Source organism: Mizuhopecten yessoensis, unplaced genomic scaffold (genome assembly GCF_002113885.1).
Source record: "Mizuhopecten yessoensis strain PY_sf001 unplaced genomic scaffold, ASM211388v2 scaffold10921, whole genome shotgun sequence".
NCBI lineage: Eukaryota > Metazoa > Mollusca > Bivalvia > Pectinida > Pectinidae > Mizuhopecten > Mizuhopecten yessoensis.
In genome coordinates, this window is record NW_018408788.1 from 2,664,098 (window position 1) to 2,736,186 (window position 72,089).

The window sequence follows — 72,089 nt, forward strand, 5'->3', positions numbered from 1 at the left end:
ACAGTGTAACAACATCATCATATACTCAGACTGTTATACAGTGTAATACCATCATATACTCAGACAGCCATACAGTGTAACAACATCATATACTCAGGCTGTTATACAATGTAACACCATCATATACTCAGACATCTATACAGTGTTATAACAACATCATATACTCAGACAGCTATACAGTGTAATAACACCATCATATACTCAGGCTGCTATACAATGTAACACCATCATATACTCAGACAGCTATAAAGTGTAATGACACCATCATATACTAAGGCTGCTATACAGTGTAACAACATCATCATATACACAGGCTGTTATACAATGTAATACCATCATAATCTCAGACAGCTATACAGTGTAATAACAACATCATATACTCAGGCTGCTATACAGGGTAACAACAGTATATACATCAATTAATCAGACAGCTATACAGTGTAATAACCCCATCATATACTCAGACAGCTATAGGGTTTAACAACACCATCATATAATACAGTGTAACAACAGCATATACTCAGATTGATGTACAACAACATCATCATATACGCAGGCTGTTATACAATGTAATACAATCATAATCTCAGACAGCTATACAGCGTAATATCACCATCATATAATCAGACTGCTATACAATGTAACCACATCATATACTCAGAATGTTATACAAAGTAACAATAGTAAAAACTCAGACTGCTATAGAATGTAACAACAGTATATTCTCGGACTGCTATATAATGTAACAACATCATATATTCAGACTGCTATACAGTGCAACAACAGTATATACTCCGACTGCTATACAGTGTAACATCAGTATTTACTCAGACCGCTATACAGTGTAACAAGCGTATATACTCAGATTCCTATACAATGTAACAACATCACTGATATACAGTGTAATAACAACATCATATACTCAGGCTGAGTATATGATGTTGTTCTCCTGTATAGCAGTCTGAGTTTTTACTATTGTTACTTTGTATAACATTCTGAGTATATGATGTTGTTATAACACTGTATAGATGTCTGAGTATATGATGCTGATATTACACTGTATAGTACACTGTATAGTTGTCCGAGTATATACTGTTGTTTCACTGTATAGCAGTCTGTGTATCTGATGTTGTTACACTGTATTGCAGTCTGAGTATATGAAGTTGTTACACTGTATAGCGGTCTGAGTAAATACTGATGTTACACTGTATAGCAACTGTTGTTACTTTGTATAGAAGTCTGAGTATATACTGTGTGTCTGATTATATGACGTTGTTACACTGTATAGATGTCTGAGTATATGATGTTGTTCTCCTGTATAGCAGTCTGAGTAGATGGTGTTGTTACACTGTATAGTCGTCTGAGTATATGATGTTGTTCTCCTGTATAGCAGTCTGAGTAAATGATGTTGTTACACTGTACATCAGCCTGAGTATATACTGGTGTTACTTTGTATAGTAGTCTGAGTATATGATGTTGTTCTCCTGTATAGCAGTCTGAGTCTATGATGTTGTTACATTGTATAGAAATCTGAGTATATACTGTTGGTACACTGTATAGCAGTCGGAGTATATACTGTTGTTGCACTGTATAGCAGTCTGAGTTTTTACTGTTGTTACACTGTATAATTGTCTGAGTCTATACTGTTGTTACACTCAGTCTGAGTATATACTGTTGATGGTGTTATTACACTGTATAGCAGTCTGAATATATGATGTTGTTACACTGTAGAGGTGTCTGAGTATATGATGATGTTGATACACTGTATAGCTGTCTGAGTATATGATGATGTTGATACACTGTATAGCTGTCTGAGTATATGATGCTGTTACACTGTACATCAGCCTGAGTATATACTGTTGGTACACTGTATAGCAGTCTGTGTATCTGATGTTGTTACACTGTATTGCAGTCTGAGTATATGAAGTTGTTACACTGTATAGATGTCTGAGCATATGATGGTGTTACATTGTATAGTTGTCTGAGGATATACTGTTGTTACTTTGTATAGCAGACTGAGTATATACTGTTGGTACACTGTATAGCAGTCTTAGTATATTTGTATAGCAGTCTGAGTAAATGATGTTGTTACACTGTAGAGCAGCCTGAGTATATGATGGGGTTGTTACACTTTATAGCTGTCTGAGTATACTCAGACTGCTATAGAATGTAACAACAGTATATACTCACAACTATACAGTGTAACCACAGTATATACTCAGACTACTATACAAAGTAACACCAGAATATACTCAGACTGATGTACAGTGTAACAGCATCATATACTCAGACTACTATACAAAGTAACACCAGAATATACTCAGACAACTTACAGTGTAACAACAGTATGTACTCAGACAACTATACAGTGTAATAACAACATCATATCCTCAGGCTGCTATACAGGGTAACAACATCATATACCCAGACTGCTATACAATGTAACAAAATCATATACTCAGACTGCAATACAGTGTAACAACATAATCATATACTAAGACAGCTATAAAGTGTAACAACACCATCATATACTCAGGCTGAGTATATGATGTTGTTCTCCTGTATAGCAGTCTGAGTCTATACTGTTGTTACACTGTAAGTTGCCTGAGTTTATACTGTTGTTACATTCTATAGCAGTCTGAGTATACTCAGACAGCTATAAAGTATAACAACACCATCATATAATACAGTGTAACAACAGCATATACTCAGATTGCTATACAATGTAATAACACCATCTTATACTCAGGCTGCTATTCAATGCAACACCATCATATACTCAGACTGCTATACAAAGTAACAACAGTATATACTCAGACAACTATACAAAGTAACACCAGTATATACTCAGACTGATGTACAGTGTAACAACATCATATACTCAGACTGCTATACAGTGTAATAACACCATCATATACTCAGGCTGCTATACAGTGTAACAACATCATCATATACTCAGACAGCTATAAAGTGTAACAACACCATCATATACTCAGACACCTATACAGTGTAACAACATCATATACTCAGACTGCTATACAGTGTAACAACGTCATATAATCAGACACCTATACAGTGTAACAACATCATATACTCAGACTGCTATACAATGTAACAACATCATATACTCAGACTGCTATAGAAAGTAACAACATCATATACTCAGACTGCTATACAAAGTAACAACAGTATATACTCAGACTGATGTACAGTGTAACAACAGTATATACTCAGACTGCTATACAAAGTAAAAACAGTTTATACTCAGACTGCTATACAATGTAACCACATCATATACTCAGAATGTTATACAAAGTAACAATAGTAAAAACTCAGACTGATGTACAGTGTAAAAACAGTATATACTCAGACTGCTTTACAATGTAACACCAGTATATGCGCAGACTGCTATACAATGTAACAACAGTATATACTCAGACTGCTATACAAAGTAACAACAGTATATACTCAGACTGCTATACATTGTAACACCATCATATACTCAAGCTGCTATACAATGTAACAACATCATATACTCAGACAACTATACAATGTAACAACATCATATACTCAGACAACTATACAATGTAACAACAGTATAAACTCAGACAACTTACAGTGTAACAACAGTATATACTCAGACTGATTTGTCGTGTTATTAACACCATCATATGCTCAAAATTGCTTTTTTACAAGTTGTCTTTTCATTTTTTCAATACTCTCCCAGATGGACGTACATTTTGAAACTGAAAATGTGGTTTGATAAGGCGAAGAAATCGTAGAAGGATAGACTCGGTGACGTTTAATGTTGTTCCTGTTCTTGGGAGTAATTAGAGTCCTGTCAGTCCTGATAAGTTCTTTATACAAACTCATACGCAGTATAAATTGACTTCAGTAGTATAGCCGAAAGGATACAAATTATAACAGGAAACAGTTTTCATCTACGACGTTAGACATGGATTTGTTTGTATTAGATGTATCGTCTTCGCAACAGATGAAGGCACATAAAGACAGGTCCAAACGCCATGGATAAAATATTGCTCAATATTTTCCCGCGAGGATTTCGAATGAACTGACCCATACCTCACACCAGAGATAGATTCTTACAGGCAGCATTCGGGCTGTTCCGAAAGTAGTTATTATTACAACAGCGTGCACTGTAATTTCCCAACATCCCAAAAATAAAATTCGTATAATTTTGGTTTATTTCGTACAACGCATGAAAAGGATGACGCGTTAGGCTTGTCGTGCTTCGTAGTAAATAGTTGAGGTTTTGCCAACTCGACCCGCGTCGTTTACTTGCAAAGAAGAGGTCATGCACTGTGAAAAGTTATGTCCTTGTTGTTTACATATTTATTAATGCTGGAATGTCGTCTTACAAACCAAGCCTGTCAACTGCACGGACACTTAATGAGTGGTCAGTGACAAAAAGTGTTGACCAATCTTGCTTTTTGACACTCCTAACTAAATATTTGTCATTTATTGTCTAAATGCGTAGTTTCGCTGTAATATATGCTTATCAAATAGCAACAAGTAGTAAAAAAAACCAACTGGATGAAACTGTAAATCAAAATCTGACTTATCTCGATGGAGGACTATAGTATTAGTTTTTAACATTTTTTTTTTTTATCAAAATCTCCGGTAATACATGAACGCAAATAATCAACAATACACATCCATTCAAGAAACATTTTCCCGAAACGCCAAAAACAAATACGAGGAACAATGTCCTGAATGAAACAAATATGACTATACTGTATAATTGTTCTTATATTTCGAGTGTTTGCTCTCTGTTTATTTACATGAAATATAAATGATACCCTTAGTTTGATACTTACCATACTGATTGATATAGAAGATATTATGGTATAGTCTGACGTCACAATGTGTACGTCATAAAGTATATGACAGGAGACAAATTTTTCACATTTTCATAAATATAATATGAGAATGGATTGGTTTGTTAATTGTTTTAACAATCAAATGTCAGGGTGGTCAGTTGGCGCAGTGAATAGCGCACATGCCAATGCGACCAAGGCGGCCGAGGTTCGAATCCCGATCGGACGTGAAATGATATGGAGTCATCTGCTCGATCACATGGGTTTTCTCCTCTGACTCCGGTATCCTCCTATAAAAAGACCCCCCTGTGCGCGCACATCCGGGCCAGCAAGAGTGATTAATTTAAGTTGAATTATCTTGTTACATAATTGTTGTAAAATGAATAAAGTTGATTTTAAAGGTATTCGGATGAGAAACGATTAATGTAAATACTACATGTACATGGACCACGGAAGGGGGTTATTTATTATATAACTCGTTCCTGATGACGTTTACCGTGATGTTGTAGCAGGCACTTTAATGAGATATTTATGGTGTCCAGGACAATGTCATAAAGCTTACCACGACTCACACCACGATACCTAGAGATTGAACGATTGTATACATGTACACTGTAACTACAAAACGATGATATGTTTGAGATCAGACCTGTGCTGCAAAATTTGTGTTTCTAATGTTATGGTGACAATTTATTCGTTTACGTACCCATATAAAACAACTGGTTTTCATTGAACATATTTCTAGTATTGAGAATATCTAGAATAAACTATTCAATTTTTTTGTGTGTATATTGCATCATTATGTTAATTGTATTCATGCCACAACGTCAACATGCAAAATTAAACTGTACTGACATCGACAAGAAACAAAAAAAGGATTATAATCAAATCAATTAACAGGCCAATCCTTATTATAAAAATAAAATAAAATACACCATTTGATACAGCGCCTTATCTAGCTTACACAAGCCTCTCTAAAGCGCAATTTTGAGGAATTCGCAGGTGCTGCCTTATCAGGCGCTAACCACTAGTCCTATGCCATCTTGCTAATATCTCAGATTCAGATTCAGATTGTTTTATTCCTTGTGTAAGACACATCGGAGAGTAGACATACAAATAGTACAGTATATTACAAATTTACAATGATACATGTATACAAAACAGATTATGACGAAAATAAACATTTTGCGGCATGGTTTTGTTCTATACTATATATAATAACAGATATATTTAGTGAATGTTACATCTAGATTGATGGCCATACTTAGACACGGACGAAGTGCTATTTATCTTAATCATAATGCAATTACAAGCTCTGATGACATTGGTTTTGGCGACACCTACGAAAAAGATTTTTTGTTTGTTTTTACATGTATGTATATATTGTTACACAGGTAAGGTTTAAAATATCCAACAAGTCTTTGGGAAAACCAGATCATGTCTTTTCTGAACAAGTAAAAGTAGTAACAAATATTTGAAGTAGTGTAAACAATGAAGAATTGAAACACAATGTGATCGATGTTTCACCATAGGCATGCAAGAAGTAGGAGCACGTACATTTATATGTAAGTGACGTCACTAAGATGTTTGTTTCATTAAAACAAATGTCACGAATATTTTTTTCCTATTCAATCGCTTTACGAAATCTGGTTTCATTACAAACAATGCAGCTAGCACTCATTTTCCCGTTTAATTCTCGTATTATTTAAGGATGGTCTTAAGTTCTATTTATTTTGCGTAAGCCTGCTATGCTTTAATAATTTGACCGGATACTGCAACGAGTGTGTCTCATTCACGCGCTGCATGCGTTTCTTGCAGTTTTCTATCTGAAAGCTATCCTCTGGTCTCCATGCTTCAAAAATAACCCAGTTCAATTCTTATCCAGAACTCTGATGAATGGTTAAAAGACATAATTTTATCGACATCTTCATAATGGCTAATTCCTGCTGGATTATTTGTTTTAGAAATTAATCAATTCCTACAATTTTTCGCGTCAACAGACGACGGGGTCACTCAATGTCCAATATTAAAGACGGGAGGACGGACGGACACCCCGCTTGACGGGCTATATCTTACCGATTTTTTTTCCGGAGATGTAAAAAACGACTAAAATACATCCCCCCGAGTTCTGTTAAAGTAGCTGACGTAAGCATATCCTTACATTCAAGTACATATCATGTTCTTCCAAAAGTGGTTTAAATCCGTGTCTTTTTATCCTGGGCATATTCATTAAGCTGTAGTAACATATGGTAAGATTTAATATGTATTTGAACAGTTTTTCCGTTAAACCAATAACATTAAAACGTCAGGATGGCGGATTGTCATGGTGTAATGTCTAATTCCATATACATCAATCCTGGCAGTCTATGAAGTGACATTAAATGTCAGTCAACATATCATTAAAATATATACATCTGAAGCAACACTAATTTCGTTATCAGTTGATGTCGCAGTTTGCTCATTATACTGAAGATAAAGTAGCATACAAATGTCCTCAAAAACAATAAATCTGTTAAGTATTGCTTATTAAGTCAAGTCTATGTCCAGTGTTGCTGTCAGATGTCTTCAGATATTCTTTAATAAAAGCCTATTTTTGTAAGTTTATATTGTATGTTTTAAATTAGTTGTACTATCAAATATAGAGTTCTTATGATTGACCCTGCCTTGGCGGGTGCAATTAATACAAAAATGAACAACTATCTTTATATCAGTCGCGACCATTTTGAATTCTGAGAATTAAAAAGTTTGTTAGCGCTATTTCTGAGAAAATGCAAGAAGGGTTTTTCTCAAGTATCAATCTTAGGTTCCCGTTGTTACACGTTAGATGATGTGCTAGTAAACAGGTCAAGCGTTAACCTCACGCTGAAAGAACCACGATCATACACAGCAGTATGAAGCTTTGATGAAAAGGTAACACAAGGTGCATTTTCCGTGAACATGGATCAAACCCATATTTAATACACAAGAAGAAAAAAGATCATTCTTACATAGAATCTATGAAAGACGGTACGAAGGTGTGCATCGATATCCCTCTGGGTTTTCTTGTTTTCCTCATATACGAAAAATTCAAACAATTATTATTCTATTAGATGTATCGCAAGATGTAACGCATATTGAAAACCTTTGTTGAAAATGAATAATTCTCATAAATACCCGATGGTGTTACTATAAACTAGGACTTTTTCGCCCTGTCAAACATTATCCCTTCGCCCATAAAATATTTTTTCTACCTGTGATAATTTCGCCCTTTACATTTAATTACTAGTATATTGTGCTGTTTACATATATTCGCTGTAAGGATAAAATCGTCCTTATCACGGCGGGTCAAAAAGGCGAAAATTCCCGGTATATAGCTTTTTTTTATCTAAAAATAATTCGGTCCGGTTGCCGTGGCATGCATTTATATCACACTTCAATTTCATCTGAACATCCCATCCAAATCGCTTTAATATATCATTTGTAAAGAATGTCATCCCTCCGAGTCGGTTCTAAATGTACATGGTACGGGGTGTTACGCTAAACTATAATTAATAGTACACGTGTTTACTCGACAAGAAAAAAACGCAAGTTTGTCAAGATGTCAGTGTTGTTTTAACCTTTAGACTGCAACAAACGATCAAAACGTGTCTCCTTCACTGGTTATATCTGATACAAAGGCTATTGTAATCACAAGGTATTTCATTTGCCAATTAATTACCCACCTGTTCCCAAACCATAAATAACCCAAATAACATTGCAGAATATCTTTCATCTTAATTGTCATATAATTTATTATAGAAACAGATGTTTGATATTAAGTAACTGACAAGGACGATCATGTGTTATAAAAACATGCAATGGTTATCAAATTAATCAAAACAGTGAACATTTTGTGCCTTTTTCCGTGTAAATTGTGTTACTTTTGATAAATGGTAATGCTACACAACCAAGAGTAAAAAATGTAGCTTTGGTTTTGGTTTTATTTTACTTTGCTTAACGTCTTATTAACAGCTAATGTCATTTAAGGACGTGTCTCCATGTGTGTATAGTGTATGCGTGCTTGCGTGTGTGTATGCAGGAGACATGGTATGTTGGTCTTCTTGCCTCCTTGTGATAGCCCGGATCTGATGCCGACTTTATAGTGCTATCTCATTGAAATATGATGCCAAAGGCCTCCAGCACAGCATTCCGCCCGGTCACATAAAAAGACACATTATACAGGTGAACCAGTTTTTGTCATTACCCTTAATGCTGATAAGCAGAGAATAAAAAAAAACTTTTTTTAAGGACGTTGGTATGTTCTGGCAAGGGGACAGAACCCATTGCTTTCCTCACCTGGGCGATTGTTTAACATTAAAGCCAAAAGTGAGGTCCTTTTTCGAAGACGAGTTGAAGCAAAATTAATACAATCTTCGGTTTCACAACCACATACAGAACTACAAGTAACAAAAATAAGGTAATAACTAAGATCAAAAAGATAAAATCGGTCTTCGATGATTTTAAAAGAATAAATTCTATATCTTGTGTGTTCCAAAATACCAATAGAATTACAGCAAAAATGAAAGTGTGCTTCTTAATCTGTATAACGTACCAGAACTTAGGGTTTAAGCAGCTACTTGTTAATAACTAGTGAATTGAATAGGGCGTACTAATTGTACCTGCTGCCCCCATTGCATGATCGTAAGAGGCGACTAAAATTGGGATATTAATTTTTCTCTTCTTTCTAAACAACTTTCTTCTTCCTAATTTCTCCCTTGACAATGCCCCACTTTTGGCCTTTAGCTGAGCGTTCGCCCCTGTGAGGAAGGCTTTGGGTTCTGTCCCCAGGTCGAGACATACCTGAGTCTGTAAAATGGTAGTTTCTACTCCTGCTTAACGCTCAGCAACTTAGGAGTGGGACGACTAGCTTGCCCGTTGTCAGTATAATGTGACCGGTTGGGTTGTCCTGCAGGGTGTCTTCGGCATTATGTTTCAGTGAGGTAGCACTATATAGTCGGCATCAGTTCTGCGCTATCACAAGGAAACAAACACGAACATATCGCAGCCTCCCAAAACACACACGCATACACTACACGCATGCATCTTGTACACAGGGGAGGCGGTCCTTATTTTACTGCACGTCATCGTCAGCTTGCCTGATTATTTATATTGTGTCATAGTTATAGGAAAGCTATATATCAATGCACTGTTTGATTTTTTTTAAATACAAACCAAGTAGTGACCCCCCCCCCCCCCCCCCCCCCCCCCCCCCCCCCCNTCTCTCTCTTATGGTTTAAGTTTTGTCCTTTATTACATATATTATTCTTACGATGTTGTTTAGCTTTGTAGTGTTGTCATCCGCTTGTCAGTAATTAAGGAGACAGATTCATATAAGTATTTAAATACTCTTTTTCTGAATCCTGTACTTATGTATTGTATGTATGACATGAAAACAAATGAAATAAAATATGATTTAAACTAAGTAGTGAATTGTTATAAAGCTTGCCAGAGTTACCAACAATGGCTTCATTGATCTTCCATTATTTCTATCACGGTCAAAACACTGTATGTTTTTTCCAAGAAGGGGAGTTTAGGTAAAAATACGTAAGCTAACATATGGGTCAACGTCCTGTTTATTGTTAAAATCTACAGGAGGTTTTGATACACATAGTAGTATTATGTGTGGTTATTCCTATGACACCGTTGTAAAAGACGTGCTCCTGTCAGCTATTATGTTGTGTACATCAGAATAATTGACCAAATTCGTGATATCAAAAGGCCTAGTTCCATTTATCTTAACACAACCATATTGTAATATCAGCGACCAATCAAGTCCAAAAAAATGACCTTTAACCATGAACTATTAACAAATCAGCGTGTATTAGTCAAAGTTATCACGTCAGATTAATATAATATTCCCCTACATTGAGGGTGTGACAGAAAAATCTATAGCCGAGGGATCATGTAAAAAAAATCACCCCGAGGGTTGGATATTTCTCTGTAACACCCTCAAAGTAGGGGATGATTATTTTTCTCCAATCCTAATTATAAAAATTATAACTCCACCGACAGTAGTCTGCCATGTTTGTAAACAAAAACACATGTGGGGATGAATATCGTCATTCAGTTTTGATGACGTCACAATTACCGGTGACACATTTTAATGACGTCACAATTGAACACGTGCTAATCGGTGCGAGACTATCTGCCCCAAGGGGGTGACAAGTTGATCTTTCCCGGCTAAAACAGGAGACACACCTGTGAAGGGTGGGTGAAAGGTCAATCTTTCAGGTTTCGTGTGGTCGTTCATGATGTAATACTTTTTGTTCTGGCGATTCCGCGGTCACTGTTATTGACTTTGTGTGTAGTTTCTTGTCTAGATTTTGTCCTTGTGTAGTGATGAAGAAATACCTTGGTGTTTTTTTGCATAGTGTTATTCCTAGAATACATGCAAAATGTCCCTTAAATTTCGTCTTCCATTCTATAAATATATCGCTAAACTACATCTTCATTGACCAAACAAAATTAATATAATATGAACCCAAGGGCCCCCGTGATAGCTTTCTCTCTCACATAGTTGGTTATCTTAAGCATTTTGTGATTACATAGATCACAACATCAATTGCCTTACAAGACCTTCATTGCATAATCTATAAACGACCAAGAAAATAAATAAAAACAACCAAAAACATTAAGAAAAATTGTTTCATGTGTTTCGGAAAGGTGAAACATATCTTGACCACACATACAGTTGTTATTGTCACGATTTAATGTCAATTATAGTAATCATTTAACTTTAGGCTGACTTGATGACAGCAACAACCCCTTCACCTTTGACAAATCATTTACAGACTCTGAACAGTGGACACTGTCACCCTGAACAGTGGACACTGTCACCCTGAACAGTGGACACTGTCACCCTGAACATTCGATAGGGTAGTCTAGTCATTATACACTAACAAGATGTTAGTGCCAAGATATTTAATGAATAATGTATAGGAGCTAATATTCACCAGGGTTTTAATTTCGTGTAATTCGCGAAGGCGTTTAAAGTCGCGAAATTAAAACCCTCGCAAATATTTTGAAATATTATTGATAACATTCGTACCTCACACGTGATTACAGTTGAGCTGAGACAACTGGGTCAAAACATCATTTTGAAAGAAGTAAACTATACACAAAAAATTACAGTTAAAACTAAAATACATAAATAAAAAGTCCGAAATAGTCTAAGAGAAATAATTGTGATTCGCGAAATTAAACCCCTGGGAATAAGTTCTGGACTTTATGCAATGAAGGCCGCTGATGGAGATTAGAAAAGGTATTCCTATACTCTAAGGTAAAGGCACAGTTAAGTGTATGCAACTGTAGTTATGTTGTTGGTTTTGTAGGCGTGTTCATGATAACCCATTTGTTTGTTTGCTTGGGGGAACTTCCTTGCAACAGTTTAGGTCATGTAAAGGCAAGAGTCTAGGGAACCACTGCTGAAAAGAAGGAAAGTGAAGTGAACAAAAAACCCCGAAAGGAATGCGATGATGCAGCAGTTCAATTTTGTTTCGATTTGAATGTTTATTTGTTTTTCAGTGTCCCAAAGCAGAAACTACCGAAGAACCCATCGACGTTGCAGGGGTTCCACGTTATTCGCCGCTTACGACATGCAGTTGGATACAGAGAGTCCCCTCTTTCAGGACTCGCACAAATAAGTCATTTACTATTTGTTATTACTAAGCTTTTAAGCAGATAGCGTAAATAATTGAAGTTCAACACTAGTGACAACTGTCGGGATTCACACCTGACAAAGACTTCAAAAGGCATTTTTGTTGAGTTTAGTGGCATATAAGAGCGCTACAGGAGTCTGCTTTTGACAACCAGACGTTTACACGCCAAATCAGTGAAGTGGGACGGGTACACCCCCTGACATTTAACCCCATATCAATCCGCCATCACATTTTAAATTCTACCAGAACTATATTTCTTTCGAAAGTGTAATATCTGCAAATTTCATTCAATGTAAAATATGTCAGTAATTAACTATTTAAATTACTCAGAGGCACTGTATTAAACCGGAACAAATTTAGGTAGGGATTGCAACTTGCTGATTGGCTGGTTTAGTTGTGTGAGTCTTTTGACCGGATCCACATGAGGTTATATCTTCTGTTCTGACATTTCTGAAATAACGTTTATTGTATTTGTGTATCGTATTTAGTTTGAATTTCGTTCTTCTGTATTGATAAAGAGGTACCTCATTTTCTGTTATCCTAGGATGCTACCCATGACTCACCCTTGAATTCTTACAAAATTGACTTGAAAAGCATACAGCCTTCATTGTATAAATATACCACTATTATTCATCTTTATATAAATATACCACTATTATTCATCTTTAAATAAATATACCACTATTATTGATCTTTAAATAAATATACCACTATTATTCATCTTTCTATAAATATACCACTATTATTCATCTTTCTATAAATATACCACTATTATTCATCTTTCTATAAATATACCACTATTATACATCTTTATATAAATATACCACTATTATTCATCTTTATATAAATATATCGAGCAGCCAAAAGAAGAAAAAGGAAAACATTCACTTTCATATCAATCTAAAGGCCCCCGTGTGCCAAACATAAGTGCAAGGATATGTTGCAAGGTTGCTCAAGTTGCTCTGTGAGTAGTTCTTCTGAAAATAAATACAAAATGGTACAACACCAACCGAAATATCACCAAACAAGACATCATGCACACGGTGCCATATATTCTGACAGCTTTAGCCTAATTTTAATATATTTCATAGCAACTGTTACGTGTCCTGATGATTTTTGTTAAGGTGGAATCGGGTTTTGATGACGACCGGAAAAAATCATCCAAGTTAGCCCTATGAAAGAAATACTGGCTTATTTATCACAGTACTCTTATACAAAACACTTATACCGAGAACAGGCTCTTGAAAAGGAAATAGTCAGCAACCTTTCTGGCTGCAGGAGAGGCTGGAATGTTACTATCGATCAAAGAAATAGTAACGATCATGGAATTATAATTGTCCTGCGATAGAATTTTATATTTAGGTTACCGTTATTTTCCTGACCACACATGAAGTTGTTCTCGTGTCATGTTTGAAGGTCGTTTTGACTGCGGGCTGACATGATCACGTCAACTTAAATAAATCATTTACAGACCCTGAACAGTGGACATGGTCAGCCACGCTGGAGTTTGTGACTCGTCCCATCTGGTGTAAAATAGTTTAGTAATAATAATATATACTATTTGTTTACATCAGGAGATGTCATAAATTACAGCAAAGATATAACAGTATTTTTGTTTCAAACGTAAGATAATGACGCACATAGCACAATGAATATGTATTCTCTTTCTTAAGGTGAGACAGGTATCGGTATATGAAACTTGAGATCGACTATGAAACGCTCGGTCAGTCTATAGCGGTGACAAATGAATTATCATTTTTATTTCCCCTATAAAAATACATGCAAAAAGCAACGAATTAATAATTCAAAATAAGGTCGACATAACGATATAACCTTATTTCAAGATTGATATCTGAATCAGTTGTTTGTATATACAATATATCTCAGTATAAACAGCAATAACCCAGTTTAACTTGACTTCATTAAGGAGGAGTGTATCAGCAATCTTCAATGTTTTTCATATTATAACACTATATCGAATACAAAATAGAGTTATTTTTATAATCCAGCCCTCATTATAGGTGGCGACTTCAATCTCCCGGGCTGGGACTGGACAAATAAAGTCCTCAAACCCAAAACAAATCATGTAAAAATACACTATGATTTTGCCAACTTACTGGATGACACGGCACTCACCCCGCTAATCGACCAACCCACCAGAAATGAAAATATCCTTGATCTCCTCATTACAAATTTCCCAAACCAAATAATTCGAACAGAAATTATCCCTGGTCTCTCTAACCACGACATAGTCTATGCTGAGTTGAACCTTACCCCACAAAAAATTATTCAAAAACCAAGATCTATCCCAGTATATAAAACCTCAAACTGGAATTCAATTAAAGCTGACCTTATCAACGTGTACAACTGTATGACAGAAAATAGCGAGTTGGACGTAAACAAAATATGGGAGTATTTCAAAATTGAATTGTCTAAACTCATAAAAGAACATATCCCCCACAAGATAGTTAAGACAAAACCCAGCCTACCTTGAGTTACCCCTGACATAAAGAAACTTATCAGGAGAAGAAATAGATTGTACAAACGATCAAAAAAATCAGGAGACACTGAAATAAAAAATAAGTATAAAAACCTGAAACATCATATACAGAGAAAACTCCGAACATCTTACTGGAGCCATATTGATAATATCATCACCCCAGAAAACACAACCAAGGAAAACAAATTTACCTGCAAAAAACGGTTTTGGTCATATATAAAACCCAAAAGATCAGACCATAGTGGCATAGCTCCTCTGAAAAAGGACGGAAAACTTGTTTATGACCCTACCACCAAGGCCCAGGTGCTAAACGAACAATTTCAATCTGTTTTTACTCCTCCTGAAATCTTTATCGACCAGCTGTTTCGCACTAGATGCAACATGCCTACTCACGATAAATACCCTGCCATGCCTGAAATTTCTATACATGAAAAGGGCGTCTTAAAACTGCTCCAAGGCCTAAATCCATACAAGGCCTCGGGCCCTGATGACATCAAACCCAGAGTACTAAACGAGCTTGCAACAGAAATAGCCGCGATATTAACCGTAATATTTAATCAGTCTCTGGAAACAGGCATAGTGCCTTCAGACAGGAAATCTGCCAAGGTATCACCTGCTTATAAAAAGGGTCCAAAATTTCACCCAGAAAACTACAGGCCCATATCTCTGACCTGTATCTGTAGCAAAATTATGGAACACATTGTGGTCTCAACTATCATGACCCATGCCGATACCCATAACATATTGTATCCGTTCCAACATGGTTTTCGCAAATCGCGATCATGCGAAACCCAACTTCTTGAATTTGTGGATGACATCTCAAAGAATCTTGATGAGGGACGCCAAACAGATATCCTCATAATGGACTTTGCTAAGGCTTTCGACAAGGTCAGTCATTCTCTCCTAAACCATAAACTAAAACATTATGGTATACGTGGAAATGTCGCAAACTGGATCGAGAGTTTCCTGACCGGTAGAACTCAGACAGTAGTAGTTGAAGGGGAGAAGTCTGATTTTGTCGATGTCCATTCCGGGGTACCCCAGGGGTCAGTTTTGGGACCCAGTTTATTTCTTTACTTTATAAACGATATCCCTGTGGGTCTAAATGCTACAATCCGTTTATTTGCAGACGACACTATTGCATATCTAGTTATCAAGTCAAACAGTGATGCTGAAACACTTCAAAAAGATCTTGACAAACTAGCGCTCTGGGAAAATACATGGAAAATGATCTTCCACCCAAACAAATGCAATGTGTTGTCGGTGACTAAAAACAAAACTCCAATAGTCCATAATTATACTTTACATGGACACATACTGGAACATCTTAGTCAGGCCAAGTATCTGGGTGTAACACTATCATCTGACCTTAAATGGGATTCACATATAAATACTATCTGCCCAAAAGCAAATTCTACGCTAGGCTTTTTAAGACGAAATCTTAAAATTGGCTCAACATCAGCCAAAGTACAGGCATACAAATCATTAGTTCGACCATCACTTGAGTATGCCTGTACAGTATGGGACCCTCACACCCAAACAAATATTGACAAGTTGGAAATGGTCCAGCGAAGGGCAGCGCGCTATGTGCTCAATAAGCACAGGTACAACCATCGTACCTCCAGTGTGTCAGAAATGTTGGACCACCTAAAGCTGCGCCCTCTAGCAGATAGACGTAGAGATGCTCGTCTGACCATGCTTCATAACATTGTAAACCAGAAAGTCGCTATCGTAAAATCAGACAGATTAATCCCTACAGTTAGAAAATCCCGAACAAACCACCAGTTTTCGTATCAAATTCTCCACTCAAAAACCCAGACCAGAAAGGCATCATTCTTCCCTCGAACTATACCCGAGTGGAATAAACTCCCATCTGACATTATAGCGAGCCCCACAACGGTTTATTCAAATCAGCCCTCTACCGTCACCTTTCAAACGCAAATTAGACCATCTCGTATCTTTTAAAAACAATCTCTTTCCATGTTTCCCTCCTCGTCTGACATTTTATCTTCAAATTGTTGAAGTTGGTCAGTACCATTTAGAAGTAGAAGTAGAAGAGTTATGTTTTGCAATGGTGCAAACTGTGTATTACTGTCACCTATTACTTTTAAGAACTTTTCTTACACAATTACACTAACGTTAACGTCTATAGATTCAACTATGTTTCACTAATAGGAATGACCGGGAACTGAATATCAATAATTGAACATTTTGTTTACCATCTGATGCATTTGACACCGAATCAAACTCTGAAGAATGCCCTAATAGCAAAAATAATCTTACCTGAATCTTATGGGAAAATTAGGAAACCTTGATCGCCACTTTTCAACATAACAATACATTCCTGACAAAATGAAGTTAAAAAGAAATTATCACCACTTGGACGAAACTGATGCTTGCAGACATTACAAGATCACAACAATAAGAACCAAGGAGAGTCGGAAACAAAAACAGAACGAAACCACGTCCTCTGAGAGAGTAAGCTTTTCTTGCACCAAATATGGCCCCGTCATGAGGTCTGCCGTCAAGTTAAAGAAAAAGTGTATCTAGACATAATATCGAATAGAGAACGTCTCTAGCACAGGGTAATTTTAATTTCAATCCAACTTGATAAACGAAAAGTGTTTTTGTTTCTTGGTGTTAAAAAACAATTAGGCAAGGAATCGAATCAACCAACCAATACACAAATACAACAACACAGTAACAAAACAAGATTTAGGTGTTTTGAAAGGTCTGTGTTCCCGACCACACCTAACGATATCCAGGGGTCATGACTTACAGTCAATTAGCCTTAACATTTGACCTGTATGCCAACACGAAGACAATAACAATCCTTTCACCTTAAATAATCATTTACAGTCCCTGAACAGTGGACATAATCGGTCACTAATAAGTGACATGTGTCATCTGGTGTTTGATTTTGTAGCTGTACATCTTTCCCTAGATGGTTGGTTAGGATATAATCAGCTTGGAACTAGCTGCCAGTCCTTGCTTCACAACACTCCTTACTCCATAAGGTAATTCATTCACTCAAGATTTTCAGCTGGAAAAGAAATTTTCTTCATATCCAGAATATCTCCAGAAATCCTTCGTCATATATCATTGATCTCACCCTGTATAGTTGGGAAACGATACATATTTGGGATTGTTAACTCGTAATAACATCTAGTAAATGTTTGTTTTAGCATTTAATATCAGTAACTATTAGCTTGATTTGTAAGATTTACTCTCTCTCTGTTCCGATGCTGTTTGTTTTTGCTCCTGAAATACATGATCGTTATAAAAACGGTGGTAGGGCTGTTTATTGCTTGCCGTACCATAAAGTAATGTACTAGTACACGTAACTCCAAAAAAACAAACTCACAATGAAGGTTATTTTTTAGGTGGTTCCGGTTCACATGCATCCTTAATGTCTCATGTATTCCTTATTTTGTTGTTGGGGCATCAATAAACATATACGTTTTTTTATCAATCTTATTTTCTGTTAGGAAAGGATGACACTAAAATACGTATCATACATTAAGTTGACTGCAGATACTCTGATTGGTACCACAGATGCAGCAGATTGATTTTTTTCCATTTCTAAGTAATTTTGATTTGATTTCCTCTATGTTCGTGATGTTGTCGTTTCCATTAAATTGCTGTTAAGTAAATTTGACACCTAAGGATTCCTGTCCCTTTGCAGGCAACAAAAAGATAATTTCATTTAAGTTTTGTGTAAATAGAGTGAGTTAGAGCAACAGTATAACAATGTAAGGTTTATGGTCCTTATCCCGGTCTGGCCCCGTTTGAATTTTTCTTTCACAACACTTATTCTGATTCTTTTTTGGGGGGGTTTTCATAAAAGTTTTATTAGAGATGGTTTTCTATTCAGGAATGACTTATCAAATCTATAGTCATTCTAGGATATAGTAAGTTATATTAAGTGGAATACGGATCCTTGATAGTTCAATTATTTGCATGTAATTCAATGTTTTCTATTTATAAAGTTGATATGGAAGTTGATTATCTTAACTTCAACAGTGCGTATATGATGCTTCTCACAAATGTTTACTTTCACAACAAATATTAATTAGCTGAGCAAACAGTCAAAATATTTATGTTTTTAATTTTTGTCAAATTAACAACAAAAATGCAACAACAAAAAAAGGTGGCCGGATGGTGCAGTGAATAGCGCACTTGCCTTTCACCAAGGCGGCCGAGGTACGATTCCCCGATCAGACGTGAAGAGGTATTGGGTCATCTGCCGACTACGGGGTTTTCTCCGGGTACTCTGGTTTCCTCCCTCCGGACCAACAAGAGTGGTTAATATAAGTTGAAATAACTTATTACATAATTTTTGTAAAATAAATAAAGTTGATATATATATAAAAACAATACTAAACAGTATATAATATAACAAAACTTAAAATAGTATTGAAGCGTGGGTAGGTTGCCAACTTGTAAACATGTTTTTTACATTGTATCACTCTTTGCAGTTAAATAACTTTCATCTACTTTGTATTGTAACATTGCCTTTTATTAATGTCGATGTCTAGATTGCACTTTATTCACCTTTGGTTTAATCCATAACTTTTTACGCGTAGGCGTGGTTTTGGCGATATTCACGGCAACGTTTGTTTCGCAAAAACACAAATCATTCGACAATACACATAAATGCATTCCGACCAATCGCACCACAAAAACAAAAAAACCAGTAGAAGATACAAGTACAAACTGGTTTTGCTGGCCACAAATCACATCTGCATACCTACCTGTTCGATCAGTCCATACATGTCTGCTATGTAATGTCAAGGTAATAACAAAGACAGATCGCCTTTTAGAAACAGAACTGTTACTTTCTTTAAATCTGCTGAAACTGATACTGCGAGTCATGCTAAAAATGTTTGAACCTACAAAAATATGACTTAACTGTATTGTGACTATTAAAAGGTCACTTTTTCTGTTACTTGTTTGGATGTGTATATGTTTGGAATGAAAAATGGAATCCTTTATGGAGCATGGAAATAATTATGTTTGATAATGCAGCTTCTCGTTTTCGTTTATGTTTAAAAAGTACAGACTAAACTTTTCGATTGTGTGAAACGTTTAACACTTTTAAATCATTATCGACATTCCCGTGTCACATTACCCGTAACGAAAATTTATTTGATCTAAACAGAAACTATTTACTGCTCCAAAAATTTAGGATGAAACAAAAGTATCCGTTTGACATGCAAATCCTGTTTTAAATTAATTCAATCCCCATATGCACAAATAGAGTGCGTTCATGTTTAATTGGTGTTGTCTTGTATTTGTACTTGATAGAAAAAATACAAAATTATACAAAAGGGAGAAATATAGAACACATAAATTGTTCAACAATGGAACCCCCTTACCACGGGACGAACGCTTATTATGTCTAGGTCATTCCCCCTCCCCCCCCTCATATGTGTAGTAACAACAAAACCAGCAGGAACACTGATAAGAAAATTGAAAGTATTTAATATTTATATCCCACAAGGAAAAAAGATGTTTCTCAAAGTGTCATGATTAATTCTTTTTTTCATATTTTCATACCTTTGTTGCATCGTTTGTATTAGACCATTACGTGAAACAAGCATGTGGCCATATGATCAGTTTGTTGAGAACACACGATGAAACATATTCCGTCTTTGCGTATTGCAGAGTTATCTTCTCTTATGAGCAGGTATTGATTGTTACGTCATTGGTTTGTGTGAGAAAATTACGTCGTTTTCTCAAAAACTGATGACGTCACTCTCACAAACAAATGACGTAACAATCAATACCTGCTCACAAGAGTAGATTACTCTGCAATACGGAAAGACGGAATATAAGCCATTGGAAACGTCCAAAGAAGAGCCATTAAATTGATACCGGGTATGACAGACCTGTCTTACCCAGCGATACTTAAGATAATGCAGCTCCCAACTTTAGCTAACAGACGCGTCCGGGGAGACATGATAGAACTTTTTAAAAACATGACAGGAAAATATGATCCCGAAATGTCCAACTTCATGTCACAAAAACCCCAAACAATACTGAGGTGCGTTCGGTAGCGAGAACGTTCGCGAGCGTTTTGACAGTTTGCTCAAAAAGTACACTGTTTGCAGCAAACGGTCGCGAACGCTCCAGACCACCCGCGAACGCAATTAGGCGGTCACTCACCAGAAAACCAAGATGGCGGAGTGGTAAGTGAAACCCAGTTTATGCAGGACGCATTTTCCAGTTTTCGGGCAATATCCCTACATTTCATGAATGATTTGACTACCGTAACAATTTAAAATAGTATTTATTCTAGGATAAATACTCAAGAAATTGTTTATTCCCCAAAATGCTTGTATTTTCTTAGATAAATGACCGGTTACATGAAATGCTACTATTTATTGCTTTCAAATGTCAACATGGTTATTATTAACAAGCCTCCTATATCGGTCTACAGTTATTCTGGTTTATAAGTATTCACTGAAAAGGGTTAAACAATTATGTAACTGTTAACCTGTAAAAATAAATTGTTTTGATGAGATCTATCCTATGAGGCTATGTAGATCTACATGTTCAATTTGATATAAATTCTGTATTTCTATACATCTAGCACCAACTCGTACTGGAAACAGCTACAGATAAACTTGCCAGATGGAAGCAACGTTGTGTGTAGGGTTGATCCACAAACATACCATGCATGCATTGTGGAAAAGGGTCATGGAAACTCCAATTATATTTCGTAATATAAAATCACCATTTAAAATATTTATTCAGTCAAGTACATAAATATATACAATTTATAGAATAGACATTAGATACAGTCTTACTGAAACCTATGAAAATACCAAAAAGTTATGCCATTGTGTACTCAACATTTGCAGATACTTTTTGAGGTATATATGTGACCGGTAGTGTCATTTCTGATAATCAAATAATTACAGAGATTAAAATAGATACACATATATAAATATGTATTGTGCATGTTAAAAATGGAAGTTTATTCAGGTACCCTTGACCTACCTCAGAACAGATATTTTAAGAAAATATTGTCAAATATTATGGTACATGTACCTATAGCTAGGTGACATCTTTTTGAACTGTCTGTTATATATGTTATCCTTGAAACATCACTTTTAACTGTCTGCTCTGGCCTATAATAGACCTATTCTCCTATAACCATTCCTCAAACATTTAACCACATGTTGATGACTTCAGTTACTCAAATCAACCATGGTAGAGGATGCACAAGACAAATTATATTCATATAAATTTCCATGCAATACAGCATTTCAGTTATTTTTGGGATGTACATTTATACATTTATGCTTTGTTATAACTGCATTATATTTGTATCTAAAAAAAATCATGGATACAAATATCTTGTACAAATACATAAATATTTGATAATATCATATTATGAACCAATCATTACTCCAGCTTATGGATGAGCTGCTGGTGGGTGATCCTGCTGTTCGGCCAGGAACAATAGTATCATCAATGGAAGGTAATTTGATTTACAGCGTATTTCTATTATTGCTGTACATATTATCCTCAAAATTTACAAATATCTTCACTTACCTATAAATCAAATTTCATTTGACCACTGTCATGGAACACTGGTTTAAAAAGTTGAACATGTATACTTAAAAGCCTTAAGTTTAATGTTACCAAAACTTCAGTCAATAGGATAGGAATATACACTCGGCAGTTTAAGCAAATAGTAACTAATTGAACAGCTTAACTTAATTTGCTTTTTTATAATCATATTGCATTATTCAAGGCAAAAACAGAACCATCAAAATGACATTGATCCATTTGCAATCATAGCCCTATGAATGCAATTGTTTTGGTAATGTTTAATCGGTACTTTTAAGTGAAAATTTAAATTGAAATGATGGCTTTTATAACATAATAGGAAATAGCAGTTCTACAGCATGCAGTACGTATACAGCTCCTGCAAGCAGTACAGTTCCAGCGAGCAGTACAGCTCCAGCTTTAAAAAAACCACAAACTTCCCCAGCCAGAAAGGAAAAAAGGAAACGGAAGAGAGAAGAGATGCCAGACTGGTTCAGGGAATTTTCTGACCAACAAAATAAAATTCTATCTGAAATGAAAGAAACACAACAAAAGGCTGTCAGAGTGGCAGAGGATAGAAACTCTATTCTTAAATCACTGGCAGCTGCATTAGTTAAAAAATAACTAAAAAAAGCATAACTTCTTGATCAAAATGTTAATAAAAATAATGAATATTTAAGCAAATACTGATATGGTCCTATAACACGTTTCTATTGTTGATGAACTCACTTAAAGCCCTACTGGGCTTTGTTAAGTTTGTCATCTACGGCAATGTTTGTTATAGAACCATAACAATATTTGCTTAAATATTCATTGCTTTAATAATTGAAAAATATTCAGTAATGTTATACATTTGTATTTCATTCTAAAGATGATAACAATTAACGTTATGTAACAAATAAAATTATATTTGAATCATACACATATTTCTTTCAGTTCTTTATGATAAGCTTAAGATCATCAAAATAAAGGAGAAGCTTTGTATATCTGAAGAATTTTCCAGATTACACTAACATCTTCGTCATCAGTAGATTCANAGTAGAGTTGTCTTCTGCTGGTGGACAGCAGGTATCATCTGGCATATCAAACTCTTCGTCATCAGAAGATTCATTCTGTAGAATGAAATTGTGCAGTACACAGCATGCTACAATGACATTAGGGATTTCATTCTGCAGGTGCATGTCAAGAAATTGCAGCCTCCTGAATTTACATTTAAGGAGGCCAAATGCACGCTCAATATCAACTCTTGTTGAGGAGTGGCTCTTGTTGTATTTCTTTTCAATATGACTTAGATGCCCATTGTCACGAAATGGCACCAGCAAGTTTACTGACAGGGGATAGACCGAGTCTCCCAAGATATGCTGGTTCGGTGGCAATGATGGAAGAATCTGGCTTAACGGACAGTTTCGCCAGACTCGTGCATCATGAACTGACCCTGGCCAACCAGCATAAACATCCCGGAAGACAAGGTTGCTGTCACAAACAGCCTGTAGCTGGATGCTTGGAAAGCCTTTCCTGTTAGTATAGGAATCCCTGTGTGTAGAAGGCCCAGGTATAGGTATGTGTGTCCCATCCACAGCACCAACCACACCAGGAAAACCACATCTGTTAAAAAACCCATCAGCAACATACTTCAGTTCTGCAGCAGTAGAGGGCCAGACTATGAATTTCTTCTGTTGAGCAACAATTGCTTCAACAACACTGAGAACATTTTCATGCAACGAACTCTTGCTGAAGCCGAAGCGGTCAGCCACACTTCTGTAACACTCCTTGTTGCCAAGCAACCATAATGTTGCAAGAATTTTCTTTTCCAAGCAAATACTCCTCTCTGGGATATAAGTTGCCAAATGACCACACAGTGCCTGCAAAAATATGGAATCAGTATTTTTTGCTTTTGTTCAGTCTATGAGCAATCAAGTTTAATGTAGGACTTGATCTTGAACATTAAATGATATTTATAAATCCGATTACTATGCCCAGCTATTTGTGTTTTTACCCAACAATTAAGAAAATTTGGAGATATCTTTATTTGATAGATAAAGATATCTCTATTTGAATACAAACTTTTCAAATCATACCTTCATTTGTAATCTGTCATCACCTGTCCTTAAAATATTCTTTTTTTTTATATCACTATTTCATAGGAAAATCTGTCAAATTTCATTAGAAGGTTCCCTACGGTCCATGATATAGTTGTGCACATCTTATTTTGAGACTGATAAGATGGTTACTAGGCAATTAATCTTATGGGGGGGTGGGAGGCACCTGTTTCAACATATATTTTTATTTTGGTGGTCGGCTCAAAATCAGATCTGCCTTCCATTTCTGATATTAAATCACTTTCAGCATTCAATCAGTGGTGTGTAAAAAGCTTAGTCATCTTTGAAATGGACATTCAAAGTTACTCACTCATTCTCAAGATGTACTTGGCAGACCTTTCATATATTGGTTCCTTATTGTTCTTGGGTTCGCGTCTTAAATGTAGCTATGTTTTATTATAAATATCCATAACAAAATTCAGTTTCTATAGATAGATCAGTAGTTCTTGCATATTTATGGATATATCTAAATTATTTTATGTGTGTAGGTATATATATCTAATTCACTATTTCTATGATGTAAATCTGTATTTCAAACAGAGATGTTTTAAGTGTAGATATCTATTTCAGATAACTGACAGTCTGCATATTAACAAGAGATGTATGTAGACAGATATTTAAAATTTCAAAATACAGATATATGTAAATTGGATACAGATATCCGTAATTTCTCTATATAGTGTATTGAAAAATGTGTATTCATAACAAATTTAAATGATGTATTTAATGGGTAAAATCCACACAGCTGGACACAGTTTACTTCTGAAAAGAGTTCACTTTGTATTAAAAGAACCAGTTTAAAATGCTGTATGACATTATTTTATTATACAAATGGATTACAAACAGGAAAACAGGTAAAGCCTATTTTATTACAGCACATTTATAAGAAAAGATACAAAAAACATCGGAGAACGTTTATACTAACACACATTTATATTATTGCATGACACACTATCATATATAAATATTGACCACTCTAAAGCATTTCTGCTTTATGTAATAATTTCTATAACCAAGTTTGAATGGCTTTCATATCTTGTCATATGTCATAATTGTACCAATGACGCTCGCTTGAAGATGGGTTATTTATTCCTTTGAATTCCAAATTTTGATTAAAATAACACATAGTTAATTCAATTTCTATTAGATTCTATCATTTTTGAAATACTAAACATAAGTATTGAACAGCTTCAGTCTGAATTCAAATACACAGTGAATGTCAACTAAAGGCGTTCTAAACCAACTAACAAAGTTATAGGTATAAATGCCAAGCTTTATTCATTGTAAATATCGTACACGTTTCATTGCTACATATTTTCAATGTTTATTAAAAATGTTTTTTCCAGTTCCATCTTCGCGACTGCATTTAGATTGGCATTATAATTCACAGGAGTGAAAAACACCAACGAACGCACCTATTTGGTTAGACCGAGTTCCGTTATTTTCTTCTTGTTTGGTTAAGAAGTTAAATCAATTGTTTTAATAATACGATTAGATGATATGCAGACCAGCCCTAGTTTCTTTCAGACTGAAACTGTTAATCATACATGACAGATATTGTAATCCGTGCTCCGTGAATTTCCTATCAACTAGGGCCCCCTTTCCTGTATCCGGTTGAACCGGTTTGTCTGTTTATAAATGTAACATTTTGGGGTATAAATCCTGGCGGACCTGCAAATGTTTATTCGGGCCTTGCAAGGCTTTGACAAGATTCGCCTGAAAGCAGCATTAGATTACTAGGTCCGACCTTATTTCATAAAAGAACAACTTTGGTACAACCGTCAAGCGAAAAACGAATGCGGCCCATGATGTAAACTACGAGATTTATAAATTGAAAGTAAGTTAGAATATCTTGCAACAGCAAAATGTACTGACACAGGACTAGTATATCTATGTCAGTACATTTCGCCATAATGCCGTTTTTATCCAAAGGGAATGTTCAATATTGATAGGTTTCACATTTACTGTACATTACTGTACTGTAATAAGTAGCGAGAGTGTCTCCTTAAATGCAACATCGAACATACCGTGAATGTTATAAGCCTACCTCAAACGACGATTTTGTCATCCTAAAATGACCCTTAAATTCGACAATCGAGTAAAAGGGAACTATTTCTTCAAAATAATTGTCGATTCTTGTCGGATCCTTGCGATGACCGAGCATCAACTGCAAAGCAGTGTTACTCGATTGGATAACTGCTGCTGATGCATATGTAAACGATGCAAGGTCCACAGAGTCGTCTGCTAGTTCGTCTAGTATCAACACATTCATTATTTCCTCCATCTTGAAATTGTTTTCTGCGAACGCAGCGTACGGTAAGCACAGAACGTTCGCCAACAAAACGCTCGCGAACGTTCTCGCTACCGAACGCACCTCTGTTATAAGGGGTTATGGGTATAAAGTATTCAAGGATAGAACGCGCCTAAACATGAGAAAGATGTCATTATTGTTGACATTTGGAACCGCCTGTCACCTAAGATGATATCATCAAGAATTATCAAATCTTTTGAGTCTTGCCTAGACCATCACTGGAGAAAGCAACCGATATTCTTAAATTATTGTGAACCATTTTTCTCAACACCCGTAGTTAAATATATGAAATGATATACTTTCTGATAATTAATTACCAAATTAATATTGTGAACACACGTAATTACTTTAATTGGGAATATGTGCATTTAATTTTCACCTCAACTATTAATGATTGATGCTAATCAAATAACCACTTAGATGATACTTTGTATGTCCATGTTGTCAGAATTTGTTAAACCCGTACTAAGATACACATTTTGTAAATCCTACAGTCAGAATAAAATCCGTGAATCTGTGTATCTGGGTTTTATTAACGTATCGTTATAAGAGTTATACAAATGAATGTGCTTCTATGGTGGTATATTTAAAGTATAAATATAAAAGAAAATCTAATTAACTATGGGTTTTTTGCAGTAAACACGTATGTAAGAGCTACTTGGTCGTAGTCCTAAAGCTCCAGACATCATACATTTGGTTGAATCACTTTTCGGTGTGGATAGCAGGTGGTGTTTCCTAGATGACTTCCCGGTTAAACCACATAAATCAGGAAAACTCTGTAAACCCGGATATAGACTCAAGAAACTCTGCGTGTTGTATAAAACGATACATGTATTATATGACTACTTTTATGTCTTTTTTTATATGATTGTTCATCGATAACAGACAATTTTGCTAGAAGACTATACAATAGACACCATTTACCAATGCATCAACATACAAAGACAACATCGAAACTCAAAATCGACATTTAGAGCATTGAAAGGAACAAATAGTTTGTTTTGTGTTTAAAGTCCTTGCAACAGTCAAAGTCATACACAGCAGGGTGACCAGGTGAAACTGCTGGAAAGATAGAGTAGGAAATTAAGTAGAAAAGATAAAACAAATCCTTCGTGCTTCATAAGGGGCAGCAGATCCATAATGATTTCTTCAATTTCGCTAAAACAGAAGGCAAGCAATTCTGCTGGGGTTCACACATTAGTCGCCTCCTATGACATGCAAGGGGATATAGCAAACCTTTTCCTTCCTTGAACGTTCAGGAGTACGATATCCTTAAGATATCACAAACCACCGATGAAAAACTAGAGATGAGACTTTTAAAATAGCGGTGTTTTCAATCATAATGGGACTTATTTAATACCAAGGTAGACTCAGACTGCTGACTATTTGACTTTAAAGAATCTTTTTGTTTTAAACAAATTACCATGGAGAATTCGTAGTAATATGTTTTGTGGTTTGATGTTTACAATACATATTATATATTAAGACAAACGTATGCAATCTATTCGAACGTCAAAACATTCTACACGGTTAGCAGTTATGAAGTTTATGTATGTTTATTAACATGTATACATTTTTATCTCAATAAATTACTTTAAAGTGAACACATAGGAATTCGCCGAAGAGATATGAAGAAAATATTTGTTTTATATTTTCGGTATCCCAGTCGTAATGATTGAATTGAGACGTTTTGTAACGAAATATACAACCACAATTTTTTTTCCAGATTTTCCAATGCTATATAAACTGTACTATTACAATAAGGACAAATTAATATGCATAAATATAAAATCTTGACATTCATCTGCAATTGATTGAACAGCGGATTCCTACATGGCATTTACAGTCATAATATGTCAGTTCTGTAGACGGATACGCATATGAAGGGGAGGATATTGCTACATAAACTGTGTTTCTCGCCATGTTCACTACTCAATGAACTGACAACTGTACGTGTTTATGAGAGCAGCTGCCGTCCACACGATGACCCAGAAAAGAGAGCTGTTTTGGTTTCCAGAAACATTTATCGCACACGTCTAATGATAATCTGTCGTTTGTATCCATAGTAATTGGGGCACGGTCATTTTTCTCGGTAGTCTAGTGGTAGGACGCCGCGCTCGTGACCGAAGGGTTGCGGGTTCGAGTCGTCACGTCACAGCACTGTGTTGTATCATTGAACAAGATACTTTACTCCGCTTGTTCCAGTCTACTCAGCTGTAAATGCGCACATGGTTGGGCAGTACTAGAATTGTTGAATGCTAGCTGTGAGCGCCGCAATGGCAGCACCGGCTGTATGCTCCTCAGGGAGGTGAGAAAAAATATTGGCTGTTTGGAAAGGCCCTAAAACCACAGATACTAATTTGTGAATCGCTTTGAGACGACACGCGGACAAAGTTGTGGTAAATTGGTATAAAAGATACTCAAATAAATTATAATTAAAGGTAAAACTTTGTTACAGTTGCATGCATCTAATTTGCAAACGATACATGTCATATATGATGAACTAGGTAAGTTAACATATGACACATTTGAAAGATTTCAGGCAACGATTATTTCAGGAAATCAAGATTGTACTAAAACTATAGTATTTGGAATTACTCTTTTGTATCGTCGGGCGAAATGTGTGTGCCATTTATAGGTAGTGTTGGACCTTATAGTACGTTTGATATAGTCTGGTTTTATTTTGTTTAACGTCCTACATGTATCAATAGCTGAGGTCATGTAAAGAGATTCATGTATGTTGTGGATGCGTGCACGTGTGAATGTGCACTGGAGCCATGGTATGTTGGTGTATTTGCCTTCTTGTGATAGCGCGGATGTGATTGGTATGTAACTGTGGTTTGCTAGTGTTTCACAAAAGAGTGATATAACATCTTAAGGTGAAATATATAAATACAAAAATATATAGCTGCGATGTTGAACAGTGAGAATTCCGAGTTCACGAGGAAAATATCTGAGCATACCTATGATTATGCGATTTCGAAATAAGCTTATGTCTTTCGCGAATCTGAATACAAAACATCTTATTTCAAATATTGAATAATGAATTATTATTGCTTTATATTTGTCAATCACTCTGTCCAAGAGGACATATTTTACATAAAATACCGAAATATCCTAAATTGATCTTCTGCTATCATTGCAGATCTTTGCTTTCTCTTCCACTCCCATACTCTTTCTTTCGACGATGGTCCCGTCCTCATCTGACCTTAGCTGCAGCTTAGACCTACAACGCCATATAATAACATTAAGCATGTTATGCAAGCTGATTAATGTTTAGATATTTTAAAAAAAAAATCGCAAGTTTACATATAATATTTTCTCATCGTCTGCTACACTATATTCCGTATGATAGACTGTGGTTAGATTGTGGCTCCATCTGACTAATTAAAAGTGTATTTGTTCCTATAATGATAAACATATCTAGGATTTCACAGAGATAGTATTGCAATGTAGATTCTCGGGTACAAATTCACATCCAATGTTACGGTTACCTGGGTATCAAGTGATTATATAATTAAAAGTCACAGTAAAAAGGGAAATATACTTGAAAGTTAAAGACGAAGTATTTCATTTAAAAATACAATTGACTGCATTTCGATGTCCATTTAAACTAGTTATGAAGTCATATTGTTATATTTTTTATTCTAAATGTACCTTTTTCATATCATAAGGTAATGGTACCTTTTTACCAGCTTTAGCCGAGCAGAAGCGCTCCACTTCAGAGTGTTTGTTTTAATTCAGAGTATTCCATCTTCTACATAGAATATAAAGTAACAAGAAAGGAATGAGTTGTCCCTACTGAAGAGTTCCTGTGCTTCCTTTGTTTAGGTATTTGATACTTATGCTGTGTATTCTGGTAACGCGTAGGATTATACTGAGTGCGACTTTTGAAAGTTTTTGGTTTTTGCTGTTAATTACTAAATACCATTCTGTAAAATACATCGCAAGATCGTAATTAGTTCGGTATACTAACGTACATTGAGAAATATTTTACTTTCTTCTCAAGTTGAACTCAATACATCTACCAAATGTTACTTGTTCCATTTGATTAAATTAACAAGATAAACATTACCTAAGCGAATGAAACATCTTTTCAGATTCTTGCGAAGAGAGATAGCAATTGACATTTTGAGTGGTTTTTTTTTTTATTGCGGAACGTAAACAAGTACGAGAAATGACAGATAGGTAACACTATTGTTCTTGGCAGCCATTTAACATCCCCTCGTGGATCGCTCAATCACTGTCAGAGTCTATGGAAAATGGATGTGTTTGAGCTGGGGTGGATAAGGATAATGTACCCTAATAATAAATGTCCCCATCACGTTATGTGCGTTCAATAATCGAATTTTACGAAATGTTACACACTGCACTGTGTATTAATTGCTGTAAGCACACCTTAATGTTAACATTGCTGAAATCACACCATAGTATGTTAACATTGCTGTAATTACACCGAAATGTGTTAACATTGCTGTTATCAAACGGAAGTATGTTAACATTGCTGTAATTACACCGAAGTATGTTAACATTGCTGTAATCACACCGAAGAATATAAGCATTGCCTAAATCATACACAAATGTGTTGGCATTGCTGTTATAACGCTGAAGTTTGTTAACATTGCTGTTATCACACCGAAGAGTGTTAACATTGCTGTAACCAAACGGAAGTATGTTAACATTGCTGTAATCACACGGAAGTATGTTAACATTGAGGTAATCACACCGAAGTGTGTTAATATTGCTGTAATCACACCGAAGTGTGTTAACATTGCTGTAATCAAACGGAAGTGATGTCTATGTTAACATTGCTGTAATCACACCGAAGTGTGTTAACATTGCTGTAATCACACCGAATTGTTTTAACATTGCTTTAATCGCACCGAAGTATGTAAACATTGCTGTAATGTAACGGAAGTATGTTAACATTGCTGTTATCACACCGAACTATGTTAACATTGCTGTAATCACACCGATATGTTATCATTGCTGTAATCACACCGAAGAATGTAAGCATTGCCAAAATGATACACACTGCACTGTGTATTAATTGCTGTAAGCACACCTTAATGTTAACATTGCTGAAATCACACCATAGTATGCTAGCATTGCTGTAATTACAACGAAGTGTGTTAACATTGCTGTAATCAAACGGAAGTATGTTAACATTGCTGTAATAACACCGAAGTGTGTTTACATTGCTGTAATCAAACCGAAGTATGTTAACATTGCTGTTATCACACCGAAGAATGTAAGCATTGCCAAAATCATACACAAATGTGTTGGCATTGCTGTTATAACGCTGAAGATTGTTAACATTGCTGTTATCACACCGAAGAGTGTTAACATTGATGTTATCACACCGAAGTGTGTAAACATTGCTGTAATCACACCGAAGTGTGTTAACATTGCTGTAATCAAACGGAAATAATGTCTATGTTAACATTGCTGTAATCACACCGAAGTATGTTAACATTGCTGTTATCGCACCGAAGTATGTAAACATTGCTGTAATCACATCGAAGTGTGTTAACATTGCTGTAATCAAACGGAAGTAATGCATATGCTAACATTGCTGTTATTACACCGAAGTATGTTAACATTGCTGTAATAACACCGAAGTGTGTTAACATTGCTGTAATCAAACGGAAGTAATGCCTATGTTAACATTGCTGTTATCGCACCGAAGTATGTAAACATTGCTGTAATCACACCGAAGTGTGTTAACATTGCTGTAATCAAACGGAAGTAATGCATATGCTAACATTGCTGTTATTACACCGAAGTATGTTAACATTGCTGTAATTTCACCGAAGTGTGTTAACATTGCTGTAATCAAACGGAAGTAATGCCTATGTTAACATTGCTGTAATCACACCGAAGTATGTTAACATTGCTGTAATCACACCGAAGTGTGTTAACATTGCTGTAATCAAACGGGGGTATGTTAACATTGCTGTTATCACACCGAATTGTTTTAACATTGCTGTAATCGCACCGAAGTATGTAAACATTGCTGTAATGTAACGGAAGTATGTTAACATTGCTGTAATCACACCGAACTATGTTAACATTGCTGTAATCACACCGAAGTATGATAACATTGCTGTAATCACACCGAAGTATGTAAACATTTCTGTTATCACACCGAAGTGGATTAACATTGCTGTAATCACACCGAAGTGTACATTGTTATACTCACACCGAAGTGTATTCACATTACTGTCATCAAACGGAAGTAATTCCTATGTTAACATTGCTGTAAGCACACCGAAGTATGTTAACATTATTGTAATCACACCGAAATGTGTTAACATTGCTGTAATCACGACGAAGTATGTAAACATTGCTGTAATTACACCGAAGTATGTAAACATTGCTGTAATCACACCGAAGTGTGGTAACATTGCTGTTATCAAACAGAAGTATGTTAACATTGCTGTTATCACACCGAATTGTGTTAACATTGCTGTAACCTCACCGAAGTATGTTAACGTTGCTGTAATCAAACGGAAGTGTGTTAACATTTTTGTAATCACACCGAAGTATGTTAATATTGCTGTAATCACACCGAAGTATGTTAACATTGCTGTTATCACACCGAAGTATGTTAACATTGCTATAATCACACCTAAGTGTGTTAACATTGCTGTAGTTACACCTAAGTGTATTAACATTAACTTAATCAGTACAAAAAGAATTAATATGCTGTAATCACAACGAAGATTATGAAAGATAGAGATTCAAAAGCAAATTACTCGAGTTTGTTCATTTTCAAATATCATTTTTATGAATTAACAAAATAATTGGCAATTAATATGACTAACCGGTCGTGCAAAATATATTGTTGAGGTGATCAGATTGCTAAATGGTCATATTACACAAGCACCTCTATAGTTTGATGACTAGCTGTATAGTTTTTTAACAGAGTTAGTGAATTAGTTAGTGAAATCTTAACGGCCAATCAATACAGAAAAGGTCTTAAAGGCAATTAAAACGTAGATAAAACATGTCAAGGAGACGATGGTTGTTGACAATAGTATCGTATCGCCGTATACAATAAATGTAGTGGTAGTCGAAGAATTAGTTTGCTTTATATTTGGAATATAATAATCTAATTTACCGCCTTGAACACAATATCTGACTTGCTAATTTCTATAACAATTTTATCGAATTGCATGTTCTTAAGTGTATTCTCACGGGGAAACCAAATGGACGCATATCTAAATTGCGTAATAAGGAGCCCATGGCCCAGTTGTTCAAAAGGAGATTAGCTTAATCAGTGATTAGCGCAAATGTTAATTTTTGCATAATTTTAAAACAAAACCATTGATTAAATTCTAGATATCTACTATTTAATGGAGCGCATTTACATGCAAAATTGTGAGATTTTACCTTGTATACTGACGGAATTATTAAAGGTTGAACAATTTTGTTAAACAGTGATTAAGCTAACCGCCCAGACGTATTAAGTGTACTGATGTATTTATGCTAACAATATGATTAATATTATTTGCAGGTTTGTATATGACTGTGTGCTTTAAAATATAGACGATCTTGTTTCGTCTTTGCAATCATTGTATTCTTTAAATGTACAATACGGAAGAAATGTAAATATGCTAAATTGTAAATAATACCAAAAATCTTATGATTAATATGTACAAATATAATGTAAAGATAATTCACAAATTTCACTATTAATAAGAAGACGACAGGAAACCTGAAAAAAGTATAGTAACTAATATATATAACATTTGTCAGCGACCGAACATTCTCTTTAGGGTATTTGACACTGTAAAACACCTATAATGTTAAAGGCAGCTTTTCTTACGTAGAAATCAGTGTCCTTCGAGAAATGTTTATACTTTCTCTCATTCAAGTTTGCTTGAAAGCGACAGCAGGTGATCCCTGCCCAAGGACACTATCTAATGGTGCAAAGCTAATTTGATGGTCAGTTTTGATGTCAGTGGTCACGTGTAGGTGTGACAGTGTGGTAGAAATATGTTTACCTGAAGAACAATATATTTTTAATTTATTGTTTTTTTCATTCATTTTTTTTGTCATTCTTCTCTTTCTCTATTCATGATTATGACTTTCTCATAACAAATTGTCCGGGTCAATGGTCAGGTGTTTATTTTCTCGTTTGAATATGATATCGTGATGCTTTGCCTCTGCAAAAAATAGAAGATCATAAAGTTACAGAAGTTTTAAGACGATGTGTTTGTTAGATGTTTAACGCCCCCGTAATAGCTAAGGTACATGTAATATGAAAACCGGTGCTTAGAGAGACATTGCCAAAAACAAGAGAATAAATAAAATGGGTGTAAACAAATAAACCATAGTTTCAGAGTGTTGCAGAAAAGTCAGCAAAACACTCTTGAATTGTTTTAATATCTGCTTAGCAAAGGACATCGAAAAAATCTTTGATTATGCAGGGAGATCCGCTTCAATTTGTGATATCATGCTGTGGTATACAACAGTCCAGTTCCTACCTTGACCAGTAGGTGTTGGTTTTAATATTTCAGTAAATGTAGAAATATCTGTTACATATAATCTAAAATGAGATTGATTCATTATCTTCTAAGATAGTTCATGTTGTTAATGTTATTACATACATAAAAAACGTAGTCTGGTGGTAACATGAAATAAAACAAACGTGTGTCTGTAACATTCATCTCCATCTCTTATTTACGTAAACCGGTTAAATGCAATCTTCGTGTTAATCTTTAAAAGTATTTCCAAACATTATTTACTAAGATAACTGTTAAGTAGATATTGAAACATTTTAATTACATGAAATTGACTGGAAATTTATCAACCAAAACAACTGAAAATTGAAGAGAGAAAAAAGTAATAATGGTATTTTTTTTAAATAAGCAAGTGCATTTTTTTTGTAGGAGGGAGCATGATATTCAGTATGACTTTAGCGTCCTCTTCTTCTGTTATATATTATTTTGGTCAACACGACTGACGTTTTCAATGTGATGAAGTCTTTCATCTGAACGTTAAAACCAAAATGATGACAGAAAGGGGTGATTCGACGGTCACTTTCTTTGAAGCAGATGTAAATGTACGGACACTTAAATAAGCGAGCTTTATAATTATTTGACGATATCAACATAAAATAGTCCTGTTTTAGAGCAATAAGTGTCACGTATTATATTGACAAAGACAAATTGCATTTTGCTCGCTTCTAAAACCGTACGCCTTCTTAAAATGCAAGGAATTCAGAATACTTTAAAATGTGGCAATATTTGGCAACCTCCCAAATACGTCTAATCCCCCGCGTGATATTGTGGTTTGTTGTGGAGTGTGCCGCCATGGTTATCAAGACAAAAACCAGAAAATCGTGTGCTCGAGTAACTATCATCGCATGTTTCCGTGATTAAGATTTATAACGATAACAAATAAAGCCATTTCGGAACTGACCTAAGATAGAGGGCCACAGGTGAGGAGGTGGCCTACCAGATGTGTCCCACCAATATGTCATACCGATGATGTATGCAAATGAGGTGATATTGTTCCTACAGACAGGTATATAAACGACGCACGACACGCCGGCTGAATCTTTCCCCAGCATCTGATAACTGATTTGTGTGAACCAGGAATCAACGGTTGTTTATCACACTTTTCAAATTTGTCTCTGTAAGTATGTTTTGATGTTGTCTGTTAAATTTTATATTTTTTATTTTTGTTACAGATTTCATTATTTTTACCTTTTATTATTGTTTTACATAGCTGAACTTCAGTTTATAATATAACTTACAATTATTGTTCTCTCTGTAATGAGATTGTTTTTATCAAAAGCACAAATACATTTGAAAATATTTATTTTTATTTTTGCAACATAATTTCAAAAAATTAAACGCTCTCAAAGTCTTAATAATATTCATGAAGCCGAAGCTTCTTATATTAATTTATCATTCATTCTTTCATACGTATATTTCATTCATTACAATAACGATAATATTTATTTTGAGTAAATTGATATATTAAATTACATCAACCATTCCTTCTTTATATATTCAAATATTGAAAGTATTTTTATATTTATAAATTCAGTTACATGCCAAAAATTCTGCTTTATTGATTTGGGATTGCCATTTTGTCCTAAATTTTAGACAAGATAAAACCGAATTCATGTACTTTGAATGATGTTGTTATTCATGTGTAATTTGGATTAGTTTAAGAAGGAATGTCTGGGGAAATTTATTTGTATCTTTGTGGACGGGGGCAATATAAAAGCATAATGGTCCTAATAGTTTTGCTTTAAAATCTTCTTGGGGTTTTAACTATGGAATTTGCTATCTTAGATAGGAATTGGTTTACAGAAGATCAATTTGTCATTTAAAATGAAATATTCAAAACATAATGAGCTTTTGTACTAAATTGTAAAGCATGTATTATTATATTTTCTTTATTTCAGATTAAGAAAGACCATGTCTAAGCTTCAGATTCTGATTGTCGTGTTTTTGGTGTGTTCGTTCCTTGCTGTGACGATTGCACAGTCAGATGGACTAGGTAGGTACCCCGTGTATCCATGACAACTTGTGGTGTGATGTATATACGAATTCAGACTAGGAAGTTACCTTGTATCCATGACAACATGTAGTATGACCTGTACACGAATTTAGACAAGGTAGGGACCTTGTATCCATGATAATTTGTGGAGTGATGTATACACGAACTTAGGTACACAAGGGAACCTGCTTTATCCGACATCCGCTGATGATAGTTTCAGAATAGACTGGCTTGCCGCGTAAACAAATGATAGCTGGTAGTTCTCATGAGAAATGGGAATGCGTTGTTATGTTCGATAAGACAGGTATCAAACTACTCGAGGTCGGATAAGAAAAAAATCACTGAACCTACAAACATATTTGAATTTAATCCTATTTTACACTTCGACATACCTTTTTACCAAATCATTTATTTATTTTTGTAATTCTGTGAAAACATGATATCTTAAAATCATCTACATTTGCTTCTTGTCCCCTTTTGTCGTCTTCAAAAGCTGTAAAGGGTCAATCAGCTTCGTATTACATGTTATTATGTTTTTGAGAACATCAAAATCACCATGGACTTATGTAATATCTACTTTAAAGATACAACAAATATACTCTGGTTGGTAAATTTTCAAACATTCAATAGTGTCTTTTAAAATATTTGTTCATTGCGAGGATGTATTTCATAGTTTTAATTTCGCGTGGTCTATTGTTTGAAGTTGGCCAGAGTGGCGCAAAACGTAAACAGGTGACAAAACTGACAGATAGGTGACGCTGTTGATGCTATCTGTGGTGTGACATCACTATACTTAATTACTTTAGGAGTCGATGACTAGTGGACGCCTTCATAGATAACATTAATCCAATTGATGCGTTGAAGGTCACGCCGAAGATATGACCGTTTAATTATCTAGACTGACGGGAGGTAAGACAAAACAGTGTGTTACATTCTTGTTATTGTTATCACACTTCCACTGTGTGAAATGCATTGTTTGTCAGTGACAAAATTAATAACGCCGTTTGATGAGCAGTGACGATAGTCGTGAAATATGTTGACTGTAAGTGTCCTTATTTTAGAGATCATCTTATTTTAGCGAACACAAATACTAAGTTTAATGCATTGTTTATCTTTGATGAAACGATCGTACATGAATTTTGAAATAAACAACAGCACATCACAGATTGCACGAGAGACTAAATTATTTATATAGTACAGGAACTTATTTTAGAGGTACTAATACAGCGCCTTTCATTGTGTGCTTATTGATGTGCAGAGATAGTTATAAAGCGTTTATATATACTTGATTTCCAAAAGAACACTTAGCGTGAATTAACAATGTGTGCGTGGTTATATACAATATGAACGTCAGTATATGATGTTGGCGTGGTTATACGAAAACCTCGTATTCAACGTTTAAAAACATCGTGCCACTAGTATACTGAAACAAGAAAACACAAAACAGAGTAAACTTGTTCTGATTTCAAACTTTTCTATAGCGAATTTTAATCAAACATAATGGTCGGAAGAACTGCATTAAATTAAATGTTATTTGCAATTCAACTTAGTCGTGGTTCATGTGTGGCTGGTAGTACAGTCCTTGTACGACAGTCGTTCTTCCAGCAATACAAGCTTGTGGGAATTGATAAGGCTTAAAATTCCACACTATAGAATTAGCGTGAATATTGTTGTCTATCATGTGAACAGTCGGAAGACATTAGTTTGAAAAAAAATGTTGGTGTTTGAATTAAATTGTACTTGAAAACAGTGCAGCAACGTTGGTATTCCGTCTTTTCGTATTGCAGAGTTATCTGCTCTTGTGAGCAGGTATTGATTGTAACGTCATTTTTTGTGAGTGTAACGTCATCAATGTTTGAGAAAACGACGTAATTTTCTAACACAAACCAATGACGTAACAATCAATACCTGCTCACAAGAGAAGATAACTCTGCAATACGCAAAGACGGAATAGAATAAACAATAATGCAGATGAAGCGACACATTCGTGTGAACTTAGAATTACATATGCATAACATGTGTACAACTTCGCGGTTGAACGGTGTCGGGAGTAGATTAGCAATAATCCGTAAGGACATGTCATGTAAAACTGCTGCTCGGAATAGTTAACAAAACAGAAAAGACGCTGTTTTATTTAACCTAAAATTTGCCGGGCGACATCATATTTACAGTGTATCTCTGTAAACGTAAACAACTTCCACGTCCACGGCTGGCTTGTTTCATGTGCATTCCAATTAACTACAGCAAATGGTTGTAAAAACAAATATTTAGCTGGAGGCATGCTGGATGTCAAGGCACACTACGTCACAAAGCAGACTATCCTAGTGAGAGAAGCTGTGAAATAATTGATATTCAATTCAAAACTTTGCATATATTGTAAAAAGAAAACAAAAAAAACCATAGGATATTATATAAATTATCGTAAACTTTGCAGAGTATTCATCAAGAAAGGTATCGGTACACTTATTATGTTTTTATGTAAAATATCCTTTTAGAAGATTGCAAAAATATCATAGCACAAATGTTTTGTCACATAAAAACCTTGTAAAAGTTTTAATAAGAAACATTAACATACATATTCGTAAGAATTAAAACATTTGGAGCAATCATTTAAGAAAAATCAATTAAAGACTATACAGACATACAATGTTTCTTTCTTCTAAATAAAATACTGACATATCAATGTTTCTTCCAAAGTCAATACTGACATACACATGTTTTTTTCCAAAGACTTTCCTGACATACCAATGTTTTTTCCAAAGACAATACTGACATACACATGTTTCCTATAAAGTCAATACTGGCATACACATGTTTCATCTACAGACAAAACTGACATATCAATATTTCTTCTAAGGACAAAACTGAGGTATCAACGTTTTTTCTAAAGACAAAACTGACATACAAATGTTTCTTCTGAAGACAATACTGGCATATAAATGCTTCTTCGAACAGACCATACTGATATATTAATTGTTCTTATATGCTGATGTTTGTTCTCGCGCCCTGTATGTCATCCCTTGTTTACGGTATACGAGCACGTTAAACGGACACACCACGCCTGTAGTATTGAAAGCTGAAGTATCCGTCATGAGCTGCCATTAAGCTGTCACTTTTTGTAGTTTGTAACATGAGTGCAAGGCCTGTGCTCTCATCGTCTATCATGTTGTTTACAGTATTATTGGTCAACAAATTAATCATCTAGGTAAAGGAAAGTTAACCAATCGGGATAGACTAACTCCGTGTTGTTTCTCTCGCAGAAATTTGTTATAAATCTTAGGAAACATTTACATGAACAAGGCTATCGTATGTATTCCCGTATGAGTTTTTGCTCAACATTAAATGGCTGCATGTTTCTGGTATCTTAGACATGATATGTTGGTGAGTACTTGACGAACTCATCGAAGTCAGTTGTCTGTCATTGGTTTTCATAGAGGCCTGGTCATTATATGTGCATTTGTATATATGTATATGACCATAACTACGAATATATATGCTATAAATGTCATTGTTTTCATGCAAATATCGAACAATATACTTTATCTACACCTTTGCTAATATCGAACAATATACTTTATATACAACTTTGCTAATACCGAACAATATACTTTATCTTCACTTATGCATCTTAGTAGGAGATATATATATATTATTAACATGCTAGTATACATAAAATTAGGCTAATTGCAATGAAAATGTATCAATGATAAAAATGGAATGTTCACGCATATTTTGACACCATATTATATAAATACTTATGCATCTATTTTTTTTGTAATTAACAATTTTATTCTCAGAAATTAAGGTAATTGCAAAAAACTCTTTACAAAATTCACAAGCTTTCTGTAGTTTATAAAACAAATGTCTTTGTTTTTCAATTTAATGTATAGTATATTATTATTCGCATGAGTGTAATACATTCTTTTCAAATCTTGTCTACACAATTCATATTGTGTATATTTGATGTACGATGCCTTTGTTTGGATATCGCCAACTCTGTTCTGGTCAGTTGGATTAAGCACTGCGTTATGCAGTCTGTAACGTGACAAATATGTGAAGCCATTAACAGCTGCCTGGGATAAGCCATGGATACATGTCGACGTTGGCGTGAATTTTCCTGCTTTGCATGACAACAATCCATATCGGGGAACTTATGCAAATGAGTTAAATTGACATAGTCTGTGACTGCAAAAATGTTTTATGCAGATGGAGTAACCACATAAGGCAAATACTGTTTTGTATCGTTAAATGACACGTCAGAAAAAATGCTTTGACATCATTGTACACAAAATACAATAAAGGAATTGCAACGAAATTAAAAATTCTTTTGGCTTTGAATAACACTCTTTTTACAAATACTGCTAACATAAAATGTATCTGAAATTTACTAAATTTATTGTCAAAAATGACATAAAAGACACATAACAACTCTGGCCACTTGCATTTGATTAATGAAACCTACTTTATTGCAATAGGATTGGACAAATGTTTCAACAATATAACATAAGCCCTATTCACTATACAATTGCATAAAGTGACAGTTTGCAAAGGGTTGGTCACACAAAATAATTATTTTCCAAAACATAAGATAACACCAGAAAATACGTATACTAAAACTAACAGCAATTCAACAAACAAATAACAGAAGTTAAAGTAATATTATTGGATTTGTTTCTTTTTGTCACGTTTGGAATGTTGATTTCAATTGTAAGACTCTTATTACTAAAAATCAGATTCTTTATTTTCTTTTTTTAAATACTTTCAATAATTTCAATAGTTTTTTAATAACATAACGAGGAAAAAAGAGAAAGAAATAATAGGCAATCTCGCCAATTATACCACAATAGAATTTTACATTTTAACTTGCTAATTTAAAAATGTTCATTTGTTTGATTTTTGACAGCGGCCATGTTCCTCATGATGCAAAACAACAGGAACCAACCTTACGGAACCAGACGTAGTCCGTTATCAGGACTGATGCAATGGTTAATGCTGGAGAATTTAGACTATATTTGAAGCAACCGTCGGATTGAAGATATTTCATCCTGGTTGCGACAACAAGACATGGCGGTGGTTCAAAAACTTTCGAGACAAAGGCACCAACATTTCGATCATTCTCATCAATTTTCGTCTTCATTTGTATTGCATATATGGACGGACAAACATCGTTCAATCATTATCCAACCAAAATTGTTGATGTTTCGATGACATCCCGAAGAATAAGTTGAATTTTTGCCTACGTCAATCTGGATTTAAGTACCTTAGAATATCGACATATGAACATTGGCCACATAATCCAAAAAAAAAAAAAGAATGACATTTAGTTATTTCCAAAAACAAATAGCCGTATATCGCGTGAACATGTTCCATAAGAGATTAATTTAGTTTATAAAAAATGATTTAACTAATTTTACATTATATCTATCTCGGCTGATAATAAGTTTATTGTAAAATTATTTTATAAAAGATTTCGCGGATAAATGTCCAATTCATGTAGCTCTAGTATTTAGTTCATGGGGAAAGTTTTCCTTTAGTATTTATTTCATTCCCCTAGTTTCGCCATAATGCATCTTCTAGCATCCCCCAATCACACATCGAGAGAGCTCCTTGTAGTACGCCTACACGTGTCTTAAATCCTTTAGTTAGACAATTGATATACATTGTACCTACAGCACGCTAACTGAGACAACAAGAAGATGCTGAAGAGATGGGCATCTTTTTTATTCGGGACCTTACTTACAAAATGATGAACATGGGTGTACTTATAGAAGTGATAGATGTTTTAGATCAATTATAAATATTCTTATGGATAAGTTAGACATTTACCAATGTTCTTCATATGTTTGGTGTTCTTTATCTATTTGTGTCGTGGAATAACAAATCAGAAACAATCGTGAGGATATCCCTCGAGTCTAATAGCTCGTACGCTTGTATTTAGTGAAGGACGTGCATTTTGACCGAGGGAGTAAAACAGTGCTTACAATAGAATAGTGCTAACAGTGCTGACAATAATATAGTGCTACATTTGTATATGTCAGTACAATGGTCCTGTAGTTAACATTGTTGTTGTGCCGGCTCACAATTAATAATCACTCTCCTTCTTGTATATAGCTTTGTATCAATAAACGTTTTTATCTATAACTTGATAGAGTATTTTTTCTTCTTATTATTATTCTTTTCCATTATTTTGGTAAGTATGTGATATGTAGAGTTCCAAATATATTCTCCGTCGTGCTTTCTGTATTTGCGAATAAGACTTGGGTCAATAACATAAGTTCAAGTATAATGAAACAAAAAGCTTGCCGTAAAACACATGGACACAATCGGAACCCAGAACAGAAATATGAGGAGACATTTAAACAAAACAGAAGAAACGGCACCAACCGCCTTATTATAAACTAGACCTATCAAGTGCTATCCTGATATTTACGTTTTTTCACCACATGCAGCGCTCGTTATGATGCATTCTATCAAATCCCAGACATAAGGTCGTGCGAAATTAAAGGTTAGAAGCGTTTTATAATCTATATACAGACTGTATATATATTTGTTTTCAATTATTTTAATGACAACAGAACTAATGCAATTGAAGGAAAAATGGTACCTTGAAGGAGAAAAATCGGGGTTTTTTTTACCGAGAGAAAAAATCGTTAGGTACTGATCAAGAGGGCACAACAAAAGAGCTTCCTTTCAATAATACACAACATCTTGAAAACGTCTCAGCAGAAAGAACCATGATATGCTGATAACAATACAATATAGTTCAAATTTATAATACAAATGTTCATAATTGTTTAAAATAGACACTGTACAAAAAAGGCATATATGCATTTATATAGCGGGAAATATACGAGGATTAACGCGTGCTCTTTGATTTAGCGCGTGCTTATATGTGCTGGTAATCTGCGATTGGCTTCATTGGACGTCATTGTGTTAAATGGGGCGCCATTTGCAGCTTCCTTTTACATTAAACAGACAACACATCGCCAAGCGTATTAGAAAAAAACCGGCAACTTCTTTTGAATCAAATGAGACATATGTCGACAGGATGAAACAATGACGTAAGGTAAGGACACGATTTGAAAGAATATCAATGCAAGGTTTAATATAAATATTGGAAGAAAAATGTGTGTCTCTACAAATGAAAAAGTTTAACATTTAATATTAGATTTTGGTGAGTGTATTAGATGGACAATATACCGTTACGTCGCTGAAGTAGAATGATGAGTCTTCTATGCTTTTATTAGACATTCGTGATTGCCAATAAAGAATATATGCCTCATAGCTTAGTGACCTAGCGTACTTTGATGGACATAAGAGAGATGAGTTCATTGGAAATAGTGAATATAATTGACATTGCAGAGATAAGCCCCGTTGCTTTGGTGTGCTGTAATACACTGTCTTATGTGGCATGAGATCCTCACGTGACATATCTGCTTTTGTTTCCAGTTGTTTTTAAACAGGGCGTGTAAACAAATGGAAGGTGTAGCGTTTGATAAGCTGTAGGAAAGATCTTCTTAAATTGGCCATGAAATACAGGAAAAAAACAGGTTTCCGAACATATGTCCTCAGAAAATAATACTAGAAACATGATTGCAGACTCCGTCTATACATAACAGTCATAATCAGAAAGGATTTTTATTTGCAACTTTGCTGGGTCCCCATCCTGAAATATCTCAAATAGTATCTCAAGTAGACATGCGGCAACCTCACAAATAATGTCATCAGGAAGTTTAGTGTTTAGGAGATAATTTTTGGTCAGTCATGTTACCTTGCGACATACGAACGAAAGCGTAATATTTTCCTGATTTTGACTAAAAATCCCCGTACTATCAGTAAATATTTATTTGCTCAAATTATATTAAAAGTGTTTAAATGCAATGCAAAAATAAAATAAAAACACTCATCCAAACGATTAACATAGCTGCAAAATCGCCTGAATACATTGGTCTTTTTTAAAATGTCGCGATATCTTATGCTTTCCGTCTCTTATAACGATTACATAATATCTATGTGACACAACATTCTGCTCTACAATTTTGTAGTGGACGACGTATACAATTATGCTCTAGAAATTGGTAATTCACACACATTGGCAAGTTATCTCCCGTAGAATAATCAATTAATTCCTTTGATATCCAATCGTCTCATCATAGGTTTTAAATAATGTCATTGACACACAACTATTCCAGACGTATAACCACATACACCAAAACTCTGTCGTTTATCTTGTTTAAAGAGATTTCTTGTTTTAAATAGCCTTACAATGTTTAAATGTGCCGGAGGAAAAGGGAAGGGCGGCAAAATTGTCGTAAACGCTTAACAAAACGTTCCCATAATATATAAAATACTCCATGTTAAACAAACAAATAGGGCTGCCCACAGCTCAAGACATGGAACAGTGTAAAAACGCGAAGCGTCCCGGGACAAATATTCCCACGCGCAAAAAACAGCCTTATTTAAATACTTCGAATATATATGTCAACTTGCATACTTTACACAGATGCATAGGTTTTATTCTGACTATAAGACTGGAAAATCCTCTGCAGTCAGCTCTATATTCAGTACATTTTACTTGTGGAAAAATCGACATTTTGTATTTTATGGCATTTTTTTTTTACATCGGGTCATGAAATTTTAAAGAATAGAAAACGATGTACTCAGGTTGATGTCATTTTCAGGAATCAGTTTCCAAAACACTTTCTTATCCTCATTATACATACAAAATTGGCCAGATGTTTTATTGCATGAATAACTAAATGCAAAACATGCGTCCAAATATAATAGTACAGTATACGGACCATTGGAGTTATTATAAAATAGTATTGTTTCAGTAAAGTTCGGAGCTTTTCAAGATGGCAAACACTCCGACAAAACAACTGACGACGGTATGTGGTTTTGACAACAAAATTCATTTCATTTGTGTTATTTGAAAAACAATCTTTCACTGCTTTAAAAAAGTAATCGAATTGGACAGAATTTATAACAACATCACCACGACACTCTTAATAATTTATTGTACTGATATATTGAGAAGTAGCTCAAATATGAATATAGAGGGCAAATGATACAAATTTACCAGGAAAGTAGCATTTCAAGACTTGCATCAAGAGGAGCGGCGATTGGATTAAACAATGAACGATGTTTTTAGATGCTTTCCCAAACCTCGTACTTTACCTCTACTCAGACATTACCTGATTAAGATTGTTGCAAATTGCATCTTTTTCGAATATCAAGTAACGCACATTCAAATTCTTTGGATGGTATATAGATATATTCTTAGATGCAGGCCGCTCGATTAACAAAACGAGGAAAGCATATTTTAAGTGCTTAAAAAAAATGTGAACAATTGTTCTAAAACACTACCAAATGTTGTGAAATAACCATTGGGGTTCGTGCACATGTCACAATTCTACTGATATTATCGCTCACACAATTATTTAACTATTTCGGCAGCTAATTCATGTTTCTACTCTCGAAACCGCAGCCTTAATCGAAGAAAATCCACAACCTCTATTGTTGAATTTCGAATAACAACCTGGTACATTGTAAGTGACAAACCATGTGCAAGGGGAGATCACTCGTAAACTTATGGCAAGGTTTAAGAATTCTACATGTACATAGTTTTTTGACGTGCATTTTCGGATGCATCTATCTGATGTAGTGTGTATACGCTCCCTATCGATAGGCGAAACGTCCCGGGTCGAGTGCCATAAAAATATACAATTTCATCACATCGTTGTACAGGTAAAAATACAAATCAATCACTTAGTAATAGCTTGACAAAGGGACCAGTCGGTCTTTGAAAAAACGTTGCGACAAGTTTAGTACGTACATTGTTTGTGTAGGAAGTAACACTTTGATGTATGGATTTCCGATTTACATGTTCTTGCATATTTATTTTACTAATTGAGCTAAACCATTGAAAGTTGACTCACTAAACACACGTAGTAAAATAGAGGTATTGACTTACTAGCTTTGGAAGAAATACATTTTATATAAACATGTAGTCTATCTCTTATTGTGAAAACAGTGCAAGCGCCGTCACATTTATTAGGCAAATGTCACTATTATTGAAAGTGAAGCTTGCGACAAAGAATATATGTAAGACACTGTATAGCAGTATCTGTTCAATTAGCCATCAATAATTATGTTTACTTATTTATTTACTTATTTGTCATTTCATGTATTTACATTTCTTTATAAGCATTATAAATATAAAGTACCATTTTGTTTGTATATGGTAATATGTCGCTTTCATTTATGAAAACAGGCCATGTTATGAAAAGATACGATATATAAAGTTAATTTATGAGCCTAGGCCACTCGGCCCTCAGCTCAGTCTAACGTTTTTATACGGTTGAAGTACGTTACCAGGACATTCTACTATTATTTTTGTGGTTTCAACTTGTCACAACCATCCTGATTTCAGATCGATATGTCTTTCACTAGCCAGTAACGCAAAAAGTGCAGCTGCGCGTGACACATGTATAGAATAAGCTTTAAATATGATGCAACATTCTTTATGCAGGCATCAACCTTAATGCATTATTACTAACCGAACTAGATTCGTTCTGTATAATTTTTATTAACAAAGTTCAAATTCAATATGTCCAAATAACGTATCTCTATACCGATGTTAAATTTAGGTTTTTGAATATTAGTTAACATCGGTTGGAATTTACAACTACCATTTTATCGTCTCTCATTAGGTTTGTTCATTCTTTATGATATTCTCAGTTTTCTAATATAAATGGGAGTTGCCTCCCTTCTCATCGGAAGCAAAACGCCATTTTTGTGCTGTTCCTTACGACAAAAGGTATTTATGCGTGACAGCTTTTACTGAATCATCATCCATAATATGTTTTCTTTTGTAACAGAACTGCTTTCAAAATTTTACGCAAAACAACAACATGTAATATGATCTTCATTGAAATAAAGCCGAAATTCTGACATTTGATTCTATCATTTTTTTCTTTCCGAACTAATTTGTTTCCGATGGGGGTTTCTCTGATAAAATTGCCTTCATATCAGCTGGATGTAGTGAGAAAATTCAATGCGGGAAGGGGTAGAGGGAAGGGGTAGAGGGAATGGAGATTAAACAAACAACAACAAACAAAAAACTTACCATATTTGATACGAGAAAATGTTATCATGTGTTTTGGTTATTTATTCCCCCTTGGTACTCAGATTTTCAATTATGCTTGCGGAGCTGTTCTGCTAAAATCACGAGAACATTCCACACACTTAATTGGTTAATCTTAAAATCGTAATGGTCTCTTTATATACTTATTTATAATGCATTTGAGCAACTAAATATTGTTTTTCCGGTTATTTTCCATTTTATTATCTAGTTTATTTTTCTTTGTCGTTGATCCGAAACTGCCACGCTAACACTTGTTCACATGACATTTTAAACTTGTTTTCTCAATACGCTGAGGTTAAATATCCATGAGAAATTAATTTTTAAGTTGCAAGACATTTCGTTATGTTATCAATTCTTGTTTCAACAAATATATAAGGTTAAATTAGTCTTAATTACAATCTTCATATGAAAAACAATATGAAATCATAGAACAAATGCTTTAAGTTTTCATTTTATCATTTAAAATTAGATAGTATAGGCCAAGCAATCTCTACATGTAAAACAACAAATTACGTTAATATTGCCTTATACTATTTATTGTAAATGTAAACGGCTTCATACTATATTTTCCAGCTCGCTTACACAAAATAACAATCACTACGGAATAGGATCTCGGTGTGGGTCCGTTTATTGTTTGACTAAACAGTGTTTTATGGGATATTCTGCCACACATTGACCGTAAAACTCCGTACATGTATGTAGGGCTACTGCCTACTGGCCTTAAATATAGTACAAATATCGATTGGACAAAACGGCTGCAAAGGTCATCTGGACACGCGGCCATTTGCTCACCTCTCGAGCAGGTACTTACTTAAGAATGACCTCGATTTCAAGAGTAATCGCTACTGGTCTTTTTGTATTTAAGGTTATATGCCACCTGATTGTTTTTCATAAAGTTTCATTTTCATTCTATTGTAAAGTGACCGAGACAAATCGGAAGGAGTTAAAATAGAGGGAATACATTTACATGTAGATCCCCCAATAATAAAGTAAGATAGTTCATTATTATCATATATTTCGGATTTCCCTGAATGTTACAGGAAACCAACCTGTTATACATAAATAGATTTTAAACCAGGAACAAGACATAATCTTAATGAAAAAACCCATTTGAAACACTCGGAACGATGCGAATTCTATAAAAATCTTCACGTCCTTAAAAATCCCTCTCCGCTCTGAGACTTTTTGTGGTCACAACTGCCGTGCAAAAGTGCATATGCAATCGGTGGTACATATACATGATATTCAACTTTGCAATCGTAGATACAAAGCAACTGGGGGTTTCATCGTTAGTTCTACACATTGATCCGTGTTTATACGAAATATCATTAAAAACATCAGCTTTTAACACCCAGTGGTTATTTTGTGCCTTTTTAACAACTAAAGAAATAAGTTAACTTTCATTTAATTGATTATCTGTGCACGGACTTCGGTCTGTTATATCCGTATAGGATAATATTCCTATATTCTGGCGTTATGGGAACTAGTTGTAAATGTCACACATTATGGTCATCAGAACCTTTATGTACGGCAGGCCGAGTGCTATCGTACACAGGCGAACATCTCCAGGGATCATTTATCATCACAGTTAGGAGAGTGGACAGAAGTAAGGAGACCGCTCACTTTCAGGTCTTTAGTGTACACGACTATGTGTATATACGTAGCTACACGAAATACATCGAACTGCATATGCAATGCTGAATAAGTGTCATACTACAAACGTAAAAGGAAAATCGATTTCCATTGGCTAAACTTTCGGCAATATATTCTATATTGCGGTTTTAGTTTGGTAACTTGTACACCGAATTTGGCACGTGGTACGCTGCTTATCATAAAAGCGCGAGACGAAATGCACATTTCCGTGCACGTGATAGTAGGAAGTGTGATTGGAAGGGTTACGCGGTACATTTGTATGTCAGTCTTTTTGTCCTATTTTTGGTTGGGTTTAATATTTAGGCCGGATATAAATATCACGCTATGTCCTCGCTTTCATTCGAAGTTGAAACCACAACGTAATTTTTCCATCACACTTGGACTTTTTACTCGGCGTCCATATGTTATGTGATATCATGTATCCCTGTGTGCTTCTACCAAAAATATGAAATATGCATCGACACTTATTCTCTGATACAAATTGTAATATAACTTTGATAAATCACTCATTAAACGAAAATATTAAATTACGGAGGAAAGTAACAATAATGTACTAAACTTTGCCGTTTAGCGTGAATCTTTAATATACGCCGACTCCGTATGAAAATAAGGAAATGCGCGCACTCCAAGTTATTCTGCTTCCAATATAATAATGACGTGTAAATCGTATATGAATAGAGCTTAGAAAGAAGTGGAATTTGCCTTTTTGTATACAAATACAGGGCACGTATTTACGAAACCGTTCTCATACTCAAACCCAGATTTTGTTCTCCATCTCAGTTTCTTGTGTCAGTGATAATTTAGTCATACAATCTCAATATTATGTAAGAAATTTGGAAAGATCTCTTGTCGAATACTGGTTTAAATGTTACATGATTTGAGGGAGTAACATGGAAGTCGGCTTAAACACAGAATTCATGCTTGACCATGAGATCCTTTTCATGAGTTTTCGCCCGGGTTCAGTCTTTGAGGGACCTCTATATGTATGTATATACATGTAGTATTTTGGCCCGGGTTCAGTCTCTGAAGTACCTCGATATGTATGTATATACATGTAGTATTGTCACAGCGTTCGTTGATTGCTCTCTCACATTCCCGGAAAAGGACTAAAAGGACTCCATTAATCATGTCTGATATACTGTGTGCTACACAGAGCATGGGGTAATACAATCGTGGCAATATCTTCCATTGCATTATCAATACTTGCAACACAAAAATCTAAAACACAATTCCTTTAATTTTGATCCACGAAAATGATATATACCATTTTCGGATAATATTGAACATATTAACGAAGGTTTGATTTTGGGTGGGATAGGCTTATCGTCCTGTTGACAGCCAAGGTCATTCGAGGATATGCCTCTACTTGTGTGATATACGCATGCATGTGTGTGTAATCTAAAGATAGGGTATGTTTGTGTATATGCCTCGTCCCGACAGCGCGGTTCTGATGCCGAATTTAGAGGGCTACCTCACTGAAATACAATGCCGAAGGCACCCAGCATAGCGTTTCACCTGGTCATATCATACTGACATCGGGTGAACTGGCCATGGTTTGTTGTCAATACCCTCAACGCTAAATAATCATAATCAACGATCCACATGTGTGTACAAGGAAGGCTTCTTCAAATTACAGAAGTAGTTTGTGTATAACAAAATAGCCATTGTTGCATGATTGAAGTTTGCATTTTAACGACTTGATGCGAGTTTAATTTCTTCATCAACAAACGTAGATAAAAATTCCTTGCTGAAAAATGTCAATCTAAGTAGCAAAATACTTTCATGTAGCGATTGTTGTCCGTAAATAGCTAATGTGCAGCCTCTCAGTTTTAACAAGTTTCAAGTAAACATAGTGAATGTATAGCCAATTTAAATACATGTGATCAGGGTGAGTAATCTCCCTTTTGACGATTGTATTTGTGTTCCTTCCAGTGACGAATCCCCAGCAACTTTGTGTTTCTAAGTATTATTTGGGTTTGGTACAATAAGCGTATTTTTCCTGGAGGAAATACACTGTTTATATAAATTTAAAGCTACATGGGCTGTTTACGGGAAAAAAGCCCTTGTATATTTACGAAATAGTGTTCAAAATGATGTTGATGTTGAAAATGATCACAGCCTTAAAATGGGGGTAATGTTTGTTTTTTTGTTTTCAATTTGTCATTAGATAAAAGAATAACTACGATTGGTTGTGATCAAGAGTAGCGCTTGGCTATGGAATAATCCTGAATCCGGTATCGTCACTGTGTGTGTAAAATCTGGTAGTGCACGGAACACGAACACGCTGTATCACAAAAGGGAGACGTATCGGGTTTATAATAAATATATATAACAGCCTGTATTCAGAGATTGGTAGTCCTGTGCTGGTATACTATTCAAAGAGATTGGTAGCTCTGTGTCTGTATACTATTAGTAAACTATAAACCTTTGTAGTGTTGACACATTTACATCTTTGCTGGTCAGGTCCTGTGACAACTCGGCTACGTTGCACACATCAAGCAGACTGTCAACTGTCCAGCATAAAATCAAGGTATCCCACGGTCATTTCGTGTCACTATCAGTAGCTACATGTATGTGACAGCAATTTTGTCATGAGTGATGGATTGGGCCCAACAAAAAATCATATAACAGAGTCCCCCCAGGTAAGTTCGCAGGTTTAAAAATCAGAACAGACCTTGCATAGCTTTCTTAGTATTCCACGTGCGTTTCGTCAGTAGAATATTGTCGTTTTGCCTTCTGTTTCTTCTGCTTCGCGGACAGCAAGTTTATTCTTATTAAAACTGCACAGAGAATAGAGCTTATCGAACCCGATATTCTCCTACGAACGTAAATTCGACATATACACAATCCTAAGTATATTCTCCCATTTCCGTTGATGGTAGAGTGTTACACTAAAGAGAACTTATAAGAAAACTACGTCCTTTTAAAACAATGTCTTTATTACTTATAACACGCTATATTCCCCCATTGCTGTCGATGCTGACAATATAGAAATTGAATAACCATATCGTCTCATGTAAACCCAAATGGAAACACTAGAGGGTTTCTATTATCCGAATTAAAAATTATTGTTATCTTTTTCAATCTCATTTTTTGCTAATAAGCGTAAATACAGTATCAACTCTGTGATTTAACAATCCTATCTTCATTCTATCGTTTGTGTATGATGATCGGCCCCTCGACACAAACAAATAATTGTTGGTCTAAAACTTTGCAATAGTTGTCAAGGGCACATGTTAAAAAGCTTGGCTTTGTATATTGTAACATATATCACGAAACTGTTTCGGATCACTACACTTGACCTTGACATGTTCAACCGTGAAGGTAGTATTACAGGCGAAACAATAAGTTTGGTCTTCACATTGAAGCATGGGTGACGTATTTAGTTCCCTTTCTAATTCGGGACAAAAGTACCTATCATTTCCTATTGTTTATATGGTAATACCATCGTTTATCTAATAAATAATGCTATATCCATAGAATAAAAAACATATCCTATATTTTTCTCATGGACATAAATATAAACACTGTGTGGCTCATGCAGCCGCATGCTTTCTCATAAACGTCAATGCTAGCTCTGAGAGGCCTAAACAATATGATATTCTCTCATCAACATAAATGCTAACATCACATGGATTATTCAAATTTTTCTCCCATAAACGTCAAGATCTGCACTATATGGCCCCTTCAATCCTATATTCCCTATACGTCAATGCTAACATAGGTCATCTACAATCCAATTTTCTGACATAAAAGTAACAGGTAACACGAAAAAGCGTGTACCGTCTTTTCTGGCACATCTGATAGAAGGAAATTCAACAAGAACCCAGGACAATCTTACTTCTATCTTTTCCAGATCAACCGAAAGGCAAGACCAGCTTTTCATTTTTGGTACCAACTCTGACAAATAAATCCGAAATATTCCCCCAGGTGGGGAGCTATGAGTTTGGTTTGGGGCTATTCCGTCCTATCAACAGCTGAAGTCGTTTAAGGACGTGCATTCATGTATGTATCGTATGCGTGTTTGTGTGTATGTGTGCTGAAAGAATGGCACATTTTTATGCCCCGCCATAAAATTGGGGGGGGGGGGGGGGGCATATACTGTTGTCCATGTCCGTCTCGTCCTGTCCCGTCGCGTCCCGTCCCGTCCTGTCGTGTCCCGTCCCATCGATGAGCGGGGGCATTCCATTGTCTAGTTGTAGTTGCCTCCTTGCGATAGCGCGGATCTGATGCCGATTTTAGATTACTACCTCACTAAAATACCTATCCAAATGTACCCAGTGCAATGTTTTACCTGGTCACATTAAACTGCACAACAGGTTAACCAGTAGTTAAATAATAATAAATATACAACATTTAATATAGCGCCCTATCTAGCTAGAATAAACCACACTTAAGCGCTTTATAGTACATAGATATACAATTTATACAATCAATAAAATTAGCATATACATTAATCAATACAATTTTGAGGAATTCGCAGGAGCTTCCTTACCAGACGCCCACTTCTAGTCCTATGCCACCTAGTTAATATCTCCCTATGTGTATATGTGTTTCCAGACCCCAGAAAATATATACATCAGCACGAGTTGATGAATAAACAATATTAGTGTGACGTTTACTTCCAAAAGATCATCAGAAGCATGACAACAATACGTGACGCATCTACATATGTGAGATGCCAAAAACTGCTCTCAGGTGTACATTTGTATCCCTATGCCTTTGTCTTAATCCCATAAAACACCTGAAGAACACATCCCTTTGTAGTGTGTGCTGCTACATATGTGTAATTCGTCAGTTACGAGAAAAATGTTTATTAAATATCGTCGAAATATCTTCAAACGTTATGGGCTTGACACATAGTGCACGCCAACAGTAACTTGACCTTTGACCTACGATTGTTGTGACTACCTTATATATGGCCCAGTGTACGTACATGTGCACACCTTTTTGCTTGTATAACGCGTGATTAAAATTTCCTCCATGTTTGTGTGTGACAGATGCAAGGTAACACTTAAAATGAATTAGTGTTTAGATCGTTAGCTGTTCATCAGATCTGACATGGAAACGTAACGTCGCACAGGTGAGCGGCAGCTTTATCCTCTCACTGTTTGTACTGTTTAAACGTAAAAATATATTTACAACAAACTAAATCTGGGATTACAACAAGAAACTGTTTATCTCAGAACCGTCATAACACACATATATATACTTTCGAGAACTCGTACATTAGTTATTCAAATAATTATCAGATGAGTTTTGATACTTTTTTGCAATTAAATATTGTTCGTAACTGTTTAAAACAAGTTAGTCACGTAAACTTAACTCGCGATATGTGCATTTAAACAAGAATGCACGCTAATAAAATGCGCAATTGACTCTCCTTCAAAACGTCAGTAAAATATCTATCTAACTAGACGTTGTTTGCAGTAGCGTTTCTATTAGCTGGTTGTGTCATAATACGCCTGTTTGTCATACTTTATTTCTATAATTGCTTCTAGTTTTGGTTGGTCAAATTTGTCTACCCTATCATTTGTTTTCTTAACAAAGCTTGTGACGACATCTTATTGATGTTTATTGTGATCATATTTACCACTTTAACCTTCATCTAGTAATACAATAGATGTATGTTAATTAGCAAAGAACGTCCAGAATGCCTAGCAGTGTTTAAAAAAGAAAGTCAATACAATAATTGAATTTGCTTTTGAGAGAGTATCAAATTTATAAAATATAAAAATAAATATCTTCTTTAATTTTATTTAATATAAGCATGCGAGTCATCCTATTTACCTGCATTATTCTGGTCTCAAAATCATGGTTGCCGATGGGCTAAAACATTAAACAAACAATATATATATATATATAACAATGGAGAGTGTTGATGAAATAAAACAATTTATTAAAACTGCATTTAATATTACCTTAAGCAAGCTACAACGTATTCTTTTGTTTCATTCTACTTTTCTTTTCTTTTTTCTTTTTTCTTTTTTATTAAAATACACCAAAGATATATCGTTCATTACACTTAAAGCACTCCGGCGTTACGTCACATTCCCCGAGGGTACTAAAAGAACGCGGTTCCGTAACGTTTCTTTCATATGACCAGCACATAGATTTCCTTCGGGACACATACAGGTAATGAATGACACTTACTCTATATGCTCGGAGGCATGTGCATCCATTACCTGTGTTATATACATGTATGTAAATGTTGATAGTTAACAAGTGCAAGAAGATGGTCCTAGACAGGTGTTGTCAGAGTATTTCGAGAAATGTCCATAATCTCCTGTAGTATATAGGTTAAAATATGTTTTTGCACGTTTTCTTGTTCTTTTTTTATTTTCAAAAATGATCACGGGATTACAGTTAAACACTGAAGTTAGTTCTTATAATATTAAATTTCATTATGTATAAAATAGACTACAGTGGGTGTACCTAAATTGGACCATTTATCACGACAAGAATTTTTTTTTTTCTCACTTATAATATGAACTTTTCCATAAACATTTTCTGTATAGAGGGAATCCCCTTTTGAAGGTTGGCCATGGGTCGGTTCGGGAGATACCCCCATTTCATATGCATTGTGGTCTATTTGAAAATAAATTTATAAACATGTTTTTTCCCCGGTATTTTTCTTATCCATTAGATATATAGCCATTAGCCTTTTTGTAAACCATGCAGGTCTATGTAGAAGCGCATTTTGATGTAAAAGTAATACCCATTTGCTTACATATCTAATTGTATTGGACAATTGGATAAGTTATATTTTATTCCAAATTATTAACATCGTCTATTATTATATTATATACATAATAACAACATTACATTGTAATTACATTTAAGCAGAATGCATTATTAACATACATTTAACGTCAAAGAGAGTACGAGTTGGGATTCGGGAAAACATAGGATCTACAACGTCTAACTTAATATACATTAGTTATTTTGAAAATCTTTTTATCAGACTGATACTTGGCGGATATCAATATGCCCTGTACTGTCACAATGTGTTGTATATCAACACAGAAACAAAACGAACACGTAGCAACTACCGTCAAAATGACTTACTCATTCTTCTTGTTTACTTGGTTTGATTTGATTGTGTTTTACGTCCTATTAACAGCAATAGTCATTTAAGGACATGCCAGGTTTTATTGGTGGAGGAAAGCCGGAGTTCCTGGAGAAAACCCAGCGACCTACGGCCAGTACCTAGCGACTGCTCCACATAGGTCAAACCCGCGACCCAGTGGTGGAGGGCTCGTGGTAGCAGAATGGCAGACGCCTTAATTAAACCACTTGGCCACCGCGACCCAGTGGGGGAGGGCTCGTGGTAGCAGAATGTCAGACGTCTTATTTAAACCACTTGGCCACCGCGACCCAGTGGTGGAGGGTTCGTGGTAGCAGAATGTCAGACGTCTTATTTAAACCACTTGGCCACCGCGACCCAGTGGTGGAGGGTTCGTGGTAGCAGAATGTCAGACGTCTTATTTAAACCACTTGGCCACCGCGACCCAGTGGTGGAGGGCTCGTGGTAGCAAAATATCAGACGCCTTAACCACTTGGCCACCGCGGCCACTTGTTTACCCAAAATTTCGATACAAATGAAAATATCTAGAAAGCGTTCATATCGTCAGTATAATTCGAATTGTGTAGGAGGGACAGAAAAAACTACGGTATGCATATCAAAAACATTCAAATAGTATGTAATAGCTTCACAACAAGATGAATCTTACACCTGATGGAATTACAGTTTTCATTTTTTGTCAAGGTATAACGTTATGCCTTCAAATGACAGCCGGCTAGAAACTGCAAAATGTTCCATTTTTTAATTTCTCGGAATTCCGTATCTGTATTTCCCAGCATGCATTTACCTCGTATAACACCTGCATGTTCTTATGTGCTAGTCACGTGTTCGTAAAGATGTAATATATGTACAATTTTACCACAGTCTACAATATCTCTTAATATGTATGAATAATAAGATATTTATTACTAAAAAAACAATAAAGACTACTGAGGTATGATCTAAACCGTATTATAAACTAAGACTTGATGCACTAAGAGCAGACTATGAATATATTTACACGAAAAACGTAACAAAATCACATAAAGTCTCAAAGCGTGGTAGAGATGTTCAATGTTTAAAAAAGTACGTACCATGAATACATCAAACTGAAAGGTTAAACTGTTTAAAAATACAAAAATGTCCCAAGTAGATGAATTTGTTGTGAAGCATGTCATAATTTTTTGTACAGTTCAACAAAATGTTAATCATAATATATTACTAGCACAGGAACCTTTCCAAACAAAATTTTAACAGTTGTTTCGTAAATCGGCGCATTCGATCATGAAGTGTTTGACTACAAATGGTTAGTCACAAGCATGTCAATAAAATCGATTTTTAAATAGAATATATCAACCAGATGAAAACAAGGAAATTTCAGTTCGAGTGTAAAATTTTGAGTGTCAAACACGCAGGGATGAAATTTCGTTTTAATATATCTTTATGCAAGAGTAATTGATTTTCAAATAATTAAAAATTAACCAGCGTTTAGACTTTATCGAGCGCTGAACCTTTGCAATCTGATCACGAGAGTTTAGATATTTTCTCCGACATAATCTGCAATAAGAAAAAAATCCAGTCTGTTTTGCTGAACCAATACACTGCACAATCCTCAATGGAGCTTGAAAAGTGTGAAAACTAAGGATCTGATGGGGATAAAGTTACGCTCTATAGGGTGATAACACAATTTTACTGGAAAGTTGTGACTTTTTCAGAAGAAAGGCGGATGTGAGCTGTTGTAATTTAATGAAGATAAAGACGTTAATTATTTTCCAAATTAAAAATGGAAATGCACCTTTGAGGTGCGCGAGAAACGTTTACGCTGCATAACGTGACTACGTGTAGTGACACAATCTTATTATAGAGTTGTGACAATTCAAAATAAATGCGTATACATGTATGAGCTGTCGTGCCGTAGGTAAGATAGGAAAGATTTATCTTTTCCCTTGCACAAACGGAAAAGCATCTGTGAAATTAGGAAGAAGGCTATATCAAACACACACAGGTTGAAATAAAATAATTTTTCAGATGATTAAATACTGTTGCTTGCACTGATTACCCGATGTCAATTATATTGCGTTTAACCTGATGTTATACTTCCCGTTTTGATATTAAAACTACGACAGTATTCCTTGCGCAATACTGAAAACCTTGCAAATGAATTCATGAAAAGCTATACGTGATTATTCGCACGCGATGTTAGTGTTACGATGAAACGGATATTGCTTTCCTTTCCTGATGAGTAGTATGAAACTCCCGAATTAATGTTACAATTAATTTCAATCAGTCCAAGATAACTTAAAAGTAGCAACCGCCCCAACCGCTGTTAGCATAGTTGAGGTGGCCACATGAAAAACAAATCACGGACATGTCAAACGATTTCACGTTTGTGACACAGGATTGACCCGATGACCACGGATTACTAGACCCAAGGCGTTTTAGTTACATTGCGTGTGTAGGATGTATACTCAGTTGTCCCACCTCCCACCTACATGTAACAAATAATTATAATAGAGAACATTACGACTTTTAAAAATTACTCTAAGGCGCTTTATAGAAGACAGATCATTGTCATTCTTCATGTACACTAAAGTATATAAATGTGTAATGCGTTTAAATTCACGCCTAAATCACGTGGAAAAACCAATGAAAGTCACGTGACGTGAAATTTACGTGAATATGGGGAACAAGTATTAACATTATTTTACGAAATAAAGTGAATTTTTAATCTTCGCAGTATCGTTTATATGAACGTTCAGATTAAGCTGTTTACATGAACAGATGAGTTCTAACACCCTCGCATATCAGGAACATGCTCAAATGAGGTAATGCTCAAATGTGTTACTTAAACAGTGACTGTATCGAAAAAGAATATTTATGAATAAGGGTGATATTCCGAGTAAAGACTTACATAGCTGACCCATGCCTCAATATAGAACAAAAGAAATAAAATCCTGCTTATACCTATATAGGGAAAGATAGGATGGGCGAGTGGCGCAGGGGATAACGCTCTCGCCATTCACGAGGGTGGTTTGAGTTAAATATACCGATCGAACGAGCGCGTGAAACAGTATTGATACACCTGCCCGACCACGTGGGCTTTCTCCGGGTACTCTGGGTTTTTCGACATAACGACTACCAGCGCCCTTTAATCAAGGCCAACAAAACTGATCAGTAAAAATTGAAATAATTTGAAGTTTATGTTCATATTTAGGGGAACATATATAATCAGAAACACTTGTAGGATCGTGTGCCAATGTCATGTATTTGATAAAGAACATATACTGCACCTGAAGGTTTATGTTTCACTGCTGGTCACCTACTACTAAAGTACTACCTGAATGTAACTCGAATAACGGCTAGAATTGTGCCGTCAAAATGGTGCTGGAAAGCTAATTAAGTAATATCGAAGTACGAACAAGCCATCCCTAAATTTACTTACTTTACCTATTGTATACAATGTACAAAAGGTATAACGATATTGCTGTAGTACATGTATGTATACAGTGAAAATCATACCACGTACAGTGTATACAACGGGATTACAGCACCGTGCAAACAATAGCTTATTTCCGTTTTTATTTAATACACTACATTGTTATGTCTGTATACTAAAGGTAGGTAAAAATTACATTACGCCAGGTTACTTTGTTTGATAGATGTTATTTGCTTAATTAGATTAAAGAATATTACCTTGTATATAAAGCTAAACATTTAATCAAATAAACACGGTTTTTGAGATTTATTTAACTAGGTACGTTTAATGTTATAAAGGTGTCCATTTTGTGTGCGGTTGTCAGATGAAACTCAACACGACTGCAACTACACAATAAGCATTTTGTAAATACTTTTCTTTCTGCGATAATTTACCTTTTTATTAAATTGGAGAGTTAAATGACTTGTTCATTTCAACTTAGTACTTAATCAATATTTCTATGAGATTCGAATTAAAAATATTGGGGAGACGCACAAATAAATGTTAAGTACATCACAAAACAAGGACCACTTAGCACTGATCCATGTCTTATTTTTTCCTTTATTTATAGATACATACATCGCTCTTGTCACCTTTTTGCTACCTCAAACATCATGTCCTTTAGCACAGCTGAGGGAATTCTCGTATTTAATTATGTTATGACTCTAAATATTCTTCTTATTAACGTATTTTATTTATTACACATCATAACACTCTTTTTTATGTGACATCTAAGCTTATATACTATATCAAAGCTAAGTCCCTCCTAGAGTGTGTCAGGCTTCACCAAAACAAATGACAAAACATGAACAAAACAAACCAAGACTAGTGTTAATAGTCATACGAATGTATACGGCCTTCTTACATAATTAACTTGACAATTAATTAACCTATATTTGTACAATCCAACGCACACAGTTATTACGTTTCCCAAAAAACATAAATAGCTTAAAATAAATATAATGTAAATATCCTATCTCATGTAACTAAAACAAACATCTTAGATACCATTATCCAATAATAGCCGGCGCTAAAGGAACGCATATGTGACGACAGTCGACCAGAGGGGAGCCACACATGGTCAGAAAACACTCATCTTTCTGCAACAAATGATTTTTTGTTTCATCCTATTTGAAGATTCATTTGTTCTATCTGTTCTAGATATATATCAACAGTACCAATCGTACTTTTGCATCAATTCTGAAATCGAATGTTTTACTTAATTTTGACTTTGCGATATATATGCTTATTTGCGACTTTCCTTCGTTGTTGAAAATTTGCGAAGCGGTCCTATCAAGATAATCAGGATTTGATATTATGGTTGGAGTTTCCTTAATGCAAAAATGATGTATGCAAAATGATGTATTTGTATAGTAATGCGAAGTAACCCGTCCCGTTATGGCCAATGGTACTGCTTGGTTGGACGGGAACACAATGCAGTGAAGTGCAGCTTAATAAAATAAATTACGAATTAGCATTCTGCCATGTTATTTTCATTTTGATTTGTTGTTTTAATCTTTTTGTTTATATAAATACAGAGAAAAAACTGTAAGTATGATGATTGCGTTTGAAAAGTGATATAAACCAAAGTTAATATTTAAACAAGGTTCGTAAGATATAATTTGGCAATGTATGAAATATAAGCGGATCGTCACAACACGTATAACACCAACATAAGTTTCACTTCTTAAAACATGTTGCGGAACTATGCTACTTTATGATCGTTAGACATCACTACAATGGTGTTATATGCATCCAAAAAATGATCTACTGCTTTAACAGCGAAACCCGTCTTTTGACCTTTTCTACTCTCTACTCTATTTATCTTTTATATGTTTAACGATCACCATCACCTTTGACATAATAAGTACCGCTACCTAAACCACAATCACCGCCTTTGATATAAGTATCGCTACCTAAACCACAATCACCACCTTTGATATAAGTACCGCTACCTAACCCACAACCACCGCCTTTGATATAAGTATCGCTACCTAAACCACAATCACCGCCTTTGATATAAGTATCGCTACCTAAACCACAATCAACACCTTTGATCCAAGTACCGCTACCTAAACCACAACCAACACCTTTGATACAAGTACCGCTACCTAAACCACAACCAACACCTTTGATATAAGTACCGCTACCTAAACCACAACCAACATATTTGATATAAGTACCGCTACCTAAACCACAATCAACACCTTTGATACAAGTACCGCTACCTAAACCACAACCAACACCTTTGATATAAGTACCGCTACCTAAACCACAACCAACATCTTTGATATAAGTACCACTACCTAAACCAAAACCAACATCTTTGATATAAGTACCGCTACCTAAACCACAACCAACACCTTTGAGATAAGTACCACTACCTAAACCAAAACCAACATCTTTGATATAAGTACCGCTACCTAAACCACAATCAACACCTTTGATATCGGTACCGCTACCTATAAGTACCGCTACCTAAACCACAATCAACACCTTTGATATAAGTACCGCTACCTAAACCACAATCAACACCTTTATGATTAGCAACACCGTTTGTCATTACCGCCACCACGAACAATACCATCATATTATCAACCAATCGCTGGTACTACGCATATTTTGCATCGTTTGGAGGCGGATATGCCGTGTAAAGTGTTTCCATATTTAATTCTTTTACATTTCCATTCAAAACATATCATTCGCATTTCAAAATATTCTATTTGCATTCAGAAATATATATCATTTGCAGTAAAATCTTACTATTTGTTTCAAAGACGTATTTAAATAAATATATACTCCATGTTTATTGTTTACAACCTGTGAAGGAACCTAAAGCTTGATAGTAAGTAATGACTATCCTGGTCCCCTAGAGAATAGGGCCTTTCGTCTTTGTTTTTTGATGATAGGAAATTGGGAAACACAGAAGTAGTTTACTGTACTCCACTTCATCAATATGGGTTCCCCTCCTCGATTGGTGGTTTTCATATATATATGCCTTACTGCTTAATTAATCTACTGTCCTTATTGAATCGCTAGTGATTTCGATTCTTTTCTTTCTTACATTTTTTTTGTAGCAGTGATTCCATATGAACCCGTCTTCATATGACACCTCAGTTGCGGGAAAATAATGCTCTGCTGGGTGCCTTCGGCATCGTATTTCAGTAAGAACGCACTATAAAGTCGGCATGAGATCCGCTCTATCGCAAGGAGGAAATTACACTAATATACCATGCCCCTAACACACATACACTAATTCACGCACACATAATACACGTGGAGGTACATCCTTCAATAGCTTAGCTGTTAAAAGGACGTTAAACAAAATAAAACCAAACCAAACTAATCCAATATGAAAACACATGTATCAGTACTACCACAAATACCACCACAACCCACATACGTCCAAAAATACCAGCGACGTTAGAATTTAACACATGATATTCTGAATAAACGGTTTTTTATTTTCTAGTACCATAACAATAAGAGTTGGGCCCGAAATGATAAACATAATCTGACTGCTCTGTTTTTTATGATGTACAGTTTCAAACACAGGTTATACCAAATAAAATAAACAGCCTCAAACCGTCAAAATACTGTGACACTATAATTATTAACTACGTCATAGGATCGGAGCTACGATAGACTTGACTGGTAAATAATTACAACTTTGTTGGTTAACCAAAGGTTAAAAGTTTGACACTGTACACTGTAATGTTGATAATTGTGAGATGCATTTAAAACCAGCGTGTATTTTTAAAACATAATTAATAACAATAACAAATACACAAGACGAGATTAATTCAAGGTTAACAAATACCTTAGTGACAACAACAAAATGGCGGTAAGAAAAAGACAACAACAGGAAGCATTTAGAAAACCCCCCAAAAAAACCCCGGAAACACCTCACGAAACTAAATGTGAGACACATGCGCTCTGGTAGGATACATAATTCAAGCAACCAATATATCATGTTAGTCTTTAATCATTGCAAACAACGGAATCCCAAATGAACCCTTTTGTTAAGGATAAGGTCATAATGTCGAACGCCACATTTCAACATATATTAAGTCTTTTCCTGGTGAATCCTAGTTATGTCTTCTATTAATGACCAGGACTACGTTTCTCCAGCAAAAACGCTTTGCCCGGCCAGGCTCTGAAGTAACGAATCAACTGTCCAAACACCAGAAAATCTGATACAACAGCGTGTGCGAGTCCGGAAGCAAGTTTGAGCTATACACATAATGAACAAATCTAACTTAGGTATGTCAATTCGCTAATACCCAACACAGTTACAAATACCTCACATTTGTAAAATATAATAAAGTACGGGTACAAAATAAAGTCATTTTTCCGAAAAGTATCCTGAAGACGTACAAAATGTACCAAACACTTTAAAATACCATACAAACAACCCAAACAATTACAAACAACTTACTAACAGTATCCTACGTACTTACCACGCATGGACAATCACAGAAGGACCACTGACTTAGGAGAGTTTGACATATTGACCGCACTGCACCATTCAAGGACAAACTTGTGGTTAGTTCTTTCGGTGACATCATTATAAATAACATAAATAGCATGAACATCACATATACATTAAGTCTTTTGCTCAAACAGATTTAACTGTCAATTGCGTATACATGACACACCTTTTCTCTAACGCATTTTCAAGCTAGTTCCATAATCGTTGTTATGCACACCAGATGCACTACAAAAGCTGACCTGCATCATATTTGGATTAAATTTCACCTTGTGTAAACGCGTAGGACGTAGCCAGTGGGTTTCTTATAATGTAATATCTACGTCGAAGACAACTTACTAAAAAGTGAAACTCTAGTCAACAGCAATAAGTGCTTGTTTTTAGTAAACTATACGTAGTCACGAAGATACTCATTATCGTTCTTCTTTTGTGCTTATTTTACACATAGACTATTGAAAAACATACTTACCCAGCACCTTCACCTCAAATGAAGATGCTAAGATGTTTTGTCATTGAATTATACAAACTACTTGAGATGCATATATCTCAATATCTGAAGATATTAGAGATATATGTCTTTAATTTCTACATCATACGTTGACATGGAACTACTTATTACAACAACGAGAAAACACTATTCTCCTACATGTCCAAAAGAGCAAGCAAGAATAACTTGTTTATGATGATTAGATTTTTTCTGACCAAGAGAACATGATGTGGTCATCAGTTTTGTCCTTGTAGGGACATGCTGTGGGACACACTTAAACTCTTCTACGTCAGAACGTTGAATGACGTCATTATCTACGTGTACTATTTTCGTATGTTTACCTTTATCAACTGCGTAAAAACGGTGTTTACTTGTCGTCCAGCAGTTTAAATCATATTAACATATTACAGTGGCCTATGAGTGGCCCCATCTTATTTGGACAGCTTCTTCATATACAAGTGTTACCCTAGCTGCTGCGAGAACGTTACACGACGATAAAACAAACAAAACACATATGTCCCGGGGGACATACGCCCGGTAACCATGTTAACCTTGACAAAACAAAACCAAAAACAAACTTTTCCGGAACGCTAAAAGTTTTTTCATGGAGGCTCTGATTTGGGGTCTCCTTTGTTCTAATTAAAGCAGAATTCTGATTTTGTCCTTACATATGCTGATAGGTTTATATGATTTCTATTTCTCTTTGTTCATACAGTATACGAATTATTCGTTATGTTATTTTTATTGATATTATCAAGACGAAATAATTGGAGGAGACATATCATCACTCACAACAAAATGTGAGACACTTAATAAAACCTGAATGAAAGGTTTGTTTTTGTTCAGATTGTAATGTTCTTACAACAGCAAATAAGGTATGATGAATATTTCAGTATATACTGTTTGAAATGCATTGCTCCGTCGCTCACAGTTAAATATTTCTTATTTGCAATTGTTGGTGACTCAAAGGTGCAAAACCCTAAAATCTCGATAAGTCACGGCTTATTTTCGTTTTCAGTAAGGGATCCTTGGCTTATTTCCAAAGCCGGCTTATTTTTAGGACAGCCTTATTTTCGACGTCATTTAGACAGTAAAATAGCTAGTTCCTGAATGTTTATCGGCCCATCAATACAGAAGATGTCTTTAGAGCTAATAAGTGGTAGATTAAACATGGAAATGAAATTATATCAAATAAACGAAATAGCATAAGAGAAACGTCAATTTGAAAAGCAAACGTAGCTATGGCTAGTAAGTCATCGATGGCATATTTTCAGGTCGTCCTTTTTTCATGGAAAAGTATAAATCATTTTGAAGTGATTTCGATCATTTGGTGAAATACTTTGGTGTGATGATTACCTGTTAAACCTTCGACCGATAGGAAAATGGGGTTTGTACTTCGAACAAAAATTGTAACAACAACCGTGTTCTTATCGCTAAAGGCAATGTTTTCGTCATTTTGTATTAAAAAAATGTAGAAACAGAACTAATTTTTGTTAAGCTGTTCAGTGCTATACATAGTTTTGCGTGTTTTTATTTATAAACCATATTATCATCAGAGAGTATTGTTTATTTTCTACACCACGGGACACACCAGAAGAACGCGTGAAGCGTGTACTGAGGTTGACCTGTAAACCATCCCTGGTGTGTAGTCGTGACTCAGTTGACATACTTACAGTTGTGGTCCCTTACTGTGCCCTTCAATCATTGCCTTTATTATCTCAACTCCCCGACATAGCCACAGTACATTATACCAGCACAAATAGTAAAAAACAAACAATGGCCACGTTCCAAAAACCACAACACGAAGCTTGTATGTTACGAATGAACTCTTATGATATCTTATACACGACAGAATTATATATATCATCAGCCATTCATTCTACACTAAAAGAAATATCAGACAATAAAACCCGTGGTATAATTTTACAGGCAATTACAAAGAACATCAGATTAACGTCATAGTGACAAGCACGTGGTAACCGGTGCAGGTTCAGGGACAGAATAGGCCTGCTGTATTCCACTACATGATCGTAAAAGGCGACAAATCTGCCGCCTCCCTTTTCAGAATTCGGGATGGTTTCTTACTCGTGTAAGTGACACTGAAAAAACAAAATAAACAAAATGATGTATCCCACTAATGTATATCCTAAAAGGCGAATAATGTTGGGCCCCTGCATCATCGGCGATTTTCTTCTGTAGGACATGGAAGAGACCAAAATTGATCTGCTACCCCAATTGCAACACTTGGCATATTTTTCCTTTTCTATCTCTTCGTTTTTCTTTCTAGTATATCTATCTTTTCCGGCAGTGGCTCTATAGCACCAGTCCTCATATGACCTTGACTGAAACGAGGATGTTAAACCCCGAAAACAAACAAACAAAAGATTATTTCTTCTGTGATATTGAGCTTATAATCAATGGACATCTACCTTTATGTCTGTTCGGAATGAAGACGTTTACGGATAACCTATGGTGTTTGAATTACATGTCAGTTAACAGGGACGTTAAAATGTATGTCAGTTTTATGCATTTCATGATTATGCAGTATTATTTTAAAACATGCAAAATGTTATATTAAACGGTCGTTTTTGTTGTTGAAAAGAAACAATTTAATGTATACAAACATCAGACTCCTGTTACCTTGTGATTGTAAATCATTTCAATAAACTTGGTAGATCTTCACACAAGACAGCTTCATACTAAATATCATCACCTTGTGACTTTTTGTTTTCAAGAAGAAGTTGTTTTAAAAAGGTAAAGTATTTGAACCCATTGAAAATGGGTCAAGGTCACTCGTTTAACCAAATGTGGTAGCTCTTGAATTCAGCAAGTCACTGGCTATACATCATTTCCCTTTGTCTTTTGGTTATATCATCCTGTCTGCTGAAATTGCTTTTTTACTATTTTTTATTCAGTTTAAAATTTAAACAACTGTATGTTTTTTAGTTAACAGGAGCACATGGATGGCGTGCGAATATTGTCGGTCCCGTACGCTTTATGTATATTTATACGCATCAAACTAAAGTTATCATATGTCAAAATTGTCTTCTTATCAAATACATTTGAATCAAAATAATTTTATCAACAAGTGTATGGTATAATTACCTCAATCTCTTTCCGGTTTAGCGCGTGCTAGATGTCATACCTAAGGGTTGACAGAAAACATACTCTGGGCTTAACGGGAGACAAATTCGTGAAGGGTGGAGAACTTTTGTTTCTGATATCCTGACCGACCAATTAGTGTAATACCACCGAATACCTTGCCATGTGTCAAGACAACGTGACAAAACAATGCGTCACAACAAACAACACTTACACGAACATCACATTAACCCAGCAGCATTTCTGACAAACTAGGTTACACTGGATTCCCTGCAAACCCCTGAAAAACTGTGTTAAAAAAAAAAAAAAAAGTTTGCTTGAGAATGTCACGAGTCGGTGTCTGTTTTAGTCCGTGATTTGATTACATTTTTAATTACATTAGTTTTCATAATAAAAATCGGTCAGGATATGCCTCTGTCCCGTACTTTTACTGTATTTCACAACGAGTTCAAAGGTACGAACATGGGACGTTGTGACAAGTCACTGATTAAGCACTTTCCTTCGGAGAAAACATGAAGTGCATGTATTAATGTATATCATAGTTTCAATATGCAAAGAAAATATTAAAATCCTAGAGGATAACAAAAGGAAATAACATCAAGAAATCATACAAGAAATAGACACGAATCTACGTGTTTTTAATGGCAGGTACTTGCTTCATTCAATCTTGTGGCAGTCCTGACATGTCTCGCCAAACACCAGAATTTGTCAATAACCAGCGGTTTAAGAAAAATGAAACCATGCTACCAAATCGATAACGTAAAACTATTACAACGTTGAATAATCTCCGATTGTTATTAGGAATTTCACTAACTGACATTATAAATCATACAATTTAGTGATCAAGTTTTCATTCTTCATTTGCCGATGTTAATACATAGGGTTTACAATTCCATGAATATGGTTTAGTACTTGGGGTGGTATTCAACAAACTGTCTTGTTTACACTATTAACAAACTGCCGCACCTATCATAGCCGCATAAAAAAAACTCCTCTATTGAATGTAGGGCGGTGTTTAGAACGAGCAAGGATTATATATGGCAGATTTGAGTAGATTTTATGATGTGAAAAAAAAACCACGAACTGACTCAAGTTCCTTTTTTATCATAATAAGTTTGAAATCGCTTTTATCAAACACCATCAAAGGTGAAATTCAACATTTATAGAAAAGACATCATCAAAATAAGTCTTGACAAATATTTTTTTTAACAGAGGATCAAATAACATCGATGGCAAAAAACAAGTATTTTTACGAGCAATTGAGAAGGAGATACATATTAATATACATGATGTTAACAAATTAGCTACACTCCACATGTCATGTTAATTACACAAATTACCATACCGTTATTAATTAATGACATTAACAAATTAATAAGTTGTCCTTATTACTAAGCTCCCTCTTTAATTAAGATAACGACATGATCATGTATTCATAATCGTGTAACACAATGGGTTTGAAGGTTACAAGAACCACACACATTACGCTTCAAAGCTCGTTATGATATGATAAACTGGATTATTAATCTTATGTAAATATACAATCCTTAGGAATACCATTTGTCTCTAAGAAATTGTTTTACTAGTCCCAGTATGGGTAGGCCAACGTATGAACCGTGGTTTGACAAGGTGCCATTGGACAATGAAGTGTTAAAATAGTTGTAGTGTTTACAGCATGTCTTTGTATGAAATATGTTGTGTGTGCATGAAATAAAACCTTTAAAACAATCTAAAATCTGAAAGAAGAATTAAGTGATTGAGCCCACGCTTAAAACAATAACAAGAAAAAAACCCAGAGGTTCAGCATAACCGCAATTTTATTAGTCACAACTAGAGCCTTGGGAGTGACAATAAAGTAACTGGAAGAATACCAATGTGCATAATCAGAAACATAGCCCTCCCTTACACACAAGGATATTCCCCAATAAGATAATAAGGATTGCCCATGAAAGAACCTATGAATTCTTGGTTTTAAATTTTTAAATGCGATCGATGTTGTCAATACAATTCTTCTATTTCAAGACTACACACCATCGATATATCTAATAAGGAAGTTGAGACATTTAGCAAAGTTGTTTTATCACTCCTTGTAAGGTCTAACCTAAATTCAGCCGTATATGCAAAATGAAATGAAGTGGAAAAGCATAATGGCAAACAGTTTGTTTTCAAAAGAATGCCGAGAAGCTGTTGGAAAATCTTGCCGTCAGACTCATCATATCATAACCGGGAACTCGGCAATTATCATGACTTCGACCTCAGTAAATTTCTTTTTTGTCTTGTACGTTTTACAAAATACGCTCCAAATACAGATTACAATAATGTATCTATATCATGGTTCCCTTCGTCTTTGAAAATACATCACATAATAAAAGAACAAACGCGTTCCTTCAGTTTGGTATGGGACATAGAAGTGGATAGAGTAGAAAGTCAAATGTTCTGATAAACAAATTATTTTTTAGAAGAGGAGGCCAATGATTCATCATAAGATCGTTTGAGCTTTTCGAAATCACAAGACGAGTGTGACCCTAGTTTAATGGTACACTGATTGGTAGCTTGGACCTTGGATTATAGCTTCTGCTGATACAACTGCATATACAACATGTAGATCGTCTAATGCAGTTTGAATATCAAGGACAAGACATTCTGATCTTTTTTCTAGTTTTTATTGCAACTGCTACTTTTATTTTGAGTGATGGACGTTGACCCTGCAGGTAGGGCGTAAGAATTGTACTAGCTGCCCCCAATAGCATGATCGTATGAGGCGACTAAATTTGGGACCTTTTCTCTTCTCTCCTTTCTAAATAACTTGTTTCTTCCTAATGTCTACCTTGACAATGCCTCACTTTTGGCCATTTGTTGAGCCTTCGCCCCTGTGAGGAAGGCTTTGAGTTCTGTCTCCTGGTCGAGACATACCAAAGTCTTTAAAAATGGTAGTTTCTACTCCTGCTTAACGCTCAGCAAATGAGGAGTGGGACGACTGGTTCGCCCGTTGTTAGTATAATGTGACCGGGTGGGGCGTCCTGATGGGTGTCTTCGGCAGTATGTTTCAGTGAGGTAGCACTATAAAGTCGGCATCAGTTCCGCGCTATCACAAGGAGACAAACACGAACATATCGCAGCCTCCCAAAATACACACACATACACTACATGCATGCATCTTGCACACAGG

General features: G+C 35.2%; 1 protein-coding gene and 1 long non-coding RNA gene across 2 annotated transcripts; one reads left to right on the plus strand and one right to left on the minus strand.

Annotated features, from left to right (window-relative positions):
• Window positions 1-23,578: 23,578 nt before the first annotated feature.
• Window positions 23,579-26,957, minus strand: LOC110463696 (putative nuclease HARBI1). The gene is made up of 2 exons (XM_021518492.1): window positions 26,721-26,957; window positions 23,579-24,436 (listed from the first exon to the last, which is right to left on the minus strand). The coding sequence occupies exons 1-2, from the start codon at window positions 26,955-26,957 to the stop codon at window positions 23,579-23,581; spliced, it is 1,095 nt and encodes a 364-aa protein (XP_021374167.1).
• Window positions 26,958-36,350: 9,393 nt separating this feature from the next.
• Window positions 36,351-43,651, plus strand: LOC110463721. Its single transcript, XR_002464421.1, has 3 exons — window positions 36,351-36,629; window positions 37,411-37,505; window positions 42,409-43,651. It is a non-coding gene; the product is annotated as an uncharacterized LOC110463721 (long non-coding RNA).
• The last annotated feature ends 28,438 nt before the right edge of the window (window positions 43,652-72,089 follow it).